Below are 72089 nucleotides of genomic sequence, written 5' to 3'. Positions count from 1 at the left end.
GCAAATTTACCTCAAGTGGATGACCTAAGGGTTATCAATCCATGGGAGGCGTAGGATGAAGATCGTCTCTCTCAAACAACCCTACAACCAAATAACAAAGAGTCTCTTGTGTCCCCAACACACCCAATACAATGGTAAATTGTATATGTGCACTAGTTCGGCGAAGAGATGGTGATACAAGTGCAATATGGATGGTAGATATAGGTTTTTGTAATATGAAAATATAAAAATAGCAAGGTAACAAGTGGTAAAAGTGAGCATAAACGGTATTGCAATGCGTTGAAACAAGGCCTAGGGTTCATACTTTCACAATCACAGATTCATCTATTCAACCAACACAAAGAACTTCAAAGAGTGCCCCAAAGTTTCTACCGGAGGTCAAGACGAAAACGTGTGCCAACCCCTATGCATAAGTTCACGAGGTCACGGAACTCGCAAGTTGATCACAAAAACATACATCAAGTGGATCACGTGATATCCCATTGTCACCACAGATAAGCACATGCAAGACATACATCAAGTGTTCTCAAATCCTTAAAGACTCAATCCGATAAGATAACTTCAAAGGGAAAACTCAATCCATTACAAGAGAGTAGAGGGGGAGAAACATCATAAGATCCAACTATAATAGCAAAGCTCGCGATACATCAAGATCGTACCACCTCAAGAACATGAGAGAGAGAGAGAGAGATTAAACACATAGCTACTGGTACATACCCTCAGCCCCGAGGGTGAACTACTCCCTCCTCGTCATGGAGAGCTCCGGGATGATGAAGATGGCCACCGGTGAGGGTTTCCCCCTCCAGCAGGGTGCCGAAACAAGGTCCCGATTGGTTTTTGGTGGCTACAGAGGCTCGCGGCGGCGGAACTCCCGATCTATTCTGTTCCCCGATGTTTTTAGGGTATATGGATATATATAGGCGAAAGAAGTCGGTCAGGGGAGCCACGAGGGGCCCACGAGGGTGGGGCGCGCGCCTCCCTTCCTCGTGGCTTCCTCGAAGCTTCCCTGACGTCTACTCCAAGTCTCCTGGATTGCTTCCGTTCCAAAAATAACTCTCCCGAAGGTTTCATTCCGTTTGGACTCCGTTTGATATTCCTTTTATTCGAAACACTGAAATAGGCAAGAAAACAACAATTTGGGCTGGGCCTCCGGTTAATAGGTTAGTCCCAAAAATAATATAAAAGTGTTTAGTAAAGCCCACAAACATCCAAAACAGATAATATAATAGCATGAATACTTCATAAATTATATATACGTTGGAGACGTATCATCGTGCCGAAACTGCCGCCTGGCGCTGTGACCCGATTCACTTGCATTCATGGTTAGTGTAAGCCCGCTCCTGGGGGATTAGTGGTACCCGGTAGCTGTTGTCGATGGCACGGTTGGCGGGGCTCTCGGGCGGCTCCTGGAAGGCCTCAGCTCCTAGCGCCTCCTCTTCCCAGCCTGGCTCTCGGGCGGCTCCTGGAAGGCCTCAGCTCCTAGCGCCTCCTCTTCCCAGCCGGGGTCATCTCCCGGTGTGTACTCCTGGTTCATCATGCGGGGCACGTAGACCTCCGTGGCCGTTGAGGGAGTCCTGGATTAGGGGGTCCTCGGACAGCCGGACTATATACTTTGGCCGGACTGTTGGACTATGAAGATACAAGATTGAAGACTTCGTCCTGTGTCCGGATGGGACTCTCCTTGGCGTGGAAGGCAAGCTTGGCAATACAGATATGTAGATCTCCTCCCTTGTAACCGACTCAGTGTAACCCTAGCCCCCTCCGGTGTCTATATAAATCGAAGGGTTTAGTCCGTAGATCAACAACAATCATACCATAGGCTAGCTTCTAGGGTTTAGCCTCTACGATCTCGTGGTAGATCAACTCTTGTAATACTCATATCAACAAGATCAATCAAGCAGGAAGTAGGGTATTACCTCCATCGAGAGGGCCCAAACCTGGGTAAACATCGTGTCCCCTGCCTCCTGTTACCATCCGCCTTAGACGCACAGTTCGGGACCCCCTACCCGAGATCCGCCGATTTTGACACCGACATTGGTGCTTTCATTGAGAGTTCCACTGTGCCGTCACCGTAAGGCTTGATGGCTCCTTCGATCATCGGCAACGATGTGATCCAGGGTGAGATTTTCCTCCCCGAACAAATCTTCATATTTGGTGGCTTCGTACTGCGAGCCAACTCGCTTGGCCATCTGGAGCAGATCAAAAGCTACGCCCCTAGCCATCGGGTCAGGTTCGGAAACTTGAACTATACTGCCGACATCCGCGGAGACTTGATCTTAGAAGGATTCGAGCCCATGTCAGGTGCGCCGCACAATCACGACGAGGATGACTTAACTCTGTCGTCGGACAGTGTTCGGGAGATCACACCTGCAACTAGTTCGGCCCTCAATCCGGAACAAATTGCGCCATCTGAGGACGGGTGGATAGACCCCGCCACGGAGGCCGCGCTCTCGGTGGCGATAGAGCCAAATACTGACTTCACCTCCTACGAGAGCCGTGTCGCCGAACCATTGGATTCGTCCCCGGCCACGGGCTCCGAGCCGCTTGCGTCCGTGCCTGTCGAATCCGATTGGGCACCGATCATGGAGTTTACCTCCGCGGATATCTTTCAGCACTCGCCTTTTGGCGATGTGCTAAATTCATTAAGGTCTCTCTCCTTGTCAGGAGAACCTTGTTCAAACTATGTCTGGCTAGAATGGGATACAGACGACAAAGAAATTCGCTCCCCACCCACCACCCACTTAGTAGCCACTGTCGACAATCTAACCGACATGCTCGACTTCGACTCCGAAGACATCGACGGTATGGACGATGATGCAGGAGACGAATAGGAACTACCGCCCACAGGGCACCGGACAGCCACCGCATCACACGATATATACATGGTGGATACACCCAAAGAAAACAATGACGAGGAACGGAAGGATGCAGCGAAGGATAGCTCCCTCGAGAAGCAACCAAAGCGACGGCGTAGGCGCCGCTCCAAATCCCGCCTCGGCAAAAACAGTGATAACAGCGCAAGAGAAAATAACACCCCGGTCGACTCCAGAGGAAACGACGACAACATCGACCCAGCGATAGAGCAGGATGAACCAGCGAACGGCGAACATAGTATGGAGCAACTGTCCGAACACGTCGACGCCGAGGATAAAGCTCATCAACCTTTCTCTGGAGAGGAAAACAGTCCGGACGACGACGCACACGTCATCCTGGAAAGGCACTTGGAACAAGAGAACCTCCGTAGAAGGCTTATTGCCACCGTGAGGAGTCTGAAGAATCAGAAGCAAAGGCTTAAGGCCGCGCAGAATACACTCAACAGCAGATGGAACAAAGTGCTCGACACTGAAGAAAAGTATGGTGGTAGTTGCCATGCAAAGAGCTATCCAAAGCGCAAGCTGTTGCCTGAGTTCGATGATGAGGCCGTAGAGCCTATACAGCCGAAGCATAAAACAGCCGATCAGCCGGATCGGCCACCTCGTGGTCGCGATTGGACGGCTAACGAGGCCGCACATAAGCCAACACATGATTTACGTGAGGACTTGCGCCAAAAATCCGGTACGACCAGGTCCATCTATGGATCTAGGAAGCGCGCTCCGGCACAAAATCAAAACCGAACACTACAACCGTCCGAACGCCATGATACATCCAAATACAGGGGTGCCGCACACCCCCTATGCTTCACCGATGAGGTACTGGATCATGAATTTCCAAAGGGATTCAAGCCCATGAACATAGAGGCGTACGACGGAACGACAGACCCTGGGGTCTGGATTGAGGACTTCATCCTCCACATCCATATGGCTCGCGGAGACGATCTCCACGCCATTAAGTACCTCCCCCTCAAGCTAAAAGGACCAGCTCGGCACTGGCTGAAGAGCCTCCCCGAAAATTCAATTGGAAGTTGGGAGGAGCTTGAGGATGCTTTTAGGGCCAATTTTCAAGGGACTTATGTCCGACCTCCGGACGCAGATGATTTAAGTCATATAATTCAACAGCCCAGAGAGTCAGCCCGAAAGCTTTGGAACATATTTCTCACTAAGAAGAACCAAATCGTCGACTACCTGGACGCCGAAGCCTTAGCAGCTTTCAAACACAGCGTTCGCGACGAATGGCTCGCCAGACACCTCGGCCAAGAAAAAACAAGGACAATGGCAGCCCTAACAAGCCTCATGACCCGCTTTTACGCGGGCGAAGATAGCTGGCTGGCTCGTAGTAGCACCAGCGACCCAGGCACATCTGAAGTCAGGGATGGTAATGGAAAACCACGACGCAGTAAAAGCAAGCGTCGAAATAACGAAGACAGCCCAGCCAACACGGCGGTAAACGCCGGATTCAGGGGCCCTCGACCCGGTCAGTGGAAGAAGCCTTCCAAAGGCAACAGAGATGGGCCGTCCAGCCTCAACAAGATTCTAGACAAATTATGTCAGATTCACGGCACCTCCGACAAACCTGCAAATCACACCCACAAAGAATGCTGGGTCTTCAAGCAGGCCGGCAAGCTAAACGCCGAACACAAGGGGAGGGAGACACCAAGTGAAGACAAGGATGAGCCTCGTCAGCAAAGCACTGGGGGACAAAAAAAATTCCCAGCAGAGGTCAAAACAGTGAACATGATTCACGTAACAGAAAGAAAGAGCAAACATGCACTCCAAGACACATGCGCCGTAGAGCCCGTCACCCCAAGTTCAACCCTTGGTCGGCCCGCCCAATCACCTTTGATCGCAGGAATCACTTGACAAGTATCCGGCACGGAGGATTGGCTGCCTTGGTGCTAGAACCAATTATCGACGGATACCATCTCACCCAAGTCCTCATGGACGGCGGCGGTAGTCTTAATCTGATATATCAGGACACAGTCCGCAAAATGGGGAGAGACCCGACAAGAATCTGCCAAAGTACTACTACCTTTAAAGGGGTAATACCAGGCCCAGAGGCCCGCTGTACGGGCTCTCTAGTACTAGAGGTTGTATTCGGTTCTCTCGACAACTTCCGAAGCGGCTATCAAGCACTACTCGGAAGAACAGCTTTCGCTCGTTTTAATCAGTACCGCATTACGCTTCTCTTAAGCTTAAGATGCCCGGTCCCCGCGGCATCATTACAGTTAGCGGAAATATTGAGCGTTCCTTACGCGCGGAAGAACGTGTGGCGGCTTTAACAGCCAAACACTAAACGGCCCCTCCAACCAGAATAAATGATCGGTCGTCAAGACCGCGGACATGGCTAGACGAGTCTATCGCATTACTAGCTGTAATAGCTTAGATAAACCCGAGATTGGTTTGATGGTTATACCCCCATAGGCGGTACCAGGGGCTTCCCGCATGTAAAAAGGACTAGTTCGGCTCGACTTTACTTATCTTGAATTTTAATGGTTTATTGAGAATAACCAATTTTTTCGCACGACAACTTTCACCGAAGTTCTTCTCTTTTACAGATGACAATCGTGCTACACCCTTCCAGGATACGGCACAACGGAGACACAGGCGCAGACGTGCAGCAGGGACCCGCTCAAAGGTTTCTTTTTAGATTAAGACCATGTGTAAACCTTTTTTACTGTCTTTTGTTGCTTCACATCCTCCGGATACTCAGTATAGCCGAGAAGGATGCTGGCGTTATTGGCATTTCGCCATGTCAGAATATTGCACGTACCTGGACACTCGGGGTTCATTATCAAAGGCGTTGCTCAGCCCGATATATGTTATAAAGACCGAATACCTTAGGGAGTGTTCGGCGTCGCGAGTTTGGCCTTATATGCATCAGCTCCGAATCATGTCTTTGGTCAAATGTTGGGTTTGCCCGGCTCCCGTGTTTTGCTACCTTATGTTCCGCTCTATCGGCTAAGGTGGCACTGGGAGAACTACTGCGATTGTGCCCTGGTTCATCCGGACGAGCACCTCAGTAGAGAAAGCCGAAAACTGACTGTCATGATAAAGCGTGAGACTGGTCAACCACTCGAAGACTCATCGAAATCTTCGGGATTCCTCCGCATTAACGAAGGACCGGTTTCCCCGGTCATGTATGTACGCGCACCGTATTCGGATAGCCGCGGAAATACCAGGGGCTATATAGTAGCCCCACTGTCAAACTCCTATGGTTAAGTGAAAGTGTTAAAGCAATATAGTCCGATTGCCTCGTTCGCCGCGCTACCACCTCCTTAATGGACCAAGACGTTGGATCAAGTGTGAAGATGCGCTTTTGCAAACACCCCCGCATTATATGCGTGGGGGCTGAAGCCGACGACTGCAAACTTTTAGGATATATATATATACATAAACGACCGCACAAGAGGCATAATAATAGTTTTAGGCAAAAGTATAAACACAACCTTTATAATTCAAATAACATTGTTCTTACAATGGGGACACATGTCACTAGAACATGACACTCTTCGAGCACTGAGCCTCTATTAAACGAGCGCTTTCGAGGACTTCCTCAAAATAGTGCTCGACCGATACTCGGCCTACGGCCGAACTCTGGGTTGCAATAGCGGTGGCCTCCATCTCCGCCCAGTATGTCTTGACACGGGCAAGAGCCATCCGCGCACCCTCTATGCACGCCGACCTCTTCATAGCGTCGATATGCGGCACAGCACCAAGGAATCGTTGCACTAAGCTAAAATAACTATTTGGCCTTGGTCCTTCCGGCCAAAGATGATCCACAACAGACCTCATGGCAAGCCCGGACAACCTATGGAGCTCGGCCCACTCGGCCATTCGCTCATTTAACAGCAGCGGCCGCACCGGAACATTGAACTGCGACCAGAACAGCTTTTCCACTCCGTGATCTTTTTTATCTTTGAAAAACTCGGTCGCATCAGCAGCACTCGCTACCAAATCCGCGTATGCGTCTGCAGAACTCCATAATTGATCAAGAGGGGCATACTTAGGGTCTCCGAACTTCGTCCGCAACAAAAAGGGCTTCTCGGCCGCGATATCTCGGGCTTGACGTAGCTCCTCCTTCGCCGCTCTGATTTTCGAGCGGGCTTCCTTGGCTGCCGCCATGGCTTTCTCCAGGTCCGTCGTCTTCGTTTGGCTTTCCTTTTCAAGAAGCTCATAACGGTCGGCGGCATCTTTCAACGCAATAGCCATCTTGGCTATTCGCTCTTTGCTCTCGCAATGTGCAGCCTGTTCGACTCTTAACTCTTCGACCGCCTTTAGGGTGGCCGCATCACTCCTCCTGGCTTGTTCCTTGGCTCAGGCAAGTTTCGCCCGAAGGGTCTCCACGGCGGCAGCTCCATCTGCAGTCACAGCATATTATAGATACTAGCATTATGCTCCTCTTAACATATGTTGACCATCGGAGAATTCATACCCTGTGCCTCGTCAAGCCGCTTGTTTACAAGCACGATGTCGGCATCTGCCGCATCAAGTTGCCGCTTCAGCTCGGCAAACTCACCGGTCCGGCTAGCCACCGGACCTTCAGCCACCTGCACAGGAAGGCGGCGTGATTATTACCTGGGACTATGATCCTCTGTTTGCCGCCGTTTTCGACAGCAACCAGAGTCTCAGGGGCTACTATCTGCATAGGGCACACCTAGCGTGTGTGGTATCGTCAAAAACATATACTACTTTGTGTACCTCAAAGCCTCTCAGCAGGCTCATAAAAGCTTCATGCAACCCGCTTTCGGCGGATGAAATCCTCTCAACCACCGTACCCATTAGCGTATGATGCGCTTCTGAGATAGCCGCTTGCTCCAGAAGATTCTTCAGTGCGTCTGGTCGCGCACCAGACAGTCCCGGACTCTTTCTGTTGCTCTCCTTAAGAGCCGAATACTCCAGACTTCGGGTAGCCGAAGGGTTACCCTCTGGCCTTGGCGGATCAGGAGAAATCCTCCGTGACGACACCTCAGGGTCGCCTGCCTCATGAGGCGGGGAGGCATGGGGAGGTGTTTTGCTCTCCATCATCTCCGGAAGAAGTTCCCCCGAAGACGAACTCTGTCGAGAAGGGCTACGATCCGAACTACAAGACATATGCTTCGGTTATTGTCCTCAGAAATAAAGCAGGATATTTTTACTATGGAGTACTTTTGTTTACTTACAGCTCGGTGGAGGGTTGATCCCCTTGCGGGCACTGTGCGGTAAGGATACCCTCCGGGGTAGGACCCTCTGGCGAAGATTTCTTCCCTCGTTTGGAAACCATTGTTTCCAAGTCTTCAGAGGCGGTCCTCTTCCTTCCCTGGGGAGAGGGAATTTCAGATTCTTCTCCCCGGTTATCCTCCTTCGCGGAGGCGCTAATTCCCCCGGTTTGGATGAATAATGAGTGAGGCCCGCTTTCAGCCTCTTTATTCCCCCCTTTAACTTCCCCTGAGGGCGCTTGATAAGGCGCAAGCTCAAGCATTCTGGCCAGTACTGGATCTGCTGAGCCTTCGGGAAGGGGGGCCGAACACCTAATCATCTTCGCCTTTTTACCCAGTCCTGGTCAAAGAGCGAATTTTCAAATTGATGTTGTGATAAATAAAGAGACAACGTGTTCGGCCGAAGGACTACTTACTTGGGTATCTGGACGATTACAGCTTAGACCCGCATCCTCGGTGGTGTCCGGACACTTTATTTGTGATCCGAAGAACAATTTGTACATCTCTTCGAGATTCATGCCGAGGAAGTGCTGAATAGCTTGCGGTCCTTCCGGGTTGAACTCCCACATACGGAGAGGTCGACGTTTGCAAGGCGGGACTCGACGAACTAGCATGACTTGCATTACCGTGACCAGGCTGACATCTCTCTCGAGGAGATCTCGGATGCGACTCTGCAATATCGGCACATCATTTACTGGCCCCCAGTCCAGCACCTTGTTGATCCATGGCGTCAGTTGTGGCGGGGTGCCCGAGCGAAAGGCAGGGGCGGCCACCCACTTAGTACCGCGGGGAGCTGTGATGTAAAACCACTCCCGTTGCCATAAGCTGGATCCCTCCGGGAAGGAACCCTTTGGCCATGGAACATCGGCGCCTTTGCTTATTACGGCTCCTCCGCATTCTGCGTGTCGCCCATTAATCGTCTTCGGCTCCACATTAAAGTTCTTGAGCCACAAGCCGAAGTGCGGGGTGACGTGGAGGAAGGCCTCACACACGACGATGAACAACGAGATGTGAAGGATGGAATCCAGGGCCAGGTCATGGAAATCCAGCCCGTAATAGAACATGAGCTCCCTAACAAAGGGACCTAGACTAAGGCCTAGCCCTCGAATACGACGCTCTCGCCAGGTTCGGGAGTGGGAATGACCTGCTCTCGAGTAGGTAGCCTGTGCGAGATTTCGGCGGTCAGGTACCTGGCTTCTCTTAGCTTCTTGATATCCTCCTCTGTGACAGAGGAGGGCATCCACCGACCTTGAAGGTTGGGTCCGGACATGGTCGAAGGTCCGAAGCGCCTAGCCTGAGCCTTGGGTGTTGGAACTCGAGGTGGGGGAAGGGTTCGATTGAGTGCGAGAAGAAAAGGACAGGCCTTGGCCTCTTTATAAAGAGGGTGAATATCAAGCGTCCTCCGCGTGGCCGTTTGGAACTTGCCTAAAATCGAGGAGTCATACCAACTGGCACGATTGGGTTACCCATATCCGTATTGATGAGAATCCCGCAATAAGGGGAACACGATCTCTGCTTCGACAAGACGTGCCAATAAAACCGCCTCGCGAGACGTGCAGTGGCAGGCTGGTTGAAAAAACGGTTCGAATAATGACCAGGCCGTGGTGTGATGTCATGTTATGAAAAGTTGTCAGCGGATTAGATTTGTGGAAATATTATTCTCTCTACGGTGGTATGTGGAATTTGTTTTGCAGAGCCGGACACTATCCATGTGTTCAAAATCTTCTATGAAGTATTCGGAGGAAGAACCCGCCTTGCAATGCCGAAGACAATCTGCGCGCCGGACTCATCGTCATTGAAGCCTAGTTCAGGGGCTACTGCGGGAGTCCTGGATTAGGGGGTCCTCGGACAGCCGAACTATATACTTTGGCCGGACTGTTGGACTATGAAGATACAAGATTGAAGACTTCGTCCCGTGTCCGGATGGGACTCTCCTTGGCGTGGAAGGCAAGCTTGGCAATACAGATATGTAGATCTCCTCCCTTGTAACTGACTCTGTGTAACCCTAGCCCCCTCCGGTGTCTATATAAATCGGAGGGTTTAGTCCGTAGGACAACAACAATCATACCATAGGCTAGCTTCTAGGGTTTAGCCTCTACGATCTCGTGGTAGATCAACTCTTGTAATACTCATATCATCAAGATCAATCAAGCAGGAAGTAGGGTATTACCTCCATCGAGAGGGCCCGAACCTGGGTAAACATCTTGTCCCCCGCCTCCTGTTACCATCCGCCTTAGACGCACAGTTCGGGACCCCCTACCCGAGATCCGCCCATTTTGACACCGACAGCCGTTGCCCCGAAGACCTCGCCGAAGTGCCCCACGCTCCACGTCGCCCAACCCATCACACCGTCCTGAGGGTGGTAGGGTGGTGCCCCGCTGGGGCCGTGTGCGGCAATGCTCATACACGCACCCCTCAGGGGTGGTGCGGGTGCGAGGGTGCGGTCGACGCCGTGGACCGCGCTGACGTCGATGAGACCCCCGGGTGCACTCGGTGGTACGCGGGAGCGGCGAGGTCCGCCGTGGGATCCGGCCGCTGCCTGGGGCCTGAGCTGGTAGTAGAAGGGCGGCGCTCCCGTGGCTGCTGCGTCCAGTAGCTCGGCGACGTGTTCCAGCAATGCATCCCAGCCGCTCTCCATCAGCCGGCATCGTAGCAGCTCCTGCGCCACCGTGAGCGCAGCCCGCATGTTCGCCTGCTCCCGCCCGGTGTGCGGCGCCGTCGCCGCAGCGTGGCTCGCAGCCCTTGCAGCAGCTCGCGCCTGTCGTGGGGTAAGGGTGGACGGCACCTGGCCACGCTGCCCGCACCCCGCAGCGTTAGGTGGTGCTCGTGCTGCCTGGAGCGTGGGGTCGAGATCCACCTGGGTGGACAACGCTGCCCGGGCCGGCCAAGCCGCCCAGCGGTTGGCGTTGGTTCTTGGGTCGCCAGACATTGGAACCGTGGAGCGTCGGTGGATCAACTGGCAGGAGGGAGGCTCCGATGCACCCCTACCTGGCGCGCCAAATGTCGGATCTCGGGTTCCGGCAAAACCCTCAAGGTTCGAACACTGGGGTGCGCGCGAAGATCTCCCCCTACCGAATCACGCCCTTAGCCTCGCTCCGATCTCTAAGGCTAGCTCGACGAACTCGCAACACAAGAGACACAAAATTTATACTGGTTCGGGCCACCGTTGCGGTGTAATACCCTACTCCAGTGTGGTGTGGTGGATTGCCTCTTGGGTTGAGGATGAACAGTACAAGGGGAAGAACAGCCTCCTGAGGTGAGGTGTTGTTGTGCTTGGTGGATGTGTGGATGGGTTGGATCTAGTCCAAGATGAGATGGCTGAGGCTCAGTTGCCTTCTACTATGGTGGCTAGTCCTATTTATAGAGGCCCTGGTCCTCTCCCCAAATATTGAGCGGGAAGGGAGCCAACAACGGCCAATTTGAAAGGGGACAGCTAGTACAACTTATCCTGAAAAAAGCAGTCTTCGCTTGCAAAAGGCTCCGGCGGTGACGCCGCCTTGGGCTCCATGGTGACCTCCGTCTTGCCGTCCTGCTGGTCTTGGTCTCGTTGCACCGATGTGGAAACCTTTTGCTTGATGCCTCGGTACTCCTCGCCTGCGCTTGCCGCCTTAGCACTAAAGAGGAAACAAGGACACTGTGCGCGCTGGCACCCGCCTGGTCTCGATCGTCATGGCTCACGTCACTGGAACCTCGCGAGGTTTGCCTTGCCTTGATCTCTCTGCCCCTCGCAAGCTAGCCTAGTGAGGCCGCTCCCGAGGAGGTCTTGCGTCGCCCGCCTCGCGAGGGTCTTGAATGCTTGTTGGTGAAGATGGGCCATATGGGCCCGCTCGCAGAGCCACGCCGTGGGCCGCAGGCAGGCAAGTCTGGGGACCCCCGTTCCCAGAACACCGACAAATGTGTCTTCATAGGATACCCAAAGGAGACTGTTGGGTACACCTTCTATCACAGATCCGAAGGCAAGACATTCTTTGCTATGAATGGATCCTTTCTAGAGAAGGAGTTTCTCTCAAAAGAAGTGAGTGGGAGGAAAGTAGAACTTGATGAGGTAACTGTACCTGCTCCCTTATTGGAAAGTAGTTCATCACAGAAATATGTTCCTGTGACTCCTACACCAATTAGTGAGGAAGCTAGTGATGATGATCATGTAACTTCAGATCAAGTTACTGCTGAACCTCGTAGGTCAACCAGAGTAAGATCTGCACCACAGTGGTACGGCAATCTTGTTCTGGAGGTCATGTTACTTGACCATGACGAACCTATGAACTATGAGGAAGCGATGATGAGCCTAGATTCCGTGAAATGGCTTGAGGCCATGAAATCTGAGATGGGATCCATGTATGAGAACAAAGTATGGACTTTGGTTGACTTGCCCGATGATCGGCAAGCCATCGAGAATAAATGGATCTTCAAGAAGAAGACTGACGCTGACGGTAATGTTACAGTCTACAAAGCTCGACTTGTTGCGAAAGGTTTTTGACAAGTTCAAGGAGTTGACTACGATGAGACCTTCTCGCCCGTAGAGATGCTTAAGTCCGTCCGAATCATGTTAGCAATTGCTGCATTTTATGATTATGAAATTTGGCAAATGAATGTAAAGACTGCATTCCTGAATGGATTTCTGGAAGAAGAGTTGTATATGATGCAACCTGAAGGTTTTATCGATCCAAAGGATACTAACAAAGTGTGCAAGCTCCAGCGATCCATTTATGGACTGGTGCAAGCATCTCGGAGTTGGAATAAACGTTTTGATAGTGTGATCAAAGCATATGGTTTTGTACAGACTTTTGGAGAAGCCTGTATTTACAAGAAAGTGAGTGGGAGCTCTGTAGCATTTATAATATTATATGTGGATGACATATTATTGATTGGAAATGATATAGAATTTCTGGATAGCATAAAAGGATACTTGAACAAGAGTTTTTCAATGAAAGACCTCGGTGAAGCTGCTTATATATTGGGCATCAAGATCTATAGAGATAGGTCAAGACGCTTAATTGAACTTTCACAAAGCACATACCTCGATAAAGTTTTGAAAAAGTTCAAAATGGATCAAGCAAAGAAAGGGTTCTTGCCTGTGTTACAAGGTGTGAAGTTGAGTCAGACTCAATGTCCGACCACTACAGAAGATAGAGAGAAAATGAAAGGTGTTCCATATGCTTCAGCCATAGGCTCTATCATGTATGCAATGATGTGTACCAGACCTGATGTGTGCCTTGCCATAAGTTTAGCAGGGAGGTACCAAAGTAATCCAGGAGTGGATCACTGGACACCGGTCAAGAACATCCTGAAATACATGAAAAGGACTAAGGATATGTTTATCGTTTATGGACGTGACAAAGGGCTTGTCGTAAATGGTTATGATGATGCAAGCTTTGACACTGATCTGGATGACTCTAAGTCACAAACCGGATACGTATTTATATTGAACGGTGGAGCTGTCAGTTGGTGCAGTTCTAAACAAAGCGTCGTGGCGGGATCTACGTGTGAAGCGGAGTACATAGCTGCTTCGGAAGCAACAAATGAAGGAGTCTGGATGAAGGAGTTCATATCCGATCTAGCTGTCATACCTAGTGCATCAGGTCCATTGAAAATCTTTTGTGACAATACTTGTGCAATTGCCTTGGCAAAGGAATCCAGATTTCACAAGAGAACCAAGCACATCAAGAGACGCTTCAATTCCATCCGCGATCAAGTCAAGGAGGGAGACATAGAGATTTGCCATATCATATCACTTATATTGATTGCATGTGATGTTTATCTTTTATGCATCTTATTTTGCTTAGATCGACGGTAGCATCATAAGATGATCTCTCACTAAATTTCAAGGTATAAGTGTGTCACTAGTATGCCTCTACTTGACTAGCTCATTGAATCAAAGATGCTTAAGTTTCCTAGCCATTGACATGAGTTGTCATTTGATTAACGGGATCACATCATTAGAGAATGATGTGGTTGACATGACCCATCTCCTATGACAATGAGATTATGCAACTCCCGAATACCGGAGGAACACTTTGTGTACTACCAAACGTCACAACATAACTGGGTGATTATAGGTGCTCTACAGGTGTCTCCGATGGTACTTGTTGAGTTGGCATAGATCGAGATTAGGATTTGTCACTCCGATTGTCGGAGAGGTATCTCTAGGCCCTCGCGGTAATGCACATCACTATAAGCCTTGCAAGCAATGTGACTAATGAGTTAGTTGCGGGATGATGCATTACGGAATGAGTAAAGAGACTTGCCAGTAACGAGATTGAACTAGGTATTGAGATACCGACGATCGAATCTCGGGCTAGTAACATACCGATGACAAAGGGAACAACGTATGTTGTTATGCGGTTTGACCGATAAACATCTTCGTAGAATATGTGGGAGCCAATATGAGCATCCAGGTTCCGCTATTGGTTATTGACCGGAGACATGTCTCGGTCCTGTCTACATAGTTCTCGAACCCGTAGGGTCCGCACGCTTAACGTTCGGTGACGATCGGTAATATGAGTTTATGTGTTTTGATGTACCGAAGGTAGTTCGGAGTCCCAGATATGATCACGGACATGACGAGGAGTCTCGAAATGGTCGAGACATAAAGATCGATATATTGGATGACTATGTTTGGACTTCAAAAGGGTTCCGAGTGAGTTTGGACGAATACCGGAGTACCGGGGGGTTACCGGAACCCCCCGGGGAGTGTAATGGGCCTCATGGGCCTTGGTGGAGAGAGGAAGGGGCGGCTAGGGCAGGCCGCGCGCCCCCTCTGTAACGCCCACGATGCGGCTATATCTCCCACATGTCGAGGCACGACTTGGAGGCATAACCGCATGGTGGTTTTGTCGCAAGAAGGGTCATCTTCACACAATCCCATGTAATGAACAAGAATGGGATAAAGAGAGTTGGCTTACAATCGCCACTTCACACAATACATAAATAAGTCATACATATTTCAGAGTACACACATAGGTCCGACTACGGAACCAAAAGAAAAGAAGACAACCCCAAATGCTAGATCCCCGATCGTCCCAACTGGGCTCCACTACTGATCATCTGGAAACGAAACATAGTAACGAACAAGGTCCTCGTCGAAGCATCACCTGCACTGGCATCATCAGCACCTGCAACTTTTTTGGTAGAATCTGTGAGTCACGAGGACTTAGCAATCTCAAAACCCGTGAGATCAAGACTATTTAAGCTTATAGGAAGGATGGGGTAATGAGGTGGAGTTGCAGCAAGCACTAAGCAAAATATGGTGGCTAACATACGCAAATAAGAGCGAGAAGAGAAGCAACGCAACGGTCGTGAAGCTAGAAGTGATCAAGAAGTGATCCTGAAAACTACTTACGTTCAAACATAACCCAAACCGTGTTCACTTCCCGGACTCCGCCGAAAAGAGACCATCAGGGCTACACACGCGGTTGATGCATTTTAATTAAGTCAAGTGTCAAGTTCTCTACAACCGGACATGAACAAATTCCCATCTGCCACATAACCGCGGGCACGACTCTCGAAAGTTTATACCCTGCAGGTTTGTCCCAACTTAGCCCATCACAAGCTCTCACAGTCAACGAAGGATATTCCTTCTCCTGGGAAGACCCGATCAGTCTCGGAATCCCGGTTACAAGACATTTCGACAATGCTAAAACAAGACCAGCAAAGCCGCCCGATGTGTCGACAATCCCGATAGGAGTCGCACGTATCTCGTTCTTACACACCGGATAGGTCAAGCTACGAGTAAAACCAGTCCTCAAGTTGCCCCGAGGTGGCCCCGCAGGCTGCCCGGTTCGGACCAACACTTAGAGAAGCACTGGCCCGGGGAAAGATGACCCTCGGGTTGGCCGACCCAAGGGAAGGGTAATAGGTTGTTAGGAAAATGTAAAACCAAGGTTGAGCCTTGCTGGAGTAGTTTTATTCAAAGCGAACTGTCAAGGGGTTCCCATAACACCCAACCGCGTAAGGAACGCAAAATCAAGGAACATAACACCGGTATGACGGAAACTAGGGCGGCAAGAGTGGAACAAGACACCATGCATAAGGCCGAGCCTTCCACCCTTTACCAAGTATATAGATGCATTAATTAAATATAAGAGATATTGTGATATCCCAACATATCCATGTTCCAACATGGAACAAACTTCAACTTCACCTGCAACTAACAACGCTATAAGAGGGGCTAAGCAAAAGCGGTAACTTAGCCAAACAACGGTTTGGTAGGAAGGAGGGTTAGAGGCTTGACATGGCAACATGGGAGGCATGATAACAAGTGGTAGGTAGCGCGACATAGCGATAGAGCGAACAACTAGCAAGCAAAGATAGAAGTGATTCCGAGGGTATGGTCATCTTGCCTGAGATCCCGCAAGGAAGAAGAACGAGTCCATGAAGAAGACAAACGGACGTAGTCGAACAAATCCTCACAACTCCGGAACGAAACCAAAGCTAACGAGAGAAGCAACCCGAAAAGAAGCAAGCAACATAGTAAATAACCATCACATAAACATGGCATGATGCTCAACCAAGTATGATGCATGTCCGGTTTAAAGAGGCATGGCATGGCAAAGTGCACAAACAATACTACAAGTTAAGTGGAGCACAATATGCAACTCGTTGCATATTGACGAAACACCACATTTCAAACATTTAGTTCACTCTCGTTTATGTACCCAACAATATTAAATGTTGTTAAACATGGCAAGAGGTGAAGCATAATTAAACTAACTATTTAGACAAGTTTAAATGAGGCCGGAAATAAGAAACAACAATTCCGGAAAATCCTCATGTGCATATTTTTTGATTTGGTACTGTTCTGCCCTAAACACAATTTTAATGTTGTTAAACAGCAAAATAAAGTGCACCATGTTAAACTAGGCATTTTTCTACCCCATTTACATATAAAGTTTATTTAAAATGGAGCTACGGTTATTTAGTTATGAAATAAAGCATTTTAACATGGCATTTATACAAATTAAACAAACAGCAAGTTTAAACATTTTAAACATGGATGAAAGTTGCATATTATGAAACTACATGAAAATCTAAGCATTTTACATATATAGTTTATTTAATTCCGATGCATGGTTTGTGAGATATAAATGCATGAAGTTAGGGGGTTTTGTGCAAAACTGGCGTTCCTGGAATCATGAACAAATTCGCAGCGCTGAAAAAAAAAACATAAGCGGGCCGAATCTGACTGGGCCAACATTGTACAGGAGGCGACTGCTCACCTTGGGCCAACAGGCCGAAGGGGAAGCAGAGCGGCGGGCCGGTGGATCTGGGCCGCGGGGATGCCGCCCACGCAGACGCGGTCAACGGTGACGGGCGAGGTGCAGGCGAAGCTTGCGGGCACGAAGAAGGCCGTGGCGGGCGGCTGGAGGGTCGCAGTTACCACACGACGGGGCGGGATCCAGGCGACAGGACAGAGGGGCACGAGAGAGGCTCTCGTCGAGGTCCTCCGGGAAGCAGAGCAGCGGTGCGACGCCGAGCTACAGAGGGACTTGCGGCGGAGCTCGGTGCCTCGCCTCGCTGGAAGACGAACGGGACAGTGGCGGTCAGCGCTGGTTCATGAGCAACAGAGAGCGAAGGTTAGAGGAGAACCAGAGAAAAGGGGAGAAGGGGCGCGAGAAGATGGCGACCTGCTCGCTTCGGTCGGCGCGGACGAGGAGAAGGCAGGGCCTCGGGCGCGGGGCGGTGAGGACGGCCTGCTGGAGCATGCTTGGGGAGGAGCAGGGGCACGCGAGGAGCTGCTGTTGGCCATGGTCGGCGGCGCAAAACCAGGGAGGTGGTCGGAGGCGGGAGAGGATCTAGATCGGGTGCGCTCTTGTTGGTCTGATGCTGAAAACGAGGGAGGGAGAGAGGCTGGCTGGTTGGGGATGGATCCCGAGGGGAATTTGGTGGAGTGGCGGCGGCGGCGGAGGATTTGATGGATGGATGGGACAGGGCTAGGGTTAGTCTATATATATAGGTAGGGGATTAGGGTAGGGTTAAACCGGTCCATCCGATCATAATCAGGCGCTCAAGAATAAATAGGTTAGGGAGTCTAAATAAGAAAACGGAGATGTTTTAGGGATGTTTGGGAATGATCTGAATGCAACGGTGATGACTGGCCGGGTCGGGTTCGGGGATGATTCGGACATGGTTGTGAAGGTGGTCGGTGGCAGGCAGAGAGGTTAGGTGGTTTGACAAGAGGGAATCGAATACCTGGTTGGTCCCGGAATGGTCAACGAGGCAAGGGGGAACACGGCAGCTACAAGCGGATGCAAGCTTTATGAAAACATGCGGATGCAATGCATATGATGCCATGATGAAATGCAACAACAACAAATAAACACACGGCGGTCACACAAAACATGGAAGGCGTCTGGAGCGTCGGTCTCGGGGCGTCACAACACCCCTCCACTTACAAGAGATCTCGTCCCGAGATCTATGGATGGCACCGGAGGGAAAACGGAAGATGAGGAGAAAAGGTAAAACTAAGTTGCTTCTTTGACCAACAAGTGAAACCAAAGAACCTTGAGAGGTTAAACAATTTAAAGAAGAATCCAATGGAGATGAACGAGATTGCGAACACTCCGTTAGATAAGAGGAACATGGGATACGACGAGAACCAAGAGGTTAAGTGACAAGATAGGTATTTAAACCACTCCGGTTAAAACAAGATAGGGAAGGAATAAGAATGATATAATATGGGCAGCACTCCGACTGTAAATGGAAGGAATTGAACATGATCTTGACAAGATGAGAGGATACTTGATGAAAGATGAGATGATACTTGATGAAATCAACAAACACTGCCTCTGGAATGAACGAATAGAAGATAGATCGTCGGAATAAGAGAACGGAGAAGGAAATGATAACTTCTGCCACAAAAGAGCTTGGAGAGCACCCTTCCAAGAAGGTTATACCGGATTTGTTGGAAAAACCAACAACAAAACGAATAAACTTGTAGTGGGCTTAAGGAAAACAACTCAAAATTATGAGGTGAAGACAAGCCACTAACGGAATCAATTAATTGCTTGAGAGCAACACAGAGATGAAAACTCTTTCACCGAGAAGAGAAGGAGAAACTTGGATCATTGGTGAGCACCACAAATAGCAACATCCCCAATGGAAGGCTTTAGTTGAAATATCACCCAAGATCACTCCAACAAAGAGATTGATGGATTTAAAATATCTCACTCTTGCTAGTTTTGAATCATGAAGCATGAACGGAAATTGTCAAGAATGACATATCACCATCTCAAAAGATAAGGTAGAAAGAATTGCACTTTGGAATGCAAGATGAAGAATACTTGAACTCCTCAAAACAAAACATGTGTTGAGCACTCTGTTTAATTTTTGAGTATAGCTTGGCGGATCATAATTCCGAGAGAAATCCTGACGAACAATTGAAGAATGAAAGGAATCCTTGACGAACCACCATGTAGAGCCTCCATGAAGAACTCCGGTAATAAAGGGATGATAAAAAGAAAGAGAAGTTGAGAACACAAGGTGAAGCCTTGCGATGATTTAGATGGAGCTTTGCGACGAGGTAATGCGGAAAAACTTGGAACTCCGGAAGAAGGAATTAATCACTTGGATGAAACAAGAACAAGAATTATGTTATGCGTATCCTTCACCAATTTAGATTGATGACAAGCAACGGATTTGGCATACTACTTATTCTCGTTGAAAAAGGATTGAAGAGAGATATTGCTCAACTTGGGATGGTCTTCAATGAACCACCGATAGGATTTGGGAAGAACAAATGAATTGATATGGTAACAAAGGAAGAGGGATCTTGAACGAACCACCGTAAGAATTGGAAATGAAAGTAGCAAAGGCACAATTCACCAGGAAGAATTAGAAAAACGAATAAAGATACTTGACGGAATATAAATATATGAGAATGAAGAGATCACGAACTGACTAGGTAATACTTGAGCGGTGCACCATAAGATTTGGAGAACGATAGTTACACGCTGAGAATGAAGAATTCTAAGATGATGGGCTCCCGGGGAAGAAATGGAGACAACTCATGAAATGCTCCGGATGGGTGAAAAGAATTCTCACAACCGAAACAATTATGAGAGGATGGCATCAAGCTAGAACCATGAATCTTCACAAGAACGAACAAGATTTAGAGGAAAACTCTTCATTAGACTTCAAATGTTGGGAATGATGATGAGAACCACCATGAATTGTTGAGGCACTCCGGAATGAAGAATAGAAAGGTTGAACCAACGATGAAAAGAATTTGAAAGTGATCTTGGAGAAGGAATATGACTGATGAGAATTCATTATTACGTCAAATTTGAAAAAGAATTTGAGAATAACTCCGGGAAAATTAGAAGAGTCAGGTAGGATCCTGGGAAAAGACCTGTGGGTTAGGGCCCACTCAAAAGATACACCGTTGAACGATTTAAAAGAGAGATTGCGCCGGTAGAATTAAATGGCTCAAAAGAGATAACAACCTTGAGATAGCTTGAACGGATTAGGAATGGAAATGCGAATCTTTGAGATATCTTCAGCACCCCAGATAACATGAATAGCAAGAGGTGGATGATTAAGAGATGCACCGACATGAGAAAGCATTTGAAACGAGGAAAAGAATACGATCAACACTGAAAGCTTGACTTGAGTCCACCGGAGAAGAAAAGAACGAAGAATAATAGACTTGAAGCTTCCTCAGCATCTTCATGAGAATCACCAGGTAAGAACATGGAGGAAAAGAATGAAGAGACTTCACATCAATAAAAATGATACTTGATTAAGAAATCTGAGTCCTTGAAGAAAAGGGTGGGAGGGCGGGAAAACAAAGGCAACTTGGATCGGATGAAACGAACACCGTTGAGAAAAGCTTAGAATTGATCTTGCAAATGTTGGAATGATCGGATGCACTAGAAGAGAAGCACGCCGGTTGGAAAAGAAAATAACATGACAACCTCGATAATCGAAAAGATTAGTATTCGCATAGAAATATGGGAACACCGCTTAGAATAAGGTATGGAATCACACTTGACATTGAAGCAACTCGAATACCACAAACCAAAACAAAACAAAGGAATTGGCTTGCAGGATAAGCCGGAACAAATACATATGATAGAGATTTACCCAATCCCATATCATGCATCTGTCGGAAAGATATTCTAGGAGCTACTTGAATTCCCACCTATAAAACTGCCGAAACTTTCTGGTTATGCAATCGGGTGTTGGGGATATAGGGGACGCAATATATCTCACCCAAACTAACAATCCCTAGATCCAGCTGTATCCATCAGTCAACACATAATCAAGGAAACTCCGGAAATCGTGTACCTCAACCTTCGAAAAGCATCCGTTATACGAGTTATGGCAATACTCCCGAACTCCCGCCCCAGTACTGGGTGGCGTCGAGGTGATCTCACCAACAAACAGCATAAAAGAGATTTTCGATGTTGGCGAAACTCAGGTATACCAGAACTGCAACGATAAAATTGTGACGACAACACCTCGGAGCTCAACTCCCCGGGACACTGCCACAACCCCTATATTTCAGGAGGCACCAAGAACAATGTTCTCGTCACAAAACCATCGAAACGATTCCAAGATACCTGCGTGATCCAAAATTTTTTTTAGTGAAATTTGAGGAGAGGAAAGACAAAACATCTACGTCAGGAGACCTCACAAGAGCGACGAAGGGTCTGAGGGGTAAAAAGAATCCTACTCTCCGATATATATAATCCTAAGACTAAAAACATTTTTGTTCTAGACACAACAACGTCAGTGATTCGATCAAGCAGGGGGCGCCTAAGTCGGGGATGGCTCTGATTACCAACTTGTAACGCCCACGATGCGGCTATATCTCCCACGTGTCGAGGAACGACTTGGAGGCATAACCGCATGGTGGTTTTGTCGCAAGAAGGGTCATCTTCACACAATCCCATGTAATGAACAAGAATGGGATAAAGAGAGTTGGCTTACAACCGCCACTTCACACAATACATAAATAAGTCATACATCAATCAGAGTACACACATAGGTCCGACTACGGAACCAAAAGAAAACAGGACAACCCCAAATGCTAGATCCCCGATCGTCCCAACTGGGCTCCACTACTGATCATCTGGAAACGAAACATAGTAACGAACAAGGTCCTCGTCGAAGCATCACCTGCACTGGCATCATCGGCTCCTGCAACTGTTTTGGTAGAATCTGTGAGTCACGAGGACTCAGCAATCTCAAAACCCGCGAGATCAAGACTATTTAAGCTTATAGGAAGGATGGGGTAATGAGGTGGAGCTGCAGCAAGCACTAAGCAAAATATGGTGGCTAACATACGCAAATAAGAGCGAGAAGAGAAGCAACACAACGGTCGTGAAGCTAGAAGTGATCCTGAAAACTACTTATGTTCAAACATAACCCAAACCGTGTTCACTTCCCGGACTCCGTCGAAAAGAGACCATCAGGGCTACACACGCGGTTGATGCATTTTAATTAAGTCAAGTGTCAAGTTCTCTACAACCGGACATGAACAAATTCCCATCTGCCACATAACCGCAGGCACGGCTCTCGAAAGTTTATACCCTGAAGGGGTGTCCCAACTTAGCCCATCACAAGCTCTCACGGTCAACGAAGGATATTCCTTCTCCTGGGAAGACCCGATCAGTCTCGGAATCCCGGTTACAAGACATTTCGATAATGGTAAAATAAGACCAGCAAAGCCGCCCGATGTGTCGACAATCCCGATAGGAGTCGCACGTATCTCGTTCTCAGGACACACCGGATAGGTCAAGCTACGAGTAAAACCAGTCCTCTAGTTGCCCCGAGGTGGCCCCGCAGGCTGCCCGGTTCGGATCAACACTTAGAGAAGCACTGGCCCCGGGGGGGTTAAAATAAAGATGACCCTCGGGTTGGCCGACCCAAGGGAAGGGTAATAGGTTGTTAGGCAAATGTAAAACCAAGGTTGGGCCTTGCTGGAGGAGTTTTATTCAAAGCGAACTGTCAAGGGGTTCCCATAACACCTAACTGCGTAAGGAACGCAAAATCAAGGAACATAACACCGGTATGACGAAAACTAGGGCGGCAAGAGTGGAACAAAACACCAGGCATAAGGCCGAGCCTTCCACCCTTTACCAAGTATATAGATGCATTAATTAAATATAAGAGATATTGTGATATCCCAACATATCCATGTTCCAACATGGAACAAACTTCAACTTCACCTGCAACTAACAACGCTATAAGAGGGGCTGAGCAAAAGCGGTAACTTAGCCAAACAACGGTTTGCTAGGAAGGAGGGTTAGAGGCTTGACATGGCAACATGGGAGGCATGATAACAAGTGGTAGGAAGCGCGACATAGCAATAGAGCGAACAACTAGCAAGCAAAGATAGAAGTGATTTCGAGGGTATGGTCATCTTGCCTGAGATCCCGCAAGGAAGAAGAACGAGTCCATGAAGAAGACAAACAGACGTAGTCGAACGAATCCTCACAACTCCAGAACGAAACCGAAGCTAACGAGAGAAGCAACCCGGAAAGAAGCAAGCAACATAGTAAATAACCATCACATAAACATGGCATGATGCGCAACCAAGTATGATGCATGTCCGGTTTAAAGAGGCATGGCATGGAAAAGTGCACAAACAATACTACAAGTTAAGTGGAGCACAATATGCAACGAGTTGCATATTGACGAAACACCACGTTTCAAACATTTAGTTCACTCTCGTTTATGTACCCAACAATATTAAATGTTGTTAAACATGGCAAGAGGTGAAGCATAATTAAACTAACTATTTAGGCAAGTTTAAATGAGGCCGGAAATAAGAAACAACAATTTCGGAAAATCCTCATGTGCATATTTTTGATTTGGTACTGTTCTGCCCCTAAACACAATTTTAATGTTGTTAAACAGCAAAATAAAGTGCACCATGTTAAACTAGGCATTTTTCTACCCCATTTACATATAAAGTTTATTTAAAATGGAGCTACGGTTATTTAGTTATGAAATAAAGCATTTTAACATGGCATTTATACAAATTAAACAAACAGCAAGTTTAAACATTTTAAACAAGGATGAAAGTTGCATATTATGAAACTACATGAAAATCTAAGCATTTTACATATATAGTTTATTTAATTCCGATGCATGGTTTGTGAGATATTAAATGCACGAAGTTAGGGGGTTTTCTGCAAAACTGGCGTTCCTAGAATAATGAACAAATTTGCAGCGCTGAAAAAAAACATAAGCGGGCCGAATCTGACTGGGCCAACAGTGTATAGGAGGCGGCTGCTCACCTTGGGCCAACAGGCCGAAGGGGAAGCAGAGCGGCGGGCCGGCGGATCTGGGGCGCGGGGATGCAGCCCACGCGGACGCGGTCAACGGTGACGGGCGAGGTGCAGGCGAAGCTTGCGGGCACGAAGAAGGCCGTGGCAGGCGGCTGGAGGGTCGCAGTTACCACGCGAAGCGGCGGGATCCAGGCGACGGGACAGAGGGGCGCGAGAGAGGCTCTCGTCGAGGTCCTCCGGGAAGCAGAGCAGCGGTGCGACGCCGAGCTGCAGAGGGACTTGCGGCGGAGCTCGGTGCCTCGCCTCGCTGGAAGACGGACGGGACGGCGGTGGCCGGCGCTGGTTCATGAGCAGCAGAGAGCGAAGGTTAGAGGAGAACCAGAGAAAAGGGGAGAAGGGGCGCGAGAAGACGGCGACCTTCTGGCTTTGGTCTGCGCGGACAAGGAGAAGGCAGGGCCTCGGGCGCGGGGCGGTGAGGACGGCCTGCTGGAGCATGCTTGGGGAGGAGCAGGGCACGCGAGGAGCTGCTGTTGGCCATGGTCGGCAGCGCAAAACCAGGAAGGTGGTCGGAGGCGGGAGAGGATCTAGATCGGGTGCGCTCTGGTTGGTCTGATGCTGAAAACGAGGGAGGGAGAGAGGCTGGCTGGTTGGGGATGGATCCCGAGGGGAATTTGGTGGAGTGGCGGCGGCAGAGGATTTGATGGATGGATGGGACAGGGCTAGGGTTAGTCTATATATATAGGTAGGGGACTAGGGTAGGGTTAAACCGGTCCGTCCGATCATAATCAGGCGCTCAAGAATAAATAGGTTAGGGAGTCTAAATAAGAAAACGGAGATGTTTTAGGGATGTTTGGGAATGATCTGAATGCAACGGTGATGACTGGCCGGGTTGGGTTCGGGGAAGATTCGGACATGGTTGCGAAGGTGGTCGGTGGCAGGCAGAGAGGTTAGGTGGTTTGGCAAGAGGGAATCGAATACCCGGTTGGTCTTGGAACGGTCAACGAGGCAAGGGGGAACGCGGCAACTACGAGCGGATGCAAGCTTTATGAAAACATGCGGATGCAAGCTTTATGAAAACATGCGGATGCAATGCGTATGATGCCATGATGAAATGCAACAACAACAACAACAAATAAACACACGGCGGTCACGCAAAACATGGAAGGCGTCTGGAGCGTCGGTGTCGGGGCGTCACACCCTCCCCCTCTAGTCCGAATTGGACTAGGAAGGGGGGGCGGCGCCCCCCCCCTTTGTCCTTCCCCCTCTCTCCTCTTTCCTTCCCTCTGACTCCTACTCATGGAAGGGGTGGAATCCTACTCCGGGTGGGAGTAGGACTCCCCTTGGGGCGCGCCTAGGAGGTCGGCCTCCTCCCCCTCCTCCACTCCTTTATATACGGGGGAGGGGGCACCCCATAGACACACAAGTTGATCATTGATCTCTTAGCCGTGTGCGGTGCCCCCCTCCACCATGATCCACCTCGGTCATATCATCGTAGTGCTTAGGTGAAGCCCTACGCCGGTAGCTTCATCATCACCGTCATCACGCCATCGTGTTGACGAAACTCTCCCTCGAAGCTCTACTGGATCGTGAGTTCGTGGGACATCACCAGGCTGAACGTGTGCAGATCGCGGAGGTGCCGTACGTTCGGTACTAAGGATCGGTCGATCGTGAAGACATACGACTACATCAACCGCGTTGTCATAACGCTTCCGCATTCGGTCTACGAGGGTACGTGGACAACACTCTCCCCTCTCGTTGCTATGCATCACCATGATCTTGCATGTGCGTAGGATTTTTTTTGAAATTACTACGTTCCCCAACAAGAACAACATGTCAAGTACGCAACCATGGACGCGTACACAAGCTACAAGATGTACATGCGGATCGTTGACATGAGTAACTATCTTCTTCCTGACCCAGACGAGGGATCGATCCACATAGCAGTGGCGGGAGTGTCACAAGAAGTAGATGACTAGACGATCGTTTCTCCTACTTTAGAATGCATGCATTGTTTATTGAGGTGTGTGCGAATGATCAGTATAGTCACTTATGTAATTGGATGTTTATTTCAATTATATATATACATGTTATTCTACAGTAGACAGAGCAATTCACACGGCTTATTAGCAGCAATCGTTTGTGTTATTACTGGTCTTCGCACACATTTCAGATTACGGACCTGTTTGCCGCGTATCACACACATCTTGTTCAGTTGAACCGTTTCCATTCTGTTGCCTAATCACACACAGTTCATCCCAGTGAACCGTATGTTGTATATCGCACACGCCTTTATCTGCCTTCCCGTTTCTTTTGTGCCTCCTCATCACAAACAGTTCATTGAGCTGAACCGTATGCCCTGCATCGCACACGCAACTAAATTCTGAACCGTGTTTGATGCATCTGTCATCGCAAACGTTTTGCACCTTTTTTGACAGTTTTTTACACCACCGTTTGCGATTATGGCATCGCACACTGTTTCGTCGAAGGGTCTCTGATCGTAGTGTCGCGTTTGGACCATCTTGCAGTAGTGACGTAACTGGGTGATTATAAAGATGCTCTACAGGTGTCTCCGATGGTACTTGTTGAGTTGGCATAGATCGAGATTAGGATTTGTCACTCCGATTGTCGGAGAGGTATCTCCGGGCCCTCTCGGTAATGCACATCACTATAAGCCTTCCAAGCAATGTGACTAATGAGTTAGTTGCGGGATGATGCATTACGGAACGAGTAAAGAGACTTGCTAGTAACGAGATTGAACTAGGTATTGAGATACCGACGATCGAATCCCGGGCAAGTAACATACTGATGACAAAGGGAACAACGTATGTTGTTATGCGGTTTGACCAATAAAGATCTTCGTAGAATATGTGGGAGACAATATGAACATCCAGGTTCCGCTATTGACTATTGACCGGAGACGTGTCTCGGTCATGTCTACATAGTTCTCGAACCCGTAGGGTCCACATGCTTAACGTTCGGTGACAATCGGTATTATGAATTTATGTGTTTTGATGTACCGAAGATAGTTCGGAGTCCCGGATGTGATCACGGACATGACGAGGAGTCTCGAAATGGTCGAGACATAAAGATTGATATATTGGATGACTATATTCGAACACCGGATGAGTTTCGGGGGTCACCGGATAATTATCAGAGTGCCGGGGGGTTATCGGAACCCCCGGGGGAACTAATGGGCCAACATGGGCCTTGTGTGTGAGAGAGAGGAGGAGCCATAGGGCTGGCCGCGCCCCCCTCCCTTGGGAGTCCGAATTGGACAAGGAGGGAGGCGACGCCCCCTCTTTCCCTTCCTCTCTCCCTCTCCTTCCTTTCCCCTTCCTCCTCCTAGTTGGACTAGGAAAGGGGGAGTCCAACTAGGAGGAGGACTCCTCCCCTCCTTGGCGCGCCCTAAGGGCAGGCCGGCCTCCCCCCTTGCTCCTTTATATACGGGGGCAGGGGGGCACCCTAGAACATACAAGTTGATCATTGATCCTCTAAGCCGTGTGCGGTGCGCCCCTTCACCATAATCCACCTCGGGCATATCGTTGCAGTGCTTAGGCGAAGCCCTGCGCCGGTAGCTTCATCATCACCGTTATCACGCCGTCGTGTTGACAAAGCTCTCCCTCGACACTCTGCTGGATCGTCAGTTCGTTGGACGTCACCGAGCCGAACGTGTGCAGATCGCGGAGGTGCCGTACTTTCGGTACAAGGATCAATCGATCATGAAGACGTACGACTATATCACCGCGTTGTCATAACGCTTCCACTTACGGTCTACGAGAATACATAGACTACACTCTCCCCTCTTGTTGCTATGTATTATCATGATCTTGTGTGTGCGTAGAATTTTTTTTGAAATTACTACGTTCCACAACACGTTGCGGACCTCCACCTAGAAGGAGCCGAAGCGGAGCGTTGTCGGGGCCGTAGCGATGGGGGGCTGGTTGGCAGGATCGACGTTGGCGACGGCGTGGTCGGGCAGCGCGTCCATGGAGCTGGCAGGACAGAAAGCAGGTTAGAACGACGGGTAGGGGAGGGCGGCATCTTTGAAAAACAGGGAAGGAGGTGAAGGGCTTTGCACCTGAAGCTACCTTGACCGGAGCAGCAGCAGCGGGCGCAACGAACGGGGTCCCTACAGTCGAAGACGACGTGGTTCGTCGCGAGGCACCGGAAGCACCGCCGGCGAGTCGTCTTCTTGAGTTTGGAGGAGGAGTGGTTGTGTGTGTGAGTTTTAGCCGGGTGGTGGAGGTGGGTATAAGTAGGGGGGAGGGGGAGATGGAGCTGGGCTTGGGACGTAGCAGAACGTCTTGATAGAAGGGTGAAGGAGCGGGGGTCGAGGCGCGGCGCGGTACGCTGCAGGTTGCGTGCGAATCTTCTGCTGCACCGTCTGTTTGAGGAGGGCAAGGTCTCTTGTCATGGCAGGAGGGAAAAGGAATGGACAACAGCGAAGCTGAAGGGACGGGGGAGGCGCATGCGTGTGTATCCTCCCGCTGACCGGAGCGACCAGAGGGAGGGACATGTGAGCAAATGTCACGGGTCGGAGGGGCTCGAGGTGCAGTACCAAAGTCCTGTAAGGGAGGTAACCAATCTAGGGGCCACAAGTCATAGACGTGGGGTACGATATGGGTCTGGTGGCAAGGAGCGGAAGAGGAGGGAAGGGGGCTGGCCTGCCATGGTTAGGGGGAGGGCCCGGGAGTTCAGCAGCGGGCGAGTTCGTCGGAGCTGAGACGAGCTGGAGGGGTGGATTTTGATGGTTGTGAGTAGTGGGGCCAAACGATGGAGTCGTTGGAAGGGCGGCCAGGGTGTCAGTGGCTTGGGGTGGCAAGGGCGGGTTGATCAGCCACTCAGAGGCGATCTCGTGGTCTGGAGCGGACGTAGGTGAGGTAATAGTAGGCGTAGCCTTTTTCTTCTCGGGCTGGGCACGCCGACGGGGTCGTTGGTTCGATCGAGGGATCAGAAATGGCACATGCGACGGCAGGGGGGAGCCCTGCTGTCAAACATGTGCGTGGTAGCGACACGAGCGGTGGCGTGAAGATAGACCTGGTGGTGTACGTGCGTGCATGAGGGTGGGCCCGGCTTTGCATGCAAGCGTGGTGAAGCCTTTGGGACAGCAGACGTGCATGGGGGGTGGGGGCCGCGGGTGGTGAAGCATGCATGTTTGTGGGAAGGGCAGGGATGGTGCAGTCATACGTGATCGAAGCCATGTCTGAATGCACGCCTGCTAACTCATTTAATGGGAGGGAGACCGATCCCTCTGTATGCACACATGCTGGTTCATTTAATGGCGAGGAGACAAGGCCCGACGAGATGAGAGGACCAGACTGGATAGCGGACGATAGCGCGCTGGCAGTAGCGAGCGTCGAGTCTTTGGATTGAACGTTGGTCGAGAAACAACCAAGAATCGATTGGGCACTGTAGGGGGTGGCACGTGTTTGGGAGGACAGGTAGAACGTTGATGAGCAGTCCACCTCGGGAAAAGAGTCAAGAGCACACTAGGCAAGTTGTTGGGATTCAAACAAGCAAAGTTCGAAATGGGAGAGGACACAGGGAGAGCGGGAGACCATTTTGGACCGGACATCTACCAAGGAGACCCAAGTGCAGAAGAGTCCCGCATGTACGATTTGCACGTAAAAAACATTTGTATTGGAAAAAAGGTGGTCCAAGGCATCAGTAACTAGCTTAACAGTTGGGAGTACGGGTTTTAGAAGCTTGACTGCAACCCACACTTGAACTGTTGGGCTAGGGTTTGGGTCCTTGGTGTTGACAGTAATGTCTACATGGTAATCATGCAAAATCAGGCTACGAAAGCGAGTACCAGGATGAACAGGACGTACCTTAGCGCCCCGGCGAGGTAGCGGCCCGGAGCTCGTAGTCGCAGAAGCCAGGTTGAGGGAGGGAGCTGCGGCGGCAAGACTGAGCCCCGCAAACGCGGGGGCGCCGGGGACGGGGACGACGGCGGGTGGAGGAACCGGAGCAGGATGCCGGGCCGCCAAAAGTCACCAAAACTGGCAATGAGGCGAGCGACATCCGTAGAAGCAACGGTGAAGGAGAAGCGGCCCTCTTCCTCCATCGTGACGTTGAAAGGCTCATGATCGCCACCAAATAGGTAAGCAAGAAGGAGGCCAAGGAACACGGCCCCAACATCATATGGGAACTGGATGATCCTTGCATACGAGCGGCACCCATGGGCAGGGCGCCCAGCCTGGAGAGTGACGGGGGAGCGAAAACGCGACCATACAAGGCGCTCAAAAGCAAGGCCGAGGTCTGATGAGACACAAAGGACGGAGGCCAAAGAGCGGCGGGAGAACAGAAATGCCGTCGCAGGCCGCACAGGGGTGGCCAAGACCAGGTCAAACGGCAGCACGACAAGGGAGACGAGGCGCCGCTTGAAAACGGCATAGCGAAGGACGACAAGGGAAATTCTGTTTGGTGCTGAACTGAACAAAGAGTAAATATCTTATGCTTTGGGTTTCAGCCACAAAAGAATTATTCAATACGGACAATTCGAATGCCTGTCATATGAACCATTCCGGTACGTACTCTAGCTGCAGGTGCAAAGATAATGTAATTACCACTTTCTGAGAGAGGCCTTTTGGAGGCCGAGCTTCATGGAGGCCTTTATTTTTGAAAAATTCAAATGAAAACTTTTATGGTTTAAAAATTCTGGAAAAAATATGCGTGTATGTAAAGATGTAAACCACATGTGTGTAAAAATTCATGATGAAATACCTTGAGTTGCGACCTGTACAAAAACGACAAATTCATGGGCCGGAAGGATGAATAGTATCACGTGTTAAACAGCCTCAGATTTGTCTTTTTTGCACATCCCTCATTTCAATGTATTTTGAACTGAAAATTTACACACATGTGTGTTATGCCTTCATGTATATCAGTATTTTTCTCACAATTTTTTGAAATGCAAAAATATGAATTTCGACGAAATTTCAAATTTGAATTTGGAGGCCTCACTGGAGGCCGAGCTCCAAAAGGGATTTCCGCCACTTTCTGCCTTATTTATTCATATGTTGCACAGAATTGTATGCATTATATATGATTATGGTTCCCCTATTGACATATCTGTTGAAACTAGTATTTTTACAACAATTAATGAACTCTCTACTCAAGGCCTTTTGGTTTTCTACCATGTGCTGGTACTGGTAGCCTGGTACAAAATAGGCCATGCAGTAATTGGACGGCATTCATCTTTTTGTTGATGACAAAGTAGTAGAAGTTCATAAAAAGGGGAGAAATATCCCATCACTGTGTCGTTTTCATAAAAAGGTTGGTCATGATGTTGGGCAGCTTCATGAGCCTCCCGTCGTCCTGCGCCGGGTCCACCGCCGACGGGGACTGGTCGTCGGGCCTCCCCTCCGAGTCGCCGTTCCAGCCCATGAAGTCGAGCAGCGTCATGCTGTCTGCCCCGTCGGGGACCTGGGGGGGCGCCTCCAAGCTCGAGCCGGCCGGCGCGTCCTTCTTGGCCTTCTCCCTGGCCACGTTGTCGGCGACGATCACGTCCTCTATCCTGGACATGACGTTGAAGGCGAGGCTCTCGAGGACCCTGGAGTAGCTCTCCAGGAGAGCAAATCCCACGTCCTAGTCGCCAGCCAGCCAGCCAACCAGCCAAGGAAAATTAATTAATGACAAGTGAAGTAATATGGATCGGAGCGGAGGGAGTAGTTATATTGCGTGTGGTTACGTACCCTGTTTTCTTGTATCTTTGCGATGTCGAGGGTGGACTGGGGGATGCCGGGGAACCTGTGCTTGATGATGAGCAGCAGCGTCTGCGCCCGCTCCTCGAACTGCTCACGCTTCTCCTGGCTGACGGCGGAGCCCCACGAGGACTTGCCGTCCTTGTTGTGCACCTTCCTGTTCCAGATGATGACCGACGCCTCGATGCGGTCCTTGAGGTCCAGGATCTTGTGCTCCGACGTCAGGTCCACCGTCGACAGGAAGTCGTCCGGGTCGAACTCCACGTCCGTGATGATCCGGTACAGCGCGTCCCCGAGGCTCGCCCGCCCGTTCTGCATGCGTCCCATTTTCATTTTCATATCAACGAGACAACAGCTAGCTTCGTGTCGTCAGAGAAGGATGAAGATGATGGTATTCATAGTACATACGTACCTTGGGCAGCGACTCTAGGTAGGACTCTGGGATGGCCATCTCCATGAGGCAGTTGGCGTTGATGGCCATGGCCGCCTTGAGCACCTGGTTCACCAGCTCCTTCTGGTGCTGGATCCAGGCTCTGGACGCCGGGGCCAGCCCGTTGGGAGGGACCTTCACGATGGGTATCCACCACTTCTCTGTAGACTCCTCTTTCTCGGCGTCCGAGCACGAGTCGCGCTTTACGTACCAAAAGTCGGTGCGGTCCTTGAAGGCGTCCAGGTAATCCTAGGAAACCGCAAAGGCGGTACGAGCTTCAGCTACATATACATACTTATACGCTAGGTGGGCAGTTGACTCCTTGGAAGTTGATGTTTCTTACGAGAAGCATGGCGTCGATCTTGCGCAACGCCGGTATGTTGGACTGCAGATCCCTTCGCTGCTGCGTGCCCATCACCTGCAGCGAGCAGAGCAGAGCAAGGAGAGGAGATTACCGGAGTGGGCAAAAGAAGAAGAAGAAGAAGATGTACTACGATCGAGCTGTTGTTCAACCGAACCTCCATTTCGACGCCGTTGTCCAGGACTTGTTTCTTGGCGACGAACTCCACGATCTGATCTGCCACGGACAGGAGCCAGCCCACTTCTTTCTTCCACCTCGCCTTTCTGTCGGGGGCCATGGGCTCCAACTTGCGTTGCTCGCCGAACACAGCAGCTGCCAACATATATTTAACTATCAGCTTTTCGTTGCCATTTTAATTTGCAACCCTTTCATTTCATGGATGCATGAGAACAACTTGATTTGGCAAGTACTCCTACGTAGTAACTAGTAATAGGAAGGTAGCTAGGTTGTCACCTGCAAGATTAGTGACGGCGTTGGACAGGGCTAGCGCGGACGGCACGCCTTTGCCGGACCCCGACATGTCCTCCCCGAGCAGCAGCTTGCCGAACTTCTCCTTGATCACTTCAATGTCTGCATGCAATGCAAACGACCGACGCCTCTTGAGAGCTAGCCAACGTACCGGCCGGAAGGACAACCGATCGATCTTGACTGCTACTTACCGGAAGGTCCCGAGGCGTGCTCCTCGGCGCCATGGTCGGCCGCCGGCTCCTCCTTCGCCTTGCTCCCCGACCGCCGCATGGAGCCCCGCCGCTCCAGCGACCCGCCGTTGGCCGCCATCGCCCGATCTACCTACCGAAACTTCAAAACGGCACGCATATATGCTTCGTGACCTAGCTTTCTCCTCCAGGATTGGATGGACTACAGCGAGGCGTACTCAAAAACTCACATTATGATTACTGCGATTGATGATACTGGCGTACGTACCTGTAAAGCGCGCAGCTTTCCGGGGCCTCGAGCGACGTGCGTGCGTCGAGTGCAAAGGCGGAGGGAAATGGATGAGTCGGGAGGGATTACGCGCGCGCAGAGCCGAAAGCGTTGGGAGGAGAAACGGATCGAAATGATCAGTAGCCGCGGGCGGATGATTCCCGTGGGTCTTGTTCGCGGTCCACGGACTGGGTTCGACCGATCGCCCGCGGTGCCATGGTGGGAAGGGAAGAAGGCGGAGGGGAAGAAGAGAGGCCCCGGTGGCCGAGGGGGGGAGAAGGCCGGGAGTATAATTAGGGAGCGCCGCATGCTTTATTATTAGAAAGTGCATTCTTAGGCCTGCCCTCCCCTTCAACGGTCCGGGAGCTAGCGCAAGGGCAAGGCCCCTCTCTCGGCTCGCTCTACGGCGATTCTATTCTACGGGGCAATCAGCTGCATTTCATTTCGCGCCAACGTGCGTGTGACAAACTGGATCTGTGCCAAGATAAGAACTTGTACTTGCAGGCTGTAGGAGATTAGTATAGGAGTGAGTAAGGGCATGCCCAACAATGCCGACCCTCAAACCGCCCGCATACGGCCGGACCGTGCTGTGCGGACGTGTTGTCATCCAACGCAGATTTGTATCGGTCTGCCGAGTAGTTTAGACGTGTTTTTTCATGCAAACCGGAGACAAATGTGGGGAGCTCTGCACGAGTCCGAACATCCTCATGACAAACCAAAAATCTCCACTACCCCACCTCTTCGTTCGGATGGCGGAAGGCCGCTAGTTAATTGGCGGAAGGCTAGCATGTTAAAAGCCAGATTGTGATTAGTATTTAGGCATTTGGCGGAAGCTTGCAAATATATTTAGGCATTTCTCGGAAGGTTACTTCTTGCCATATGATTAAAATTTGGCAAGGTGATTGGTATTTGGGCATTTGGCGAAAGGTTACTTCTTGCCATATGATTAGCATTTGGCACGGTGATTAGTTTTCTATTAACGTTTTTTATTACTGGGGCGACACGGGCGCCGCCGCCACCGTCCGCCACTAGCCCTCCCCCTCCTCCCCTTCCCCGCCTCCGCCGGTCAGAGCCGCCGGGGCAAAGCCCCCTGCGGTGGCTGGCGGCGGGGGCCTTCTCCCCTCCTCGCGTTCGTGGCCTGCGGGAGCGGCCAGGCCGAGCGGAGGCGCCGGGGCGCGCGGATCCTGGCGGCGTGGCGGCGACGATCTTGACGGCAGCGGGCCCATGGCGCGGCTGCAGATGGGTCGACGCCGAGCTGTGTGGCGGCTGCGTGCGGGTCTCCTCGTGGCGGCGGCCTTCGCCGGCGGCGGGGCGGCACGTGCGCGGCATCCGGCGAGGGGTGGGGACGCGGCCACGGTGGCTTCCCGTGCGAGTACGCGGAGAAGAGGCTACGACGTCTGTCCTCGGGGAGGATGGCTATCCTCGCCCAGATCCGTCGGCGGCATGGCGGTGGAGGTCGCTGTGGCTAGTCGGCGGTGGCGGAACTTGGCCGGTGGCAGCGGCGAGGTTCTGTCTGGATCTCGGGGCGGCGGCCCTGGAGGGTGGCGGCTGGTGAAGCTAGGGCTTCCCGCAGCGGCATGGCGTGGTGCAGCCCCTGTCCAAGGCGGATCTGTGACGGCGATCTGCTTTGGATTGGTTCGGATCAGAGACGGTGACAAGCGCGCGGGATCCTTCTTGGCGGCTCTCGCGGCTTGGCGAGGAGGGGTGGGACCCCTCCTCCTAGGCTCCAGTGGTGGCACACTCAGGCAGTGGCCGGTGCGCCAGGGATCCCACGGTGGCACTGATACGTCTCCATCGTATCTACTTTTCCAAACACTTTTGCCCTTGTTTTGAACTCTAGCTTGCATGATTTGAATGGAACTAACCCGGACTGACGCTGTTTTCAGCAGAATTGCCATGGTGTTATTTTTGTGCAGAAATAAAAGTTCTCGGAATGACCTGAAACTTCACGGTGAATATTTTTGAAATTAATAAAAAATACTGGCGAAAGAATCAAGGCCAGGGGGCCCACACCCTGTCCATGAGGGTGGGGGCGCGCCTACACCCTGGGCGTGGCCCCTGCCTCATGGGCCCCCTGGTGCTCCACCGACCTCAACTCCAACTCCATATATTCACGTTCGGGGAGAAAAAAATCAGAGAGAAGGATTCATCGCGTTTTACGATACGGAGCCATCGCCAAGCCCTAATCTCTCTCGGGAGGGCTGATCTGGAGTCCGTTCGGGGCTCCGGAGAGGGGAATCCATCGCCATCGTCATCATCAACCATCCTCCATCACCAATTTCATGATGCTCACCGCCGTGCGTGAGTAATTCCATCGTAGGCTTGCTGGACGGTAATGGGTTGGATGAGATTTATCATGTAATCGAGTTAGTTTTGTTAGGGTTTGATCCCTAGTATCCACTATGTTCTGAGATTGATGTTGCTATGACTTTGCTATGCTTAATGCTTGTCACTAGGGTCCGAGTGCCATTTTCAGATCTGAACCTATTATGTTTTCATGAATATATGTGAGTTCTTGATCCTATCTTGCAAGTCTATAGTCACCTATTATGTGTTATGATCTGTTAACCACGAAGTGACAAAAATCGGGATACTTACCGGTGATGACCGTAGTTTGAGGAGTTCATGTATTCACTAAGTGTTAATGCTTTGGTCCGGTACTCTATTAAAAGGAGGCCTTAATATCCCTTAGTTTCCATTAGGACCCCGCTGCCACGGGAGGGTAGGACAAAAGATGTCATGCAAGTTCTTTTCCATAAGCATGTATGACTATATTCGGAATACATGCCTATATTACATTGATGAACTGGAGCTAGTTCTGTGTCACCCTATGTTATAACTATTGCATGACGAATCACATCCGACATAATTATCCATCACTGATCCAATGCCTACGAGCTTTTCACATATTGCTCTTTGCTTAGTTACTTTTCCGTTGCCACTCTTACAGTTACTACAAAACTGGTACTGTTACTTTTATCGCTGTTACCATTATTTCCAAACTACTTTGCTACTAAATATTTTGTTGCAAATATTAAGTTATCCAGGTGTGGTTGAATTGACAACTCAACTGCTAATACTTGAGAATATTCTTTGGCTCCCCTTGTGTCGAATCAATAAATTTGGGTTGAATACTCCACCCTCGAAAACTGTTGTGATCCCCTATACTTGTGGGTTATCAAGACTATTTTCTAGCGTTGTTGTCGGGGAGCATAGCTCTATTCTTTGAGTCACTTGGGATTTATATCTGCTGGTCACTATGAGGAACTTGAAAGACGAAAGAACTAAGATTTTTCCCTCAACTATGAGGGGAGGTAAGGAACTGCCATCTAGCTCTGCACTTGATTCACCTTCTGTTTTGAGTAAGCTTGCGACACCTAAACCTGCTTCTGCTATTAATTCTGATATGTCGCATGTTATTGATGATGCCACTTCTCCTATGCATGATACTTATGATGAAACTACTTCTATACTTGATACTACTGTGCCATTAGGTGAATTTCTTGATGAACAACTTGCTAGGGCTAGAGAGAATGAAATTATTGAAACTGATAATATTGATGAAAGCGATGATGAAGATTCTCCCCCTAGATATGAATTGCGTATTGTGCCTGAGGGTTATGTTATGGATGAAGAAACTGCTAGAGACTTTCTTGCTTGCAATGATAGATATGATCTTAAGAAATTATTAGCTAAGCTGAAAGAAAAATCTTTGAATGCTAGAATGAAATATGACCCTGCTTTTGCTACTTCACCTATCTGTATTTCCAATAAGGATTATGATTTCTCTGTCGATCCTGAGATAATTACTTTGGTTGAATCTGATCCTTTTTATGGCTATGAATCTGAAACTGTTGTGGCACATCTTACTAAATTAAATGATATAGCCACCCTATTCACTAATGATGAGAAAACTCGTTACTACAATATCCTTAAATTATTTCCGTTCTCATTAAAGGGTGATGCTAAAACATGGTTTAATTCTCTTGATCCTGGTTGTGTGCGTAGTCCCCAGGATATGATTTATTACTTCTCTGCTAAATATTTCCCCGCTCATAAGAAATAAGCTACTTTAAGGGGAAATATATAATTTTGTGCAAATTGAAGAAGAGAGTCTCCCACAAGCTTGGGAGAGGCTTCTCCGATTACTTAATGCTTTGCCTGATCATCCTCTCAAGAAAAATGAAATACTTGATATCTTTTATAATGGACTAACTGATGCTTCCAGAGACCACCTGGATAGTTGTGCTGGTTGTGTTTTCAGGGAAAGAACAGCTGATCAAGCTAAATTGCTATTGAATAATATGTCGACTAATGAAAATAATTGGACACTTCCTGAACCAACTCCTAAGCCAACTCCAAAGAAAAGGGGTATTCTATTTCTCAGTCCTGAAGATATGCAAGAGGTAAAGAAATCTATGAAAGAAAAAGGTATTAAAGTTGAAGATGTTAAGAATTTACCACCTATTGAAGAAATACATGGTCTTGATAACCCGACACAGGTAGTAAAGGTAAATTCTCTCTATAGATTTGATGAAGGTGATATTCCTCGTTATAGGTCTGCTAGCTAATGCTTAGATGAGTTTGGTAATTTTATTGTTAAACAAGAAAACTTCAACGCTTATGTTGGTAGACAATTGAAACGAAATGCTTATATGATTGAACACTTGAGTGATTATATGTCTAGAGTTAAAGGTGAACTTAAACTCATTAGTAAACATGCTTCTATGGTTACCACTCAAGTAGAACAAGTGCTTAAAGCTCAGAATGATTTGCTCAATGAATTAAATAATAAGAAAAATGATAATGTTGTTAGAGTTATGACTAGAGGGGGTAAAATGACTCAGGAACCTTTGTATCCTGAGGGCCACCCCAAGAGAATTGAGCAAGATTCTCAGAGAACTAATGTTGATGCACCTAGTCCTTCTAAGAGGAAGAAAAAAATGATAGGACTTTGCATGGTTCTAGTGAACCTGTTGTTGACACACCTGAGAATCCCAATGATATTTCTATTTCTGATGCTGAAACACAATCTGGTGATGAACATGAACCTAGTGATAATGTTAATATTGATGTTCATGTTGATGCTCAACCTAGCAATAACAATGATGTAGAAATTGAATCTGCTGTTGATCTTGATAACCCACAATCAAAGAATCAACGTTATGATAAGAGAGACTTTGTTGCTAGGAAGCACGGTAAAGAAAGAGAACCATGGGTTCAGAAATCCATGCATTTTCCTCCTAAACCATCCAAGAAAAAGGATGATGAGGATTTTGAGCGCTTTGCTGAAATGATTAGACCTATCTTTTTGCGTATGCATTTGACTGATATGCTTAAAATGAATGCTTATGCTAAGTATATGAAGGATATTGTTACAAATAAAAGAAAGATACCGGAAGCTGAAATTTCCACCATGCTTGCTAATTACACTTTTAAAGGTGGAATACCTAAGAAACTAGGAGATCCAGGAGTACCAATTATACCATGCTCCATTAAAAGAAACTATGTTAAAACTGCTTTATGTGATCTTGGAGCCGGTGTTAGTGTTATGCATCTCTCTTTATATCGTAGACTTGATTTGAATAAGTTGACACCTACTGAAATATCTTTGCAAATGGATGATAAATCAACAGCTATACCTATCAGTATTTGTGAGGATGTGCCTGTTGTGGTTGCAAACGTTACTATTTTAACGGACTTTGTTATTCTTGATATTCCCGAGGACGATAGTATGTCGATTATCCTTGGTAGACCCTTTATGAATACTGCAGGGGCTGTTATTGATTGCAACAAAGTCAATGTCACTTTCCATGTTAATGGTAATGAGCATACGGTACACTTTCCGAAGAAACAACCTCAAGTCCATAGTATCAATTCTATTGGAAAATTTTCAACTGTCACTATTGAAGGTTTTGAATATCCTCTTTCTACTGTCAAGAAGAAATATGATATTCTTATTGTTGGGGATGTGCATATCCCCATTGAGGTAACCTAGTGCTATTTGAAAATTCTCCGGTTTCATGCGATTCGGAATGGGTTTGTTAACAAGACTTGATCAACCTTGTTAGTGGATTCCTTTTGATGAGCATGAGATGGATGAAATTAGAAAGCACAACCTTCTGTACACTCCCTTTACTTTCTGTTATTTAGATTAAATAAGGCAAAAATAGTATTTTCTGTCTGTTTTCTGAATTATCTGTGCAATACAAAATACCCCGAAAATAAAATTTCTCCAAATGCCCTGAAAATGAAATATGATTTTTTCTAGAATATTTGAAAATATTTGGCACTGAGAACACATCAGGGGGAGCAAGCACCTGGCCACGAGGGTTCAGGGCGCGCCCACCTGCCTCGGGGGCCCCTGGTGGCCCCCTCCACTTATTCCTGCACCCACACACTTCTTCTTCCTCCTAAAAAAGTCACCAACCAGCTCAAGCACGAGTTCTAGCTCATCTTGCTGTCATTTTTGATCTCCTTGCTCAAAGCTCCACTCACAAAACTGCTTTGGAGGATTGTTCTTCGGTATGTGACTCCTCCAATGGTCCAATTAGTTTTTTTTCTAGTGCTTTATTTATTGCAAATTTTTGCTGCTGAGGTGACCCTGTTCTTGAGCTTGCATGTCAAATTTATATGGTCCCAAGTAGTTCTAATGCATGATATAGTCTCTAGGCACTTGTGGGAGTAGTTGCTATCAATTTTGTTGAGTTTGGTTCACTTTTATTTTGAGTTACTAAAATTTTCAAAAAAAATTCAGAGGAAGAAATATGTTTAGGAAAATGTACCAAGGTGGTTCTTCAAGGAAGCAAGGACCCAGGCCCGCAATACGTGAGCCGGACCATGAACACCAAGAGAAGCTCAACTGCGGCCTTGTGAATGGCCGTCAGAAGATTTCGTGGTCCGAGCAGGAATTAAGGAGGAATTTGACGCATATGTGCGTAATGCTGAACTCGATGGCTTCATGCTAGATAAGTGCCCTCAGTATTATCACCTAACTGATTCCTTTGTGAGAAGATTTAAATTTACGTCTTCACACTATTCTCACACTGTCCTATTTGATCTTTATAATAAATCTTATACCATGGACTTAGAAGATTTTGATACTACTTGTAAACTCCCGCAATGGGGTAGTGCTAGTGAACCTCGCAAATCTGAGTTTAAAGATTTTCTTGCTAGTATTACTGTGGGGGAATCTAGAGAGATAACACAAGCTACCATAGGGAGCATTCATTTCCTGCTATACATGCATGTCACATGTGTGTTCCTGACCTTAGTGTTCTCAAGAGTGCCGTATTAGGAGATAAGCAATACAACTTGGGGGCCATTGTTGCACGTAGGTTGCATAATAACAGTACTAATGGAGATTTGTTCGGAGGAATTTATTCAACCCGTGTAGCTAATTTTCTTGAGATACCCATACATGAAAATGATATGGAATTGCCTCCCGCTTATTTAGATTATAATGCTATGGTTCGCCATCAGTTTATTGAGAGTAATGAACAACCTCTCAAGTACCGACTAATGTTTGACAGGCGCCGCACTGTCCATGTTACTCTCCCTGCTCCTACGTTCTTTGACTTTCAGGCAAAAGGGAGTTATATTATAACCAGGGAGGAGGCGCACGAGTATGAGAGGAGGACGGAGACAGCTCGCCTCCAAGCTGCAGCTCATGAGGCAATAGCTGCTGCATCTCAGTACGACCCCAACTACAACTTTGATCCATGGGCATAGACCAACTTCGGCCAAAAGCCTAAGCTTGGGGGAGTACGTATTCCTCACCGACATTACATTCATGTTCACACACTCATGCTAGTTGTCGGTGCTCATACTTTTTCATTGTAATATCCATGCTAGTTTATTTTCCTTTTTCTCGCTTTCTTCTTGTGTGTTTGAATAACCTTAAGAAAAACCAAAAAAAATTAGTTGTAACTTTTAGCTAGTTTACTTTCCATGCCTGTAGTAGTAGTAATTAAAAGAAAACCCAAAAAGATTTCTTGTTCTTCTTTTGCTTGTTGGGAGCTTTCCCGTGTAAATAGTTTTATTTGTTTCCTTTCTTTGGGGGTCGATAGGAGAAGACCATGATTAAAATGTTGAAGTGGCTCTTATATGCATTATTGTTGATCTAACAAAGAGCCCATATTACCTTGTCTTCTCCTTTGTATCAGATGCTTGCAGATTCCAGCTTAGTGCAATGCACGCTCACTATTATTATTATCCACATCGTTCGGTCGTGCAAGTGAAAGGCAATAATGACGATATATGGTGGACTGATTGAGATGAGAAAAGCTGGTATGAACTCGACCTCTCTTGTATTTGTAAATATGATTAGTTCATCGTTCCTGATTCAGCCTGTTATGAATGAAACATGTTTGCAATGACAATTAGAGATTATAGTTGCTTATGCCATGCTTAATTAGCTAGGAGTTTATAATGGTTTACCTTGCGTGCCAACATGCTATTAAAATGGCTGTGATGTGGTATGATAGGGTGGTATCCTCCTTTGAATGATTCGAGTGACTTGACTTGGCACATGTTCACGCATGTAGTTGAAACAAAATCAACATAGCCTCCACGATATTTTTGTTCATGGTGGATTATATCCTACTCATGCTTGCACTCAATGTTTATTAATTTTAATGCATGTTCATGACTGTTGTCGCTCTCTAGTTGGTCGCTTCCCAGTCTTTTTCCTAGCCTTCACTTGTACTAAGCGGGAATACTGCTTGTGCATCCACTTCCATGAACCCCAAAGTTATTCCATATGAGTCCACCATACCTTCTATATATGCGGTATCTACCTGTCGTTCCAAGTAAATTTGTATGTGTCAAACTCTAAACCTTCAAATGAAATTCTGTTTTGTATGCTCGAATAGCTCATGTATCAACTAGGGCTGTCTGTATCTTCCATGCTAGGTGGGTTATTCTCAAGAGGAGTGGACTCCGCTCCTCATTCACGAGAAATGGCTGGTCACCGGGATGCCCAGTCCCATGCTCAAATCAAATCAAAATAATTGCAAAAAAAACTCCCACAGGACTGTTGTTAGTTGGAGGCCCCCGTTGTTTCGGGCCAGCCATGGATTGATGCTTGTTGGTGGTGGGGGAGTATAAACTTTACCATTGTGTTTGGGAACCGCCTATAATGTGTGTAGCATGGAAGATATTGAGATCTCTTGGTTGTTATGTTGACAATGAAAGTATGCCGCTCAAAATATTATTTATCTCTATTTCAAAACCGAGCTCTGGCACCTCTACAAATCCCTGCTTCCCTCGGCGAAGGGCCTATCTATTTACTCTTATGTTGAGTCATCCTCATATTATTAAAAAGCACCAGTTGGAGAGCACCGCTGTCATTTGCATCCATTACTATTAATTTATATTGAGTATGACTATGACTGGATCTCTTTTACCATGAATTGCAATGTTTAGTCAGTCCTTGATCTTCAGAGGTGCTATGCATTTATGTTTTGCGGTCTCAGAAAGGGCTAGCGAGATACCATCTTGTTATATCATATTATGATTGTTTTGAGAAAGTGTTGTCATCCGAGATTTATTATTATTGCTCGTTAGTTGATTATGCCATTGATATGAGTAAACATGAGACCTAAGTGTTATTGTGAATATGGTTAGTTCATAATCTTTGCAGAAAACTTGAATACTGGCTTTACATATTTACAACAACAAGAGCAAACAGAGTTTGTAAAAGTTTTTCTTTATCACTTTAAGTTTATCAACTGAATTGCTTGAGGACAAGCAAAGGTTTAAGCTTAGGGGAGTTGATACGTCTCCATCGTATCTACTTTTCCAAACACTTTTGCCCTTGTTTTGGACTCTAACTTGCATGATTTGAATGGAACTAACCCGGACTGACGCTCTTTTCAGCAGAATTGCCATGGTGTTATTTTTGTGCAGAAATAAAAGTTCTCAGAATGACCTGAAACTTCACGGTGACTATTTTTGGAATTAATAAAAAATACTGGCGAAAGAATCAAGGCCAGCGGGGCCACACCCTGTCCATGAGGGTGGGGGGTGTGCCTACCCCCCTGGGTGCGCCCCCTGCCTCGTGGGCCCCCTGGTGCTCCACTGGCCTCAACTTCAACTCCATATATTCATGTTCGGGGAGAAAAAATCAGAGAGAAGGATTCATCGCGTTTTACGATACGGAACCGCCGCCAAGCCCTAATATCTCTCGGGAGGGCTGATCTGGAGTCCGTTCGGGGCTCCGGAGAGGGGAATCCGTCGCCATCATCATCATCAACCTTCTTCCATCACCAATTTCATGATGCTCACCGTCGTGCGTGAGTAGTTCCATCGTAGGCTTGCTGGACGGTGATGGGTTGGATGAGATTTATCATGTAATCGAGTTAGTTTTGTTAGGGTTTGATCTAGTATCCATTATGTTCTGAGATTGATGTTGCTATGACTTTGCTATGCTTAATGCTTGTCACTAGGGCCCGAGTGCCATGATTTCAGATATAAATCTATTATGTTTTTATGAATATACGTGAGTTCCTGATCCTATCTTGCAAGTCTATAGTCACCTATTATGTGTTATGATCCGTTAACCCCGAAGTGACAAAAATCGGGATACTTACCGGTGATGACCGTAGTTTGAGGAGTTCATGTATTCACTAAGTGTTAATGCTTTGGTCCGGTACTCTATCCCTTAGTTTCCATTAGGACCCCGCTGCCACGGGAGGGTAGGACAAAAGATGCCATGCAAGTTCTTTTCCATAAGCACGTATGACTATATTCGAAATAAATGCCTACATTACATTGATGAACTGGAGCTAGTTCTGTGTCACCCTATGTTATAACTATTGCATGAGGAATCGCATCCGACAAAATTATCCATCACTAATCCAATGCCTACGAGCTTTTCACATATTGCTCTTTGCTTAGTTACTTTTCCGTTGCCACTGTTACAATTACTACAAAACTGCTACTGTTACTTTTATCACCGTTACCGTTACTTCCATACTACTTTGCTACAGATATTAAGTTATCCAGGTGTGGTTGAATTGACAACTCAACTGCTAATACCTGAGAATATTCTTTGGCTCCCCTTGTGTCGAATCAATAAATTTGGGTTGAATACTCTACCCTCGAAAACTGTTGCGATCCCCTATACTTGTGGGTTATCAGTCACTGTTGCCGCGGTTGGTCGCCGGATCTAGGCGGCTGGATCTAGGGCTTTGAAGGCGGTCGAGACGGTGCACAGGTTATTGGGTGGATTTCTTGGGACGGATCCGGGTGAAAACCTGGTCTTCGGTTGATGGCCGGTGCCGGTGATGACGATGCCCTTATCGTCGTCCTTCATGAAGGCATCATCGAGGTGAAGCTCCCAACTCCACTCAATACCTCCCGGAGAAACCTTAGATCAGCTGATCGGATGTTGGCGGCATTCATGTGTCGTATCCCCCTTTGGGGCGGCATTCTTGGAGGTGCACTCGGCTTTGCGGGACCAGCGGACGGCTTCTTTGGTGGATCGATGCTTCATCCTACACATTGATGGCGACGGATCTTGACGGCGTGGTGCAGTGCAGATTCAGAGTTCGATGTGGGAGGATGGACTCGCGCAGGAGGACGACGCGGTCTGGCGTCGTGGTGGCGTCGATGGCAGAGAGACCTGGCACGATAGATGCAACAGTACAGCTCTGAAGATGGACTCGTGGCAGGTGGCTGCGGCGGCCTCATACCCGGCAGGCGTCCTGATTGAGGAGTGCGCCGGACTGGTAGGTGCCCCATACTAGGCAGGCGTCCTAGTTGGGACCTTAGGTCTTAGATGTTTAGGTTTCGCCGCGATGTCTGTTTGGTATTAGGCACACGCTATCAGCGCCCCTTCATCAATTGGATAGGTGTAGCGACAGGTGTTGCTTAGACGATGGCTTTAGTCTTGCTGTTTATGCATTTGTAAGGTCTTGTGAGAATAATTAATAAAGTGACCGCATGCATCGTCCAGATGCAGAGGCCGGGGGTCATCCTCTTTTTCTAAAAAAATGTTTTTTATTACTTCTTGCCAAGAAGGCTAGCTTTGACGGAAATTACGCTGGCACATGGATTAATAGCCTTCCACCAAACAAAAAGCTACCAATCATAGTTTTTTAAAGGAAATCGCGTAGTTATTTGGCGATTAAAAATTAATAGAGACAAACATTTACGGGTACGGTTGGATGGCAGTCTCCCTCATCCATGTCTACGGGTTGATCCTATCTGTTCACGGATGGGTGCGGGAGAAAATTTACGGGTCATCGTTGAAAATGCCCTAAGCACAGTGAGGGCGACTAGATATCAATCGACTTAATGCAATATTTGAGTCAGTCACTTTTGCATGTTTACTAATCTTTGGGCCGGGGCCATTGGCAACACGTAACCCCGCAGCCGTAAGAGCAGACGCATGCAAAGACTATTCTCCTGCATGTTGCCGCGTCAATGCCTAAGCAACCCATATATTAACTTAATTGCTACTTACAGGTGCATGCATACACATAAGACAGATACATATAAATCAGTACTTCCCGTCGACATATATATGCATGTAAACAAAAGAAACAAATACAATTTGTGTCATTGGTATTACCCTTTAAAGAAGAAAGAAAAGAATAATAATAAAATAAATACAAATTTGGCACACAAATTGTGTTTTTTATAATACGCAAAAATAAGCATATAATAGTGGTATTTTTGCAGAAAGGAAAATTCCTAAGAAGGAATGAATTAGTGGCAATGTATTATCATTAAAGAATAAAGAAAATAAAATAAAGGCAAATCAAAATAACATGCTTTTCTAAGAATAAAGAAAAATAATAATAGTACAAATAATTAAAATTGCACATAATTTATATAGAAATTGTGCATTTTTTATAATATGCAAGAATATGCATATACTGCTGAAATTGTCGCAATAACAAATTTTCTAAGCAGGAATGAATTAGGGGCATTAATGTTACCCTTACAGAAGAAATAAAATAAAAACCTAAAACAAAATAAAAATATGAATTTTTCTAAGAAAGAATAAATTAGTGGAATTGGTATTACCATTTCAAAAGAAAGAAAAAATAATGAATTTTTCTAAGGAAGAATGAATTAGTGGCATTGGTATACCCTTCCAAAAGAAAGAAAATGAAGTAAAAACTAACAATGTCAAAATATGAAGGTTCCTTAAGAAGAATGAATTACTTGCAATGATATTACTCTTTCAAAAGAAAGAAGATAAAAAAATAAATGAAAGAAAAACTAGAACAAAATCATAATAATAAAGTCTTCTAGGGAAGAACAAATTAGTGGCATTGGTACTACCCTTTCATAAGAAACAAAACGAAAAAACTATAAAACAAAGTTAAATAGTCAAGTTTTTAAAAGAATGGTGAATTAGTGGCATTGGTAGTATTCATAAAAAAGAAAGAATATAAAATAAAAACTAAAGATATAATGCCAAAATTTGCACACAATTGCGCTTTGTTAAAATATGCAAGAGTAAAGATATAGTAGTGTTTTTTTTTGCAAAAAACAAACTTTTCTAAAGAAAGAATGAATAGTTGAATTGGTATTTGGTCCATGGCGTATATACATTTCCAGATCGTAATAATGAAGTTTTCTACTCCCTCCAACCTTAGTTCAAAACTGTGACACTTATTTCTGACCGAAGGGAGTAAGAAATAATGGATTACTAGCAATGGAACTACCATTTAAGAATAATAAAATAATGATAAAATTCATGCACAAATTTATGGTGAACTTGCGCTTTTTATAATATGGAAGAATAAACATATATATATCTATGAAATTTTCGCAAAAAAGAAGGAATGAATTAGTGTCATTGGTACTACCCTTCAAGAGGAAAAAATGAAAATAAAACTAAAACAAAATATAAAATACTGAAGTTTCTAAGAAAATGAATGAATTAGTAGCATCAGTATTACCAAGGGACCTTTAAGATGAAAGAAATGCAGAAAAACAAACAAAGAATGACAAAATTTGCGCACGGTTTGCACATAAATTGCGCTTTTTAATAATATGCAAGAATAGTCATATAATAGTGAAATTTCATTAAAAAGATTCCTAAGAAGGAATGCATTAGAGGCATTGGTATCCCCTGAAGAAGAAATAAAAACAACAAAAACTTAAACAAAATCAAAATCAAAATAATAAAGTTTTCTAAGGAAGAATAAACCAGTGGCATTGGTATTACCATTTAAGGAGAAAGAAAATAAAAAACAACGATTTTTCGAGGCAATATTCACAAAAATGTGCCTTTTAATAATATGCAAGAATTTACATATAATACTGGAATTTCGCAAAAATAATTGACCTTTAAGGAAGAAAGATAACAAAAATGTTCAAAAAACTTGCACACAACTTTGTTCTAAACTTGCACTTTTTGTAGCATGCAATAATCATAAAATAGTTCATTTCCACTCACCAACACTCCAAAAATACCCACAAAACAAAAATAAAAATCAACTAACAAAGAAAAACCAAAAACAGAAGTAAAACCCACACACGTGCGCGCACACATGGTGACACACACACACATAGAGAAAAATGTGGAAAAGAAAAAAACAATAAAAAAACACCAAAAATGGCATAAGAAACTCATTTGGACTCTTACATTTACACTATAATTCATAAAATATCTTTAAATTTAAACCAAAACCAGCTAGCTGGTTGATCTCAGTGAGTCTGTACCAACACGCCGCATTAATGCTCTGGGCAGCCGCGTCACCCATGCAAGTTGCATGCATGCAGAAGTGTAGGTTTGTACACAGATTGAAAAAAGGAAATTGACTGACCATAATTGATTTTTTTTCAGTCGACTGATGTATAGCTAAAGCGAAGCATAATACATGAGCATCTCATCTTCTGCAGGCCGGTTCCCAAAATTCCAAACAGTTTCACTCTATGTCGCCGGAAGAGGAGGAAGGTTTTGGGTACCAAAGTAGGGAGGAAACTTTTTTTTTTGCGGGAAGAGAGGAAACATAGTTGAACTTTGCCTTTTCTAGAATTTGATCTCAACCTAGGTAATGTCCTTGCTGATGTGGTTGTTCCAATCAGTGTCACGGTTTGTTATGGCTGTAGGTCCTCATTGAATTTGCCTCTGTGTTAGGTACTCGTTTAGCCTCTTCATCAACACCCTCGCATCGAATAAAAGATTTTTTGAAGCAATACTTTTTTCGTGCATAAAACAAGTTTAACCAATTGAACTCAGTTCGTGTTCATGTTAATGTAAAGTTTGACACGATGGATATCATGAACACAAAACTGGTGCTACCGTTAATAGTATATTAATACGTCTCAGCAACACCAACCCGACCTTAGCTCAGTTGGTAGAGCGGAGGACTGTAGTATTTGCAGATCAATCCTTAGGTCACTGGTTCGAATCCGGTAGGTCGGATATTCTTTTTTCGTCGTTTATTTTTTTATCTTTTTTTGTCTTTTTTTATATCTTTCGTCCAGCCGAAAAGGACCACGTTTACAGGCAAGTTACATTGAAGAGCATCTTTCGGCCAAAAACCAACTGATTCTGCAGCAATTCTTCACCAATATACTGAATTAACGACGCATGTTTGAAGTGGAACATCATGTTTGAAGATCATTTCCACACCATTCAACGCATTCAGAGTTTCAGACCACACTCGCGAATTGCGATGCAAAAGCTGAATCAAGTTACAGCATATCATATTGGTGCATTTCACGGAACTGTTTCAGACTAGTAGGTAGTAACTGCCGCCCCGTAATCATCGAGTAGTCCACACGGCCGTTAAAACAGGGGCGCAGCAGATCAGCACGGCAGTGGCTGCTCATCCGCCATGCCTTTGAACACGAGGAACCTGAGCGACTCGAGCTTGAAGTATATGAAGCTCCCCTTGCTGTGCGTGAAGTAGCAGCCGAAGCTGCAGCCCACCACGCACTGCCACCCCGGGCCATAGATCGTGTCGAACTCCTGCAGTGCAGCCATCCAAATCAGATCCAATCATTCCGCAGCACTTGCACCGTCTCTAGCTTGTTACTTGCAGATTCAGAATTTGTAGATTTGGGGGCGGGATTGGCAAGTTTCTCACCTTCTTGATGTGCGCCGCGATGCTCCGGCAGTCGAGGACGTCGAAGCGGTCGAGCGCCCTGGACGCCGCCGAGGTGGCCTGCAGCTGCATCTTGGCCGGCATGTCGGTGTCCTCCACCGTCGCCTTCCCTTCCAGCATCCCGCTCACTCCCTCCCTTTATTGCTAGAAGCTCTGCTCGCAGTCGCACGCGCCGCACTGTATGATTGGCTCGGGACAGGTCTGGCTGGGTAGAGGAGGTGATGATGGATGGAGCAGCTCCGGGCACCACTTATGCCCCTTTTGTAGGCGGATGCCCGGATAGCTACGGAGTTCACGCTCGGGCGTCCACGTCAACGTGACGCGCTAACGAGAAGTCGAAAGAGAAAACAACTTGACGTGCTAACGACCACCTCGACCCAGCGGCGAGTTCCCGGATAGATAGAGCACTTGAGGCACAGGCGCTCCGGCCTCCGGCCTCCGGCTGGTTTTGAAAGTGGAGATGCTGTTGCCTGCTGCTGTTGAGTTCTTTCTTTTCTCCTTTTGATTGAATTTAAAATGGTTGGCGTTCTGGCTGAGCTGGGCGCCTGTCCTGAATTCTGGTGGCTCGATCGATATTTTTGTTGGAGGATATCCACCAGATGGGTTAATTAGCACTCCACGTAAGCTGGAGGCTGAAAAGTCTCCGACCTGATCGGATCTCCGAGTATATGTATATAGAGAGTATAAGTACGGTCACTAGCTGCGTTTTTACTGCTTTCATTATTGTTAAGACATGTGTGGGTTACAGTGAACTTTGTCCAAATCCATCCTCGTGGTCCAGTCATATACTATGTATTCTTGGATCGGAACAAGCAGAAACGGATGGGATAAGCGAAAGCGAGCAGCTACATGTGAAAGGGAAGAGCTCTTGCTAGTTTGATCCGGAGATAATATAATTTTTCCGGAGCTATGGCCCAGTTGGAATAGTTTATGTTAATAATCGGAGATGCGGCAGGTCTTCTGCGGTCCAGCCGTGGTGTACCAGCAGTACATGTGCCAAAAGGTGGTACTAGAATTAAAATGTCTGAATGCTTCTATTTTTTGGACAAGTATTTTAGGACGGAATGAATATGATATAAAAGCGACTAGTGTCAAAAACGCTTTTATATTATGAAATGGAGGGAGTAGGTATTGAGGGTCAGTTCATTACGCCAAGGATTCTGCATAATCCATAGAATCTGCCATTAAATTCTTTGCTAAGATTGCAATTTAAGATTGTAGATTAAGTTATGTGACGAAATGTCTCTATCGCCCTTAGACATAAATTGTTTGATGAATGTTAACATTGTTGTTTCGAAATGTTTTTGTTCAAATATGAGCAAGAAAGTGATTTATGAATATCATCAAGTGTTAAATATTGCAATTAGAATGGTTTTAAAGTTCCATTTGTTACAAAAAGGATTGAACTACAAAAATAAACAGTACAAAAGATTGCTGGAAAAAATACAGCAGCAAAAATTGTACCATTGACAATACCATCATCTATCCAAAAACACCAACCATTGACAGTAGCAAAAGATTGTGCAAATCATGGTACACAAACAGCATGTCCATCTAACAGATCCATCGATAGTACGGTACTGTATGGTTCTTCCAATTTTGACAAAAGAATCCAAGCAATAAACAAAGTTTATTGTGAAGTCTTTGAGATAGTTTGTCCTCCTCCCATGGTTCGACACGCCCAAGAGCTTAGGGCAACTCTAATGCGGATCACCAAATCACCCCAAAATGGTGGAACCAAACAGTCTGAACATTTTTGGCCATCTAACAGTGATGGGTTCACCTACCAAGGGTAGGATCGCAGACCTGACATCTAAGGCCCACATAGGGTCCCACACCATCATCGGATGGTCCTAGGACCACATGCGCATTCGGATGCGCACACCTGGAAATCCACTCGGATGCACCAATAGCACTCGGACGTCTTCCCTCCAGTCGGCCGCGCCGACAGCACTCGGACTAAGGAGGCGTAGGGGCGACGTGGGAACTGCAACGGTCGGGTGGCTTAACGTTGTACTTCAAGTGTAGTTCTAGCTGTCGTTACTAGTAACTGCTTTAGTTATGCTCATTCAACTCCCATGTAACATGGCATTGATGGGCCGAGGCGCACTCTATATAGGTCTCCACTCAGCTCCAAGGCAAGGGTTCAGCACCCATTGTAATCATACACCCCAAGAGAAAACACAAGCCTCCGGGCACGAGCCGTAGGGTTGTTACCTCTCCGAGAGGGACCTAGACTCGCTAAATCCGAGTGATACACTTGCACCGTAGCTAGGCTCCGCCCCTTGTTCGTAGCCCTAGTACTCATTGTCAGGTTTGTTGCTCGACAGTTGGCGCCCACCATGGGGCTGCGCGTCTAGCGATTATCCGACGCAGGTGGAATCCTTCTTCATCACCATGATCCTCGATGGTGATTTGGCGTGGCTCTAGGAAACCCACTGGATCTAGAGTCTCTGCCCGTCCGCGGCGTGGTGAACTTCCGCGCATCATCCTACCGAGTTCTTCTCCACAAGCCGATTGTACCGAGTGGCTCCCTTACTTCCCGATGCCCGTTGTCGCAAGCGCTTCGAGCGCTCCTGGCTCCAGCGATGGGTCAAGCACGTCGTGACCCTCCAAGCCGCGGCTACGCAGGTGGCGGCACTCGAGACCGATGAGCCTACCCTCCACCTTTTCACCCGCCCCCACGAGGACTCCACGGATGGGTGTGAGTACGAGACTATCGAGTCCACTGCCGACGTTCTCATGGTTGGCACGGAGTAGGCCCCCCTGGGTACGGAGGTTCCCGTGACGACCACGTGGGTACATCGCACGAGAACGCAGACGACAACCACAATGATGACCACTCTGCCGGACGTGCCCCAAGCCCTCACTCAAGAGCAAAGGGAGGAACTCTGGTAGAGGAACGAGCACGCTCTGCGCACGTCGTGGGAACGACTCCCGATGCCCTAGCCGTGGAGTCGCGCTGTTGGAAATATGCCCTAGAGGCAATAATATTGTATTATTATATTTCCGTTATTCATAGTTATGAGTTTATATTCCATACTATAACTGCTATGATCCTGGAATATGCGATTCAGTGGAAAACTCATATGCACGTGTGGAATGATAAACGGTAAACTATAGGTTCCCGGTCTCGCCTCTAAGACCGGCTCAAGTGTTGTTTGTGATCACGTTTTCCGGATCTTAGGATATCGTTAAGTGTAACGATAGTCCTAAAACAACATTGAGGGTATGACGTTAGAAGTACGATCATATTGAACCGACCCAATACTTGTCTGTTATACTATGTGATTACATCGTCTAAAATCATCTGTTATAACACGGAGTGTCAGCGTGTGTTTTTAGTCCCTCAGACCATGAGAGTGTCTCGGTCACTTCCTACTAGACAGTGGGCTTTGGGGTTGCTCAAACGTCATCTGTAACAAGGTGATCATAACGACAACTTTCACGCACACCAGAAAGTTTTGACAAGTGACCGATGCTACTTCTTGAGCTTGCGTTGGTTTTTCCCTTGAAGAGGAAAGGGTGATGCAGCGAAGTAGAGATAAGTATTTCCCTCAGTTAGAGAACCAAGGTATCAATCCAGTAGGAGACAACGCACAAATCACCAATACCTGCACAAACAATCAAACAACTTGCACCCAACGCGATAAAGGGGTTGTCAATCCCTTCACGGTAACTTGCAAAAGTGAGATCTGATAGAGATAGATGAAACTAAGCAAACGATAAAGTAAATATTTTTGGTATTCTTGGTTTATAGATCGGAAAGTAAAAGATTGCAAAATAGTAGATCGAAAACTAGTATGATGGAAAATAGACTCGGGGGCCATAGGTTTCACTAGAGGCTTCTCTCAAGATAGCAAATAATACGGTGGGTGAACAAATACTGTTGAGCAATTGATAGAAAAGCGCAAAGTTATGACGATACCTAAGGCAATCATTATGAAATATAGGCATCACGTCCGTGTCAAGTAGACCGAAACGATTCTGCATCTACTACTATTGCTCCACACATCGACCGACTCCTGCCTACATCTAGAGTATTAAGTTCATGAAGAACAGAGTAACACATTAAGTAAGATGACATGACGTAGAGGAATTAACTCAAGCAATATGATGAAAACCCCATCTTTTTTATCCTCAATAGCAACAATACAATACGTGCCTTGCTGCCCCTACTGTCACTGGGAAAGGACACTGCAAGATTGAACCCAAAGCTAAGCACTTCTCCTATTGCAAGAAAAACCAATCTAGTTGGCCAAACCAAACCGATAGTTCGAAGAGAATTACAAAGATATCAAATCATGAATAAAAGAACTCAGAGAAGATTCAAATAATATTCATAGATAAGCTGATCATAAATCCACAATTCATCGGATCTCGACAAACACACCGCAAAAGAAGATTACATCAGATAGATCTCCAAGAACATCGAAGAGAACACGGTATTGAGAGTCAAAAAGAGAGAAGAAGCCATCTAGCTACTAGCTATGGACCCGTAGGTCTGTGGTAAACTACTCACGCTTCATCGGAAGGGCAATAGAGTTGATGTAGAAGCAGCCTGATACATCTCCAACGTATCTATAATTTTTTATTATTCATGCTATTATATTATCTATTTTGGATGTTTTATATGCATTAATATGCTATTTTATATTTTTTTGGGACTAACCTATTAACCTAGAGCTCAGTGCTAGTTTTTGTTTTTCCTTGTTTTAGAGTTTCGCAGAAAAGGATTACCAAACGGAATAAAATTTTCGCGATGATTTTTCTTGGACCAGAAGACATCCAGAGGACTTGGGGTGCAAGTCAGGGAAGCCTCAAGTGAGAGAGTCCTTGATTATGGGCTATGTAGCATGGGCCGGACTGTTGGGCCACGAAGATACAACATAGAAGGCTTTCCCCCGTGTCCGGTTGGGACTCTCCTTTGCGTGGATGGCAAGCTGGCGTCCGGGTGTGTAGTTCCCTTTCTCTGTAAACCGACTCTGTACAACCCTAGGTCCCTCCGGTGTCTATATAAACCGGAGGATTTAGTCCATAGAGGCTATCACAAATCATACAGGCTAGACATCTAGGGTTTAGCCATTACGATCTCGAGGTAGATCAACTCTTGTAACCCCTATACTCATCAAAGTCAATCAAGCAGGAAGTAGGGTATTACCTCCATCAAGAGGGCCCGAACCTGGGTAAACATTGTGTTCCCTTTGTCTCCTATTGCCCTTGATCCTAAGACGCGCAGTTCGGGACCCCCTACTCGAGATCGGTCGGTTTGGACACCGACATTGGTGCTTTCATTGAGAGTTCCACTGTGTCGTCGACAATGGGATCGATGGCTCGCCTCGTCATTAAAGACAACATTATCTCTGGAGGAGCCCTAGCTCCGGGACAGGTCCTCCAGCTCCGCGGTTTCACCATAGGCGCCCGCACGACCGTTAAGCCAAAGGAAACCCTCGAGATCGCTAAATATCGTCGTCGCATCGGCCTTGAACACCCCGAAAAGATGGATCCGACAGATATCTCGTCCTTAAAAGAGCTACTAGATCGCATCGCCGCCCTGGGAGTTGCAACAGACTACGATCGGATTGGGCTTAAACCCGATCAGAGGGAAATCAGATCCGCGCCGATCACCCATCTGGTAGCGGTTGTGGAGGAACAAGCCGAGAATACTTCTCCCCTTAAGTTAAGAATGAGCTATGTTCGGATTTCCGAGTCCTGCGAGCCGGATACACTTCTTCGGGAAGAGACCTCATGTCCTCCGAACACAAAGCCAGGCGTCGAGCCCAAAGGCCACCAGGACACTCCAGATCCTGGGTCGGTGACCTCGCAAATTCTTCACACTCCGGATACAATAGTGGATCAGGGTTCGGATTTTCACCCGTCCACCCACCACAAGCAATACTCCCCAAGTAATTCAGGTCCTCCAGACGTATGCGACCTAATGTATATACGGCAGCAACCTGAGGAAACGGTCCATCACTTTTGGGCCAGATTCCTCCTTGTTAAAAACAAGATCAAAGATTGCTGCGATGATGACGCGGTTTCAGTATTCTGTCGCAACTGTACGGACGAGGGAATCCTTAATGCCCTCAACCGCCGCCGCATTCTGCGCTTTGCAGATCTGGCACACATCGTACAGAAGTACTGCGCAATGGAAAGCGCCTGGAAGGCCCTGGGAGCTCGGTGGGACCCTCGTGCCTTCAAGCAGCCCACCGGACGGACAAAAAGGTTGCACCCTTACGGGTCACCTAATCATCATCTCATGGACAAAAAAATCAAGCCCTTCACGGGACATAGAACTGTCCTTGACGACCTGCTCGACAAACCCTGTCAGATACATACAACGCCGAATACCGAATCAACACATAGCCTTCGGGCATGTTGGGTACTCCGGCAGGTAGCTAAGAGCGGCGAGGCCATCCTCACCAAGATTACCCCAGAGAGGCACTCTACAGAGGACTCCGATCTCAACGATTTTACGATCTTCGAGACCTTTTCTTCCAATAACCGGCGCAAAAGGGCATTACGCGACCTTACCGAAGTCAACCAGGTAGCAGCGATAAATCCTTGGAACGACATGGCGATAAGTTTTACCGCCGATGACAAGCCAAGCGCCAGATCAGTCCGGGCACCGGCCGCCTTGGTCTTAAACCCAATAATGGATGGTTTTCGGCTCACCAAAGTGCTCATGGATGGCGGCAGCGGACTGAACCTCATCTATGAGGATACGCTCCAAAAAATGCATATGGACAAAAGCTGCATTAAGCAAGCGGCACCACTTTCGGGGCATCATCCCCAGCCGAGAAGCACGATGCTCGGGCAAAATTAAAATTGATGTAGTATTCGGCACACCGGAGAACTATAGGTCTGAAGAGTTACTCTTCCACGTGGCACCTTTCAACAGCGGATATCACGCCTTGTTGGGACGAGACGCTTTCACACGCTTCCAAGCAATACCCCACTATGGATACATGAAGCTCAAAATGCCACGGCCCAACGGAATCATCACCATCACAAGTGATCCGGACATAGAACTTCGCGCTGAAAACAAAACTGCACCCTTGGCCCTCGAGGCACTATTCGAGGCCCTCGCGGCCGAGGAGTTAACCACTCTGCGAACAACAATGGATAAGGACGATGTAATCCTCGACAAGAGATCCAAGTCCACCTCTTTCAAACCAGCAGACGAAATAGTTAAATTTCAAGTGCACCAGACGGATCCTAACAAGACAGCCTCCATCGGAGCACAGCTGGATCCGGCGGTCGACGTTGCTTTGCGAGCATTCTTGCATGAAAACTGGTACATCTTTGCTTGGCATCCCTCGGATATGCCAGGAATCCCGCGCAGACTAGGTAAACACAACCTCAACATAATAAAGGGGTTCAAACCAGTCAAGCAAGCGCTGCGACGATTCTCCGAACCCAAATGACAAGCCATGGGGGAGGAGCTTGCCAAGCTACTTGAAGCCGGGTTCATTAGAGAAATCAAACACCCGGATTGGCTGGCAAACCTGGTCATGGTACCAAAGAAGGACAAATCCTGGCGCCTTTGTGTTGATTTCAAAGATCTCAACAAGGCTTGCCCTAAGGACCCCTTCCCACTACCTCACATCGACCAAATCATTGATGCAGCCGCAGGACACGACTCATTGTGTTTCCTCGACGCATACTCTGGATATCATCAAATCAAGATGAAGGAGTTCGACCAAGCTGCGACAGCATTCATTACCCCCTATGGGCCTTTCTGCTTCAACACTATGCCTTTTGGGCTAAAAAACGCCGGTGCCACTTACGAACGCATGATTCAAACATGTCTAGAAAATAAAATTGGCAAGACGGTGGAAGCCTACGTAGACGATGTATTCATCAAGACTAAACATGTCGAATCATTGGTGGACGATCTACGACTCACATTTGACAACCTCCGGACATACGATATCCGACTCAATCCAGAAAAATGAGTCTTCGGCGTCCCAGCCGGAAAACTGCTCGGGTTCATCATGTCCAATAGAGGAATTGAAGCAAACCCAACAAAAATCCGAGCCTTGTCACAACTGGAAATGCCAACAAACTTAAAGCAAGTCCAAAAACTAGCAGGGTGTGTGGCTGCATTGAGCCGCTTCTTCTCCAGACTAGTAGAAAAGGCACTGCCACTTTATCGCCTGCTCCGACGCACCGACCACTTGAATGGATGGAAGCGGCAACAGCCGGATTGGAAGAAATAAAAACCTTGTTAGCAAGCAACCCAATCCTTGCCGCACCAAATGTCGGCGAGCCTATGTTGCTCTACATATCCGCAACTCACCAGGTGGTGAGCGCTGTGCTCATCGTCGAACGAGAGGAAGAGGGACACAAATTCCCACTCCAAAAACCAGTGTACTATGTATCGGCGGTCCTTACACCATGAAAATCCCGATACCCGCATTATCAAAACATAGCCTATGCGGTCTTCATGGCATCTGGGGAGCTGTGGGAGACTCGCTTGGAAAGGCTGCTATACCAAACATTATTACTTAACTACAAAGAAAGAAAAGACTATAGCAGTCACTAGACTGACTATAGTAGTTCGTCCGGCTGCTCTTGCTTAAATCATTACTCTTCATTCTCCCGTGCTCTAGCAATTGTGCTCCCACTACTTTCAAGAGTGCTCGATCACGGTGGCTTCCAAAGTTCCACTCAACGACATCATAAAAAATCGAGATGCCAGCGACCGCGTTGCCAAATGGGCTATCGAACTCTTACCATTTGAAATAACATACAAGCCACGCTGAGCCATTAAATCTCAGGTGTTGGATGACTTCGTCGCCGAATTGACAGAAGCCGAGCTCCCCAAAGAGTACATCACATACTCCAATTGGGTGATGTACTTCGACGACTCTAAAATGTTAGCTGGATTGGGGGCTGGTGTCATCCTAACATCCCCTACAGGGGACATAGTCCGTTATGTATTACAAATCATGTATACAGACTCCAACAACGCGGCCGAATATGAAGCATTATTGCATGGACTTCGGATGGCCGTTTCTATGGGCATACAACGCCTTGAGGTGCATGGGGATTCGAACCTCGTGATATCTCAAATCAATGCAGATTTCCATGCAAAAGATCGAAGATGGCGGCCTACCGCAACACCGTACTCAAAATATCAGCTCGGTTTGAGGGGCTTGAATTTCACCATGTAGCTCGAGACAGTAATCAGGCAGCGGACCTCTTTGCTCGAATGGGCGCTAAATGAGACCATCCGTGGAAAGGCTTTTCAAGCCATCCGTGGTATGGCATGACGAGAGCGGAAATACCAGTCCGGCACCGATCACACCCCCGGAGGCCGAACACGATTCCGATATCATTCGGCGCTCGGGCACTGAACCAACGCCTTCCGCCCATGTAATCATGGCGGTTATTGCTCCATGAACCGAATGAAGGAAATATGCCCTAGAGGTAATAATAAAGTTGTTATTTATATTTCCTTATATCATGATAAATGTTTATTATTCATGCTAGAGTTTTATTAACCGGAAACTTAGTACATGTGTGAATACATAGACAAACAGAGTGTCACTAGTATGCCTCTACTTGACTAGCTTGTTAATCAAAGATGGTTAAGTTTCCTAGCCATGGACAAAGAGTTGTCATTTGATAAACGGGATCACATCATTAGAGAATGATGTGATTGACTTGACCCATCCGTTAGCTTAGCACGATGATCGTTTAGTTTGTTGCTATTGCTTTCTTCATAACTTATACATGTTCCTATGACTATGAGATTATGCAACTCCCGAATACCGGAGGAACACTTAGTGTGCTATCAAACGTCACAACGTAACTGGGTGATTATAAAGATGCTCTACAGGTGTCTCCGATGGTGTTTGTTGAGTTGGCATAGATCGAGATTAGGATTTGTCACTCCGAGTATCGGAGAGGTATCTCGGGGCCCTCTCGGTAATGCACATCACTATAAGCCTTGCAAGCATTGTAACTAATGAGCTAGTTATGGGATGATGCATTACGGAACGATTAAAGAGACTTGCCGGTAACGAGATTGAACTAGGTATTGAGATACCGACGATCGAATCTCGGGCAAGTAACATACCGATGACAAAGGGAACAATGTATGTTGTTATGCGGTTTGACCAATAAAGATTTCGTAGAATATGTGGGAGCCAATATGAACATCCAGGTTCCGCTATTGGTTATTGACCGGAGACGTGTCTCGGTCATGTCTACATAGTTCTCGAACCCGTAGGGTCCGCACGCTTAACGTTCGGTGACGATCGGTATTATAAGTTTATGTGTTTTGATGTACCGAAGATAGTTCGGAGTCCCGGATGTGATCACGGACATGACGAGGAGTCTCGAAATGGTCGAGACAAAAAGATTGATATATTGGATGACTATATTCGGACACCGGATGAGTTCCGGGGGTCACCGGATAATTATCGGAGTGCTGGGGGGTTATCGGAAACCCGGGGGGGGGGGGGGCTAATGGGCCAACATGGGCCTTGTGAGAGAGAGAGGAGGGGGCCATAGGGCTGGCCGCGCCCCCCTTGAGGAGTCCGAATTGGACAAGGAGGGGGGGCGGCGCCCCCTCTTTCCCTCCCTCTCCCCCTCTCCTTCCTTCCCCTTCCTCCTCCTAGTTGGACTAGGAAAGGGGGAGTCCTACTCCTACTAGGAGGAGGACTCCTCCCCTCCTTGGCGTGCCCCAAGGGCCGGCCGACCTCCCCCCTTGCTCCTTTATATACGGTGGCAGGGGCACCCTAGAACATAATAACACACATTGTCTTAGCCGTGTGAGGTGCCCCCCTCCACCATAATCCACCTCGGTCATATCGTTGCAGTGCTTAGGCGAAGCCCGGCGCCGGTAGCTTCATCATCACCGTCATCACGCCGTCGTGTTGACGAAGCTCTCCCTCGACATTCAGCTGGATCGAGAGTTCGTGGGACGTCACTGAGCCGAACATGTGCAGATCGCGGAGGTGCCGTACTTTCGGTACTAGGATCGGTCGGATCGTGAAGACGTACGACTACATCAACCGCGTTGTCGTAACGCTTCCGCTTTCGGTCTACGAGGGTACGTGGACAACACTCTCCCCTCTCGTTGCTATGCATCACCATGATCTTGCGTGTGCGTAGGAATTTGTTTGAAATTACTACGTTCCCCAACAGTGGCATCCGAGCCAGGTCTATGCGTAGATGTTATATGCACGAGTAGAACACAAGTGAGTTGTGGGTGATAATAGTTATACTGCTTACCAGCATGTCATACTTTGATTCGGCAGTATTGTTGGATGAAGCGGCCCGGACCGACATTACGCGTACGCTTACGCGAGACTGGTTCTACCGACGTGCTTCGCACACAGGTGGCTGGCGGGTGTCAGTTTCTCCAACTTTAGTTGAATCGAGTGTGGCTATGCCCGGTCCTTGTTGAAGGTTAAAACAACACACTTGATGAAAAATCGTTTTGGTTTTAATGCGTAGGTAAGAACGGTTCTTGCTAGAAGCCTGTAGCAGCCACGTAAAACTTGCAACAACAAAGTAGAGGACGTCTAACTTGTTTTTCCAGGGCTTGTTGTGATGTGATTTGGTCAAGACATGATGCTAAATTTTATTGTATGAGAAGATCATGTTTTGTAACAGAGTTATCGGCAACTGGCAGGAGCCATATGGTTGTCGCTTTATTGTATGAAATGCAATCGCCATGTAATTGCTTTACTTTATCACTAAGCGGTAGCGATATTCGTAGAAGCAATAGTTGGCGAGACGGCAATGATGGTACGATGGAGATCAAGGTGTCGCGCCGGTGACGACGGTGATCATGACGGTGCTTTGGAGATGGAGATCGAAGGCACAAGATGATGATGGCCATATCATATCACTTATATTGATTGCATGTGATGTTTATCCTTTATGCATCTTATTTTGCTTAGTTTGTATTATAAGATGATCTCTCACTAAATTTCAAGGTACAAGTGTTCTCCCTGAGTATGCACCGTTGCGAAAGCACGTCGTGTCGAGACACCACGTGATGATCGGGTGTGATAAGCTCTACGTTGACATACAACGGGTACAAGCCAATTTTGCACACGCAGAATACTCGGGTTAAGCTTGACGAGCCTAGCATATGCAGATATGGCCTCGGAACACTGAGACCGAAAGGTCGAGCGTGAATCATATAGTAGATATGATCAACATAGTGATGTTCACCACTGAAAACTACTCCATCTCACGTGATGATCGAACATGGTTTAGTTGATATGGATCACGTGATCACTTAGATGATTAGAGGGATATCTATCTAAGTGGGAGTTCTTAAGTAATATGATTAATTGAACTTTAATTTATCATGAACTTAGTCCTAATAGTATTTGCATAACTATGTTGTAGATCAATAGCTCGCGTATAGCTCCCCTGTTTTATTTTTTGATATGTTCCTAGAGAAAACTAAGTTGAAAGATGATAGTAGAAATGATGCGGACTAGGTCCGTGATCTGAGGATTATCCTCATTGCTGCACAAAAGAATTATGTCCTTGATGCACCACTAGGTGACGGACCTATTGCAGGAGCAGATGCAGATGTTATGAACGTTTGGCAAAGCTTGATATGATGACTACTTGATAGTTTAGTGCACCATGCTTTACGGCTTAGAACCGGGACTTCAAAAACATTTTGAATGCCACGGAGCATATGAGATGTTCCAAGAGATGAAGTTGATATTTCAGTCTCATGCCCATGTCGAGAGGTATGAGACCTCTGACAAGTACTTTGCCTACAAGATGGAGGAGAATAGCTCAACCAGTGAGCATGTGCTCATATTGTTTGAGTACTACAATTGCTTGAATCAAGTGGGAGTTAATCTTCCAGATAAGATAGTAATTGAGAAAGTTCTCTAGACACTATCACCAAGTTACTAGAACTTAGTGATGAACTATAATATGCAAGGGATAACGAAAACGATTCCCGAGCTCTTCATGATGCCGAAATCAACAAAGGTAGAAATCAAGAAAAAGCATCAAATGTTGATGGTTGACAAGACCACTAGTTTCAAGTAAAAGGGCAAGGGAAAGAAAGGGAACTTCAAGAAGAATGACAAGCAAGTTTCCACTCCCATGAAGAAGCCCAAAGCTAGACCCAAGCCTGAAACTGAGTGCTTCTACTGCGAAAGAAATGGTCACTGGAAGCGGAACTTCCCAAATACTTGGCGGATAAGAAGGATGACAAAGTGAACAAAAGTATATATGATATACATGTTATTGATGTGTACTTTACTAGTGTACATAGTATCCCGTGGGTATTTGATACTGGTTCAGTTGCTATGATTAGTAACTCGAAACAGGAGTTACAAAATGAACAAAGACTAGTTGAGGGCAAAGTGACGATGTGTATTGGAAGTGATTCCAAGGTTGATAAGATCACCATCGCACACTCTCTTCACCTTCGGGATTAGTGTTGAGCCTAAAATAAATGTTATTTCGTGTTTTTGTTGAGCATAATATGATTGGGTCATGTTTAATTATTGCGACACGGTTATTCATTTAAAGTCAAAGAATAATTGTTATTCTGTTTACATGAATAAAACCTTCTGAGGACATACACCCAAGGTGAATGGTTTATTGAATCTCGATCGTAATGATACACATATTCATAATATTGATGCCAAAAGATGCAAAGTTGATAATGATAGTGCAACATGTTTGTGGCACTGCCGTTTAGGTCATATTAGTGTAAAGCGCATGAAGAAACTCCATACTGATGGGCTTTTAGAATCACTTGATTATGATTCACTTGATGCTTGCGAACCATGCCTCATGGGAAAGATGACTAATACTCCGTTCTCCGGAACAATAGAGCGAGCAACTGACTTGTTGGAAATAATACATACTGATGTATACGGTCCAATGAGTGTTGAGGTTCGCGGCGGGTATCATTATTTTCTGACCTTCACAGATGATTTGAGAAGATATGAGTATATCTACTTGATGAAACATAAGTCTGAAACATTTGAAATGTTCAAAGAATTTCAGAGTGAAGTGGAAAATCATCGTAACAAGAAAATAAAGTTTCCACGATCTGATCGCGGAGACGAATATTTGAGTTACGAGTTTGGTCTTCATTTGAAACAATGTGGAATAGTTTCGCAAGTCACGCCACCTGGAACACCACAGCGTAATGGTGTGTCCGAACGTCATAACCGTACTTTATTAGATATGGTGCGATCTATGATGTCTCTTACCGATTTACCGCTATCGTTTTGGGGTTATGTATTAGAGACAGCTGCATTCATGTTAAATAGGGCACCATCTAAATCCGTTGAGACGACACCATATGAACTATGGTTTGGCAAGAAACCTAAGTTGTCGTTTCTTAAAATTTGGGGTTGCGATGCTTATGTGAAAAAGTTTCAGTCTGATAAGCTCAAACCCAAATCGGAGAAGTGTGTCTTCATAGGACACCCAAAAGAAACTGTTGGGTACACCTTCTATCACAGATCCAAAGGCAAGATCTTTGTTGCTAAGAGTGGATCCTTTCTAGAGAAGGAGTTTCTCTCGAAAGAAGTGAGTGGGAGGAAAGTAAAACTTGATGAGGTAATTGTACCCTCTCTCAAATTGGAAAGTAGCTCATCACTAAAATCAGTTCCAGTGATGCCTACACCAATTAGTGAGGAAGTTAATGATAATGATCATGAAACTTAAGATCAAGTTACTACCGAACCTCGTAGGTCAACCAGAGTACGATCTGCACCAGAGTGGTACGGTAATCCTGTTCTGGAGGTCATGTTGCTAGACCATGACGAACCTACGAACTATGAGGAAGCGATGATGAGCCCAGATTCCGCGAAATGGCTTGAGGCCATAAAATCTGAGAAGGGATCCATGTATGAGAACAAAGTATGGACTTTGGATGACTTGCTCGTTGATCAGCCAAGCCATTGAGAATAAATGGACCTCCAAGAGGAAGACGGACACTGATAGTAGTGTTACTATCTACAAAGCTCGAATTGTCGCAAAAGGTTTTCGACAAGTTCAAGGTGTTGACTATGATTTTGTCACACGTATCGATGCTTACGTCTATCCAAATCATGTTAGCAATTGCCGCATTTTATGTAATCTGGCAAATGGATGTCAAAACTATATTCCTTAATGGATTTATTAAATAAGAGTTGTATATGATACAACAAAAAGGTTTTGCCAATCCTAAAGGTGCTAACAAAGTGTGCAAGCTCCAGCGATCCATCTATGGACTGGTGCAAGCATCTCGGAGTTGGAATATACGCTTTGATAAGGTGATCAAAGCATATGGTTTTATACAGACTTGCGGTGAAGCCTGTATTTACAAGAAAGTGAGTGGGAGCACTACGACATTTCTGATAAGTATATGTGAATGACATATTGTTGATCTAAAATAATGTAGAATTTCTCTGCAAAGCATAAAGGAGTGTTTAAAAGGAGTTTTTCAAAGAAAGACATCGGTGAAGCTACTTACATGTTGGGCATCAAGATCTATAGAGATAGATCAAGACGCTTGATAAGATTTTTCAATGAGTACATACCTTGACAAGATTTTGAAGTAGTTCAAAATGGAACTGTCAAAGAAGGAGTTCTTGCCTGTGTTGCAAGGTATAAACTTGAGTAAGACTCAAAACACGACCACCGCAGAAAATAGAAAGAGAATGAAAGTCATTCCCTATGCCTTAGCCATAGGTTCTATGAAGTATGCTATGTTATGTACCAAACCTTTTTGTGTACCTCGCCATGAGTTTGGCAAGGGGGTAAGATATTGATCCAGGAGTGGGTCGCTTGATAGCGGTCGAAATTATCCTTAGAATACTAAGGAGATATTTCTCGGTTATCGAGGTGATAAAGAGTTCGTCGTAAAGAGTTACGCCGATGCAAGCTTTTACACCGATCCAGATGACTCTGCGTCTCAATCTGGATATATATTGAAAGTAGGAGCAATTAGCTAGAGTAGGTCCGTGCAGAGCATTGTAGACATAGAAATTTGCAAAATACATACGGCTCTGAATGTACAGAACCATTGACTAAGCTTCTCTCACAAGCAAAACATGATCACACCTTAGTACTCTTTGGGTGTAAATCACATAATGATGTGAACTAGATTATTGACTCAGGTAAAACCCTTTGGGTATTAGTCACATGGTGATGTGAACTATTGGTGTTAAATCACATGGCGATGTGTACTAGATTATTGACTCTAGTGCAAGTGGGAGACTGAAGGAAATATGCCCTAGAGGCAATAATAAAGTTGTTATTTATATTTCCTTATACCATGATAAATGTTTATTATTCATGCTAGAATTGTATTAACCGGAAACTTAGTACATGTGTGAATACATAGACAAACAGAGTGTCACTAGTATGCCTCTACTTGACTAGCTCGTTAATCAAAGATGGTTAAGTTTCCTAGCCATGGACAAAAAGTTGTCATTTGATAAACAGGATCACATCATTAGAGAATGATGTGATTGACTTGACCCATCCGTTAGCTTAGCACGATGATCGTTTAGTTTGTTGCTATTGCTTTCTTCATAACTTATGCATGTTCCTATGACTATGAGATTATGCAACTCCCGAATACCGGAGGAACACTTAGTGTGCTATGAAATGTCACAACATTACTCGGTGATTATAAAGATGCTCTACAGGTGTCTCCGATGGTGTTTGTTGAGTTGGCATAGATCGAGATTATGATTTGTCACTCCGAGTATCGGAGAGGCATCTCTGGGCCCTCTCGGTAATGCACATCACTATAAGCCTTGCAAGCATTGTAACTAATGAGTTAGTTATGGGATGATGCATTACGGAACGAGTAAAGAGACTTGCTGATAACGAGATTGAACTAGGTATTGAGATACCGACGATCGAATCTCGGGCAAGTAACATACCGATGACAAAGGGAGCAACGTATGTTGTTATGCGGTTTGACCGATAAAGATCTTCGTAGAATATGTGGGAGCCAATATGAACATCTAGGTTCCGCTATTGGTTATTGATCGAAGATGTGTCTCGGTCATGTCTACATAGTTCTCGAACCCGTAGGGTCCGCACGCTTAACGTTCGGTGACGATCGGTATTATGAGTTTATGTGTTTTGATGTACCGAAGATAGTTCGGAGTCCCGGATGTGATCACGAACATGACGAGGAGTCTCGAAATGGTTGAGACATAAAGATTGATATATTGGATGACTATATTCGGACACCGGATGAGTTGAGGGGGTCACTGGATAATTATCGGAGTGCCAGGGGGTTATCGGAAACCCCCGGGGGACTAATGGGCCAACATGGGCCTTGTGTGAGAGAGAGAGGAGGGGGCCATAGGGCTGGCCATGCACCCCCCTTGAGGAGTCTGAATTGGACAAGGAGGGGGGCGTCGCCCCCTCTTTCCCTCCCTCTCTCCCTCTCCTTCCTTCCCCTTCCTCCTCCTAGTTGGACTAGGAAAGGGGGAGTCCTACTCCTACTAGGAGGAGGACTCCTCCCCTCCTTGGCGCGCCCCAAGGGCCGGCCGGCCTCCCCCTTGCTCCTTTATATACGGGGGTAGGGGGGCACCCTAGAACATAACAACAGACATTGTCTTAGCCGTGTGCGGTGCCCCCCTCCACCATAATCCACCTCGGTCATATCGTTGCAGTGCTTAGGCGAAGCCCTGTGCCGGTAGCTTCATCATCACCATCATCACGCCCTCATGCTGACGAAGCTCTCCCTCAACACTCAGCTGGATCGAGAGTTCATGGGACTTCACTGAGCTGAACGTGTGTAGATCACGGAGGTGCCGTACTTTCGGTACTAGGATCGGTCGGATCGTGAAGACGTACGACTACATCAACCGCGTTGTCATAACGCTTCCGCTTTCGGTCTATGAGGGTACGTGGAGAACACTCTCCCCTCTCGTTGCTATGCATCACCATGATCTTGCGTGTGCGTAGGATTTTTTTTGAAATTACTACGTTCCCCAACACCGAACCCTTCTTAGCCTACCTTAATAGGCAGGAGCTCCCTAATGACCAGAACGAGGCCCATCACATAGTTTGACGCTCCAAAGCCTACAAAGTTCACGGGAGAGCTCTACAAGAAGAGCACCACTGGAATCCTTCAAAGATGTATCTCCAAAGAGGAGGGGCGGCAGCTCTTGGCCGAAATACACGTTGGCCCCGGCGGCCATCACGCTGCAGCTCGGGCCCTTGTAAGCAAAGCCTTCCGTACATGCTTTTTCTGGCCCACGGCCCGAGCAGATGCACAGGCCCTTGTACAGCGCTATGTCTGATGCTAGCTCTTTTCCAATCAAAGCCATATGCCGCCCACTGCCCTAAGAACTATCCCCATTACTTGGCCTTTTGCGGTCTGGGGGCTAGATATGGTTGGACCCCTTAAAGGGGGAAGCCATAAGAAGAAATACCTACTAGTTATGGTGGATAAATTCACTAATTGGATAGAGCCAAAACCAGTAAAAATAGCTGAAGCCGGACCAGTGATAGATTTCATAACTGGCGTCTTACACCGTTATGGTGTCCCGCACAACATTATCACTGACAACGGTTCTAATTTCACAGTCGATGAGGTAAAAAATTGGTGTGCTAACCTGGGCATCAAGCTCGACTACGCCTCCGTATATCATCCTCAAACAAACGGTCAAGTCGAGCGTGTCGGTGTACAAAACGAGGGGCCCGCTTTTGTACCCCTTTACCTGTGCACGGGCAGTCAGAGCCGCGCCCACGGCCACACCAAGCAGAACGGGGGAGGTGAACCAAGGTAAGACCGAAGCCCAAGATAATCAGAGCAACGCCAAGGCCAAGACCACAAAGAGCAGAGGGACGAAGCAACCTCCCCCGGCAAGACCCTTGCCGGGGCAGCCTCAGCGGCCCCGGCAAGATCCTTGCCGGGACAGCTCGCCCCACACCAACAGAGCGAGCCACCCTTGAACCCACGGTCCCCAACGCCATCATCGACGTGGGGCCAGGGCTCGGGAAGGCACCTCTATGGTGGCATGCAGATCTTTGTGAAGACATATACAAGATCAGATGAGGATTGGAAGACGACGATTCTCGGCACGATCCTTGCCAAGAAAGGCCACCGGACCCCCGGCAAGGCCCTTGCCGGGGACGACAAAGCGCCACGGCAAGACCCTTGCCGGGCCACCCGGCAAGGCCCTCGCCAAGGACGCCAGCGGGGCCACCGCCAGGCCCGCGCCAACCAAGCTTCCACCACCATTCACATGCAGCTGCCAGCCCAACCAGCTGGGCGGGCACCTGCGTGGCAACATGCAGCTCCCAGGCCAACTCATCGAGCACCTGCGTGGCGGCATGCAGATCTTCGTGAAGGCTACGTCACTGCGCCACCTCAGCTGCCTGCCCGCCTACATGGCACCACGCACCTCACTAGCCAGGGCGCGTGTCAAGGTGAGGAGGAGCGGCGACGGACGGGACGGGCCTCGCCCCCGTCCCCAATAAAGCAAGGGGACACCTAAGCTACGCATTAAATGCATATTGTCCTGTAATACGAGCGATAAGCTTAGGGCACTGTACGCCTTTCCACCTCCTGTGTGCCACTGTGGCAGCCCCTTTCGACTATAAAAGGAGGCCCACGGCATACTGGAGGAGGATTCGGCTCTTTGGAACCACGCACTGACCACAGCTAGTTCGAGAGCTCAAGAACTCTTTGAAATACACCCACCAAAGCAGGACTAGGGTTTTACGCATCCTCGCGGCCCGAACCTGGGTAAACGATCCTTGTGCTGTCTACTAGCCCTGCTCTCCTTGCAACCCTGTGCCCCCGCAACCGTAGTAGGGATTCTTGTGATCCCATAGGTGTCGTTCCGCACCGACATCTTTGGCGCGCCAGGTAGGGGGGCGCAATTGTGAGAATCTGGTCTGGTAGTTAGCCTAGATGTTCTTCGTCGCCATGGCTCCTAAGAAGAAGATGGCCACGGCGATCGGCCCGTTGGGAGCCGAACGGCCCGTGCCAGTGCGGACGAGCAGCGGACCGGTCGCAGACAGGACCCGGGCCGCGGTCCGCAAGCACCAGCATCGCCCAGGCAGTCGGAGCCTGGCGAGCGGCGTTGTTCGCGCGCCAGACGACTGGCTACACGTCGCCGGATCCAAAGACGGAGCTGGGCCCCCGCAGTCTGTGCGGGGCCCTCCAGGAGTGTTGCTGTGCCACCCCCGGGCGGCGCAGCGACCTCCAGGACGCCCACACCGGCGACCACCGCGCGCTCTTCCCATGGTGTGCGCGCCGAGCAGCGTCACCACGTCGGTGACCCTGGGCACCGCCGTGGGAAGAGCCCTGTGCGTCATCCGCAAGATGAAGGGGTTCAGCACGCTCGCCGAAGCGCTGGCGAAAATGGCACGCAACCGCTGGGTCGTAACGGAGCTCCTTCTAACGTAGTTAGAAGTTGAAGCGCGCCGCGATCCACGCAGCTGTCGCCGCCGCCCACACTAGCGGAAGCTTTGGCGCGCGCGTAGCTGCTCCTCGACTTCCCTCCTGCTGCGGAGAAGCTCAACGAGTGGAGGGCCACCATCCGGAGCCTCGTCGCCGTCGCCAACAAAGACGATCCGCGACCAGCGGGGCCCTCGGGTCGGCGCTCCATCGAGCCACCACATGCTGGCACTGGGAGGACCGGGGGAGCTGCGGCCACGGTGCACTCTCCTCCTTCTCGCCAGCCGCCGCGGGCGTCGGCTCGTCATGACGACGCTTGTGATAACATCTCCATAGCATCGTCCGTCCCGCGGACCCTCCGCGACCAGCGCCAGGTCCTTCGGGAACGAGCTCACAAAGACGCTCGAACCACCGTCGAGCGGCGGCGCGAAACGCGCCGCCAGTCAGACAAGCGGGCGGGACCCGCTATGGACCACCCGGCACCGGGGGGCTCCGACGGCCTACCTTACGAGGTGGGCTGCCCGGCCTTTACTCGTGAGCTGCGGCAGTTCCAGTGGCCGTCCCACCGCACGTTCAAGCCCGTCGTCGGCGAGAAGTACACTAGCAAGACCCATTCGTCCGAGTTCCTCAGCATCTACACCATCGCGATGCAGGCTGCTGGGGCTCGCAACGACAAGGTGCCTGCTGACTATTTCCCGCTGGCGCTGAAGCCCAATGTGATGTCTTGGTTGATGCACTTGCCGGTGGATTCCATTTCTTCCTGGTCGGATCTGTGCCATGAGTTCGTTGGCGCCTTCACAGGAGGCCACCAAACTCATGGCCAGGCCAGTGATCTGCATATCATTCCCCAGAAGGAAGGGGAGACCCTGCGCAAGTACATCCAGAGATTCAGCCGGGTGCAGTACAACATCCCCGACGTTCATCCCGCCGCTGTGATTAGCGCGTTCCACCAGAACGTGCGCAATCGCAAGATGCGCGAAGAGCTGGCAATGACCAAAGTTAAGGATGTGGCCAAGCTCTACGTTCTGGCCGATAGGTGCGCCCGGGCTGAAGAGGGAAGGAAGTACCCCGGCGAAGACGCCGGCGCGGAAACCGACTCTACCGATGAAGATGCCGCTACCCCGACGAAGAAGGGCCGGAGTCGCAACAGGAAACGCAAAGGCAAGGCCGTGCTTGCCGTTGAGGGATCTAACGACACCGGTGCCGGCAAGAAGGTCAAGGCAGACGCCCCCGGCAAGGAGATTGCCGGGTGCGCTGCCTATCGGGCATTGACGGCTACCGACAAGCCAGGAAGCTCCGGCAAGCAATACTGCAAGATCCACCGCACCAAAGGCCACGACCTCCAGAACTGCCGGCAAGTCGAGCTGCTTGTTGAGAAGCAAAAGGCTGAGTACGAGAGGCGGGACAAGGAGAAGGACCAGGACAGTGCGGAGGGATCCAGCAAGAAGCGTGGCGGCCAAGGAGGCCGCCCCGGCAAGGACAACCAGCAAGAGAGGCCCGCCCGGGGCCGCGACAAGAAACAAGAAGATGATCACGACGACGACGACGAGTCTGGTGAGCAAGGGTTCCAGAAGGCTACGGAGGCCATGTGCGTCGATGGCGGCGCCTTGCTGCATACCTCTCACCGCCAGCTCAAGCAGTGGGCGCGTGAGATTACAGCAGCAGAGCCGTCGTTCGACGCTCAGAAGCCGCTGAAGTGGTCCAGCACGCCCTTCATCTTTGACGCCGAGGACCACCCTGACTGCACTACCGCGGTCGGGTGTTTGCCATTGTTGGTCTCACGATACGCAATCTCAGAGTGAACAAGATGTTGGTTGACGGCGGGGCCGGCCTGAACCTGATCTCGGCTGTCATGATCAAAAAGTTGCAAATCCCTGATGGAGACCTCGAGGAAACGGGCACGTTT

General features: G+C 47.7%; 2 protein-coding genes, 1 long non-coding RNA gene and 1 other non-coding gene across 4 annotated transcripts; 1 reads left to right on the top strand and 3 right to left on the bottom strand.

Annotated features, from left to right (window-relative positions):
* Positions 1-28040: 28040 nt before the first annotated feature.
* Positions 28041-28554, bottom strand: LOC141042440 (uncharacterized). The gene is made up of 2 exons (XR_012205226.1): positions 28385-28554; positions 28041-28298 (listed from the first exon to the last, which is right to left on the bottom strand). It is a non-coding gene; the product is annotated as an uncharacterized lncRNA (long non-coding RNA).
* A 2741-nt stretch (positions 28555-31295) lies between these two features.
* Positions 31296-33988, bottom strand: LOC109753772 (rop guanine nucleotide exchange factor 9). Its single transcript, XM_020312700.2, has 8 exons — positions 33728-33988; positions 33463-33601; positions 33257-33373; positions 32961-33115; positions 32786-32860; positions 32425-32691; positions 32004-32324; positions 31296-31896 (listed from the first exon to the last, which is right to left on the bottom strand). Exons 2-8 carry the CDS (start codon positions 33578-33580, stop codon positions 31561-31563), a joined length of 1389 nt encoding a protein of 462 aa, XP_020168289.1. The 5' UTR covers positions 33581-33601; positions 33728-33988; the 3' UTR covers positions 31296-31560.
* Positions 33989-49032: 15044 nt separating this feature from the next.
* On the top strand, positions 49033-49118 carry TRNAY-GUA (transfer RNA tyrosine (anticodon GUA)). Its single transcript is given in 2 exon segments — positions 49033-49069; positions 49083-49118. It is a non-coding gene; the product is annotated as a tRNA-Tyr (tRNA).
* Positions 49119-49289: 171 nt separating this feature from the next.
* On the bottom strand, positions 49290-50077 carry LOC109753782 (uncharacterized). Its single transcript, XM_020312713.3, has 2 exons — positions 49786-50077; positions 49290-49667 (listed from the first exon to the last, which is right to left on the bottom strand). Exons 1-2 carry the CDS (start codon positions 49921-49923, stop codon positions 49506-49508), a joined length of 300 nt encoding a protein of 99 aa, XP_020168302.1. The 5' UTR covers positions 49924-50077; the 3' UTR covers positions 49290-49505.
* Between the last annotated feature and the right edge of the window lie 22012 nt (positions 50078-72089).

Source organism: Aegilops tauschii, chromosome 3 (genome assembly GCF_002575655.3).
Source record: "Aegilops tauschii subsp. strangulata cultivar AL8/78 chromosome 3, Aet v6.0, whole genome shotgun sequence".
Classification (NCBI taxonomy): Eukaryota; Viridiplantae; Streptophyta; class Magnoliopsida; order Poales; family Poaceae; genus Aegilops; species Aegilops tauschii.
This window is presented reverse-complemented; position numbering and strand designations above follow the sequence as displayed.

Coding starts and splice junctions, on each gene's coding strand:
- LOC109753772 (XM_020312700.2), bottom strand. CDS start 33,580: ATGGCGGCCAACGGCGGGTCGCTGGAGCGGCGGGGCTCCATGCGGCGG. Junction 32,692..32,785: donor AGATCGACGCCATGCTTCTC/GTAAGAAACATC, acceptor GCGGTTTCCTAG/GATTACCTGGACGCCTTCAA. Junction 31,897..32,003: donor CAAAGATACAAGAAAACAGG/GTACGTAACCAC, acceptor GCTGGCGACTAG/GACGTGGGATTTGCTCTCCT.
- LOC109753782 (XM_020312713.3), bottom strand. CDS start 49,923: ATGCTGGAAGGGAAGGCGACGGTGGAGGACACCGACATGCCGGCCAAG. Junction 49,668..49,785: donor TCGCGGCGCACATCAAGAAG/GTGAGAAACTTG, acceptor GCTGCACTGCAG/GAGTTCGACACGATCTATGG.